Here is a 69,164-nt window from a genome sequence, read left to right on the forward strand (position 1 = left end):
CTCCAAAAAAAGTTTAAAAAACATTTTATTTATTTATTTGAAAAAGAGAGAGAGATGGAAAACAAGCGGGGGAGGGGCAGAGTGAGAGGGAGATGCTGACTCCCTGTCCAGAGGGGGGCCTGATTGCCCTGGGCTAGATCCCAGGACCCCGGGCTCCATCCCAGGACTGTGGTATCATGACCTGAACCAAATCAGGTGCCCAACCCACTGAACTACCCAGGCGCCCCTCATTCTACAAACGTTTGAAGCAGCTAGACTGTACTGTGCTGGGCCCTTAGCCATTAGATTTCTTTTACTGAAGACAAAATAAGAGGGAATAAAAAGTACCCGCTACAGGAGGGGCCGAGGTGAGACACTAGGAATGGTTTCCTGGTTCTAACGGAGTTCCGTACAGAGACGATGCAGTCCTGCCGGCTCTGGCAGATTCTGTCCGGAAAGCTTTAAGCTTAGAAGAAACTCCCACTGGCCAAGGGGATGGATAGAGGCACCAGGAGGGAAGGCCACAGCGCTGGAGACAGATCAGGACCATCAAGTTAAGGGAACTGAGGGGAGGAATGGGGCCCCATGGCAACTCAGAGCAGACCTTGAACTTCTCCCCTCAAAGGCCGGAGCGCAAGGTGGGAGGCTCTGGTCCCGGACCGGGTTCGGAGGGTGGTTGGCTGCCCTCAGCCACAGCACCCAGCTCCCCAGGGCGAAGTGGGGGAACTCATCCCCAAGCCCTCCCTCACGCCAAGGGGCTACAGGCGGCTGGGCGCTCATGGATACACGAAGCCACAAGCACATCCACAGAAACTCAAAGCACAGAGCCGGGAACGCCCCCGGCCGCCCACGCAGAGGGCTGCGGCCGCCGGCTCTGCCTGCACTCTGTCAACACGCACTCGCGGCCCCCGCGCGGGGCACCCGCCGCCGCTCGTCCCGGGCGCCCGGCTGCTTGCGCTCGCCCTCGGCACCGCCGTCTGCGTGTGCCCCCGGCTCCCCGTAGCTCCGCGGGGAGGGGGAGGAGGGGCCGCGAGGAGCGAGAGCCGAGCCGGCAGGCCGAGGAAGGCGGGAGCGCAGGGAGGGGGGCCGGCCGAGGGAGGAGGAGAGAGCAGAGGAGGCGGCCCCGGCAGCGCGCGGCGGCGGCGGCGGCGGCGGCGGCGGCGCGGAGAGCTCGGACTGGGAGCCAGAGCTCGGCTGGACAGCGCGAGAGCAAGAGCCGCAGGAACTGCAGCTCCGCCAGCTTGGGCCGAGCCTAGACACACCGGCCTGGCTGCTCCGCGCCAGCCGCAGGTGGGAAGGGGCTGGGGTGGGCGGGCGAGGGGCTCCTGGCTCCGGGCTGAGGCTGAGCCGCGGGGCCGTCCCCTCCCTTCGTTCCGCAGACAGAGGGTGAGCATGGAGCTGTCCCCCCGCAGCCCTTCCGAGATGCTGGAGTCGGATTGCCCGTCACCCCTGGAGCTGAAGTCTGCCCCCAGCAAGAAGATGTGGATTAAGCTTCGGTCTCTGTGAGTCCCAGGCCGGGAGTGGGGGGAAGGGATCTCAGGGAGCCTGGAAGTGGTGGTGGTGGCGGCGGGGTGGGGGGGAAGTAGCCGGAGCCCGGCCAGTGGATTGTCTCCTGCACACATGTTGGCAGGTGCGAGGAAATAAGCTGCCCTGACACGCAGGGTCAGGCCACATGTGCAAGGCGTGTGCGGAGCAAGCCGGCTGGTTGGAGCGGGTTTACAGGAGTTGCAAAGCTAACGCTGTGCCAGTGCCCGTGGACCCCCCGGGTGACACACGCAGCGCGGACAGGAGGCACATTATGCGCGGTGTGGCAGGGCTGCAGACGGGCAGCATTCAGGAGGTGCCGGGCTGACTCACACGTATCCGTGTGTAGGGGTGTGCAGATGTGAGACACACATGACATGTGTGTGCGCGAGTGTCCGTGGGACACACAGATGTGTGTAGAGTGATCGCACACAGCTGCAGATCTAGTGCGCGGGGATACTTGTGCCAACCTGTGGGTCATATGTATCCCTGTTGGGATTGGTGGTTTCTGCCTCCTGCATCTTTTAGGGGGTGGGGATGGGGGGGCGCTCCATACCTGAGCTGCTCGACCCTGGGGGCCGGGAAACCCCTTGTGCACAGTAATGTTGGGGGCTGTAGCTGGGATCTGGGAGAGTTGGGGTGGAGCCCCTACCTGGGAGCTGGGGTGGTGGTGAAGAAAGATTGATTGACAAGGGCAAGGCAACTGTCAAATCTTTTTGTTGCTGTAGCGTCTCCCAAGGATCTCCAAGCACATTTAGGCATCTTTTCTTGTTGTGGCAGGAGGAGGGCATGGGGGTGGGGGCTGGATAAATAGGAAAACCAGGGACTTGGGTGTCCCTACTCCAGTCCCAGGAGAGAGAAACAACTTTTCTTTCTGTTCTTCAGAGATGGAAAGGAGTGGGTCAAAGACAAACCAGGCAGCACCTTTATCTCCCAGTCAGCCGTCATCGGGTAACCTCCGCAGTCTGTTGATTCTTGATCAGAGAATGAGGGAAGGTTCCCCTGTCCAGGATATGACTCCCAGTGGTCCCAGGAAAGACACTGTAGATGTTCAATGATGCAATGCAGGAACCATAGTCCTGAAACCCAGTTCCTTCCCATTATCCTCAATAGTGAGCCCTGAAGCTTTCCATTTCTGGGGTCCAGTGGAGGGAGAGATGGTGGTAGGAGATGGATAGATGCTAGTGATTGTTTTGTTTTTTAAAATACTTCACCTGTGGTAATAAGATGACACCTTGATATTGGGTGGGTGGGTCTGATTTATACTTTAGCTGCTTAGCGAGGCCTTAGGGAGAACTGAGGCCCAATGGGCAACAAGGCTTGGCATCCAAATGTGCTTCTCAGTTCCTGTCCTTTGCTGCCTTTAGCCAATGCAATTTGCTGGGCTCTGTGAAGCGCAGCCTTGGAATGAGTTCTGGGATGAAGAAATGGAAAACCGGATTGAATTGATTTTTGTTGGGAGGAGCACCGAGTGATTCTTGATAGAAAATGATGCTCTGTTACTGGTAACTAAGCTGGGGTGGTGGTGGTGGTGGTGGTGGTAGGTAAGGAAGTGGTGGAAAGGCAAAGAAGGGGGCTCAGGGTTTATAAATGAGAGAATTCAAGGTGTCCCAGGACAGCTTCCCCCCATCATATATTTTCCTTGCCTCCATTCCCGGTAATGAGTGGGCCATGCAAGAGGGCAGGTTTTCCCTGTTTCAATGTCTCCCATACCTTTCTAACCAAAAGTCTTCCTTGGAAGCAAATCACTATTTCTTCCTTCAGTATGAGAAGTGCTCAATGGTGAGAGAAGAGGATCCCCAGAGGAGGCATTGAAACCCAGGGAAAGAAGGGAGTAGAGGCAGCTGCCCCTACACAGTGCATTAGCTGAGATGTCCTTAAGGAGATCATGGTGGACAAGGAGCACTAATCTTATTGATTAAATTATTCCGGTCTTCACTTACTTCAGCAGTCTGGTCCTTAAGAGTGTTAGCTGCATGTAATAACTTAACCAGAAAAGGCCCATTTCCATATTGTTAATCACCAGGAATAGATTCTCACTTTCTTAAAGCAGAGAAAGATTTTGATATCAAGGTAGATCCCCACTTGATGGCTTACTGGATTTGGCCCTGTTTGAATATTGGTGAGGCTCTAATGAGAATAGGGGGATAGACACGATTATCTCATGGCTGTGTACTGAATAGAAATGAAGATATATAAGGCCTCCACACAACACGTCCTAACCCCCCACCACCACTCCCCCAACTACCCTTTTAATTTCTAATCTAGGACATCTAGATTGTCTTCAGGGAGGCCGGGTTTGGTGTTTTTGCCTCCAGTTAAAAAGCTCATACTAATATAATTTTGCAGGGCAATTTCTTCTTGGGAAGGGCATCCAGGAATTCTGTTTCCCACAGCAGGTCTCTGCCAAAGATTAATTCAGAATCTGGAGCATCTGAGCTGAAGAGTCTCCAGCTATGGGATTTCACCTCTACCTAGCATGAAAATTTTCCTAACTAAGCAGACTCAGAAGTGAAGGCATTCGAGTGGCTGGAATAGGTAGTCTGGAGATGATGAGCTGACTGGGGTGAGCATTTCTGGCCCTAAGATGAAGGATTTGACTGGACTGCTTGCCTTTCTCTGAGACCAGAGGACCTTGAGAAGCCTAGAGGAGGCTCAGGAGCAAAGGGTTTCCTGTGTCTTTTGTGAGTCAAGAAAATCTGTGAAGGGAGATTGGTTTGGCATCCTTAGCTCATTCATTCATTCATTCAGCAACTATTAATTGAGTGCCTCCTGAGGGTCAGGTGATGTGCTGGAGACTGGGGTATGGTTATGGGCAAAGTAGACACAGTCCCTGCTCCTATGGAGTTGATAATCTGGTTCACATATCTCAGGGGGAGTTGCGAGTGGGTGAGGCACCCAGTTCCTCATTTTGCTACCCCCATCCAAGTGCTAAGACTTTACCACTTTGGTTTCTGCCTGATCCTTTCCTTTGGACTGGGAGGGTGGGGGGTATGCTCACAAGAAAAGCATAGAAACAAATTCTTTCTCTTTCTCCCAGGATTGTACAAACATCACTTTCTTCTCTCTGCCCCAGTTTCTCCTGGAATTTTACAGATAGAACTTCCCTTTTCCTTTGGGATACTATAAACACAATCCCTTTCTCTTCTCCTTTCTTCACATGGGACTCAGGACTCCCAAGGTCTAGGCTCTATGTTCTAGGCTGTGGTTCAAGGTCATTACAGCTGAGCGGGAACAAGGAGCCAGCTGGGGATTCTTTTTGCTCTTCTTTGTTTCATCTGAGTCTAGTGTGGTACCTGAAACATAATAGGCACTCAAGAAATATTGTTAAATAAAGCAATGGACAAATGAATTAATGAGTATCCGTGTATATGTCATGGAGCCCAGTTCTGTCTGATTCTGTGGTGCGTGTGCTCCTGTGCGTGGGCGGGGGGGGGGGGGATGGGGGAAGGAAAGGAGGTGGTGGTGTTTTGAGAGGGTGATGTTTAAAAGGTACAGGGTTTGAGGACCTCAGGACAGAGCCTGGAACTGAAGGAGTTACAGAGAGGCTATGGAAACGTTATTTGGACGTGTGAATGAGATGTTTCAGGATGAAATCGTGAATGCCTGACGTGTATACATATGTGTCTGGGTGAAGGTTGGCAGGCGGGTGGGGGACAGCTCATGGAGTCAGAGCTCCAAAATGATGTCTCTTTGTTTTCATGTTTATAAATGGCACATGTGATAACGAATAGGTTCCGAAGCTTTGCACTTACTCGAATACCTGAGATTGCCTTATGTATGAATGAGATGATGCATGTGTGTGAGGGAGTGTGTGTGTGTGTAGGTAATGGGATATTATGTACCTGTGATCTTGTGTATGTGTTTGTGACACACCAACATTTTTTTATAATCCTGGGGAGATCAAATGGGCAGGAGGAGGAAGCCGAGGGACTGGACTGGGTGCCTTACCGGTTGATTTAGTCCACCTTTTGTCTTCATTTTCTGTATGCCCCACGGAGTGACCTTCTGTGGTTCTCACTGGTTTTGAAAGCTGTACAGTGGTTCCCCTTTTTCTGCGTGTGGTCATGGAGCTGCTGTGAACATAGCAAGGTAAACTGTGGCCCCCTGGGTCTCTGGAGCAAAAGGAGCACCATTTCTCCCAGGCATTGGCAGGGATGAGTTTTTGTGCCTCCCTCCGTGGAGCAGCCCTTCCTCCTTCATTTCCAGCCATGGCCAAGGGGATCTCTCCTCCCTGGGTTTTAGATCCCCTCTCCCATCAATGCCTTCTGTCTTCACATTTCTTTTATCAGCTGTGTCTTGAATGGGGCATCTCTGGATGGGAGAGGGTAAAAAATGCTTGCGGTAAGGTGAAGGGAGCTGCAGGGAGAGGGGACATCAATTTAGACCAAAGGAAGAATTTCACAAAGCTCTGGTCAGAAGAGGGGATTAGGGGGCACCTGGGTGGCTCAGTGGTTTGGGCTGCTGCCTTCGGCTCGGGTCATGATCTCAGGGTCTTGGGATCGAGCCCCGCATCGGGCTCTCTGCTCCACAGGAAGCCTGCTTCCCTCTTTCTCTCTCTCTCTCTCTGCCTGCCTCTCTGCCTGCTTGTGATCTCTGTCTGTCAAATAAATAAATAAAATCTTTAAAAAAAAAAAAAAGAAGAGGGGATTAGGGTCGCCGGGTGGTGGGAGGGGAAGAACAGAGGGAATGGTGGGAGACTTGAGTTTGAGTTCATGTTCCCATGCTGCAAATTACTAACTGCATGATCTTGAAGTCACATTGTCTCTCTGAATCTCAGTGCCTCGTTTGATATTATGCATATGAAAGTGGTTTTGAAATGATATAGTCTGGAGTTCTTTCAGCATTGGAGAGCTTGCTGTATGAAGAGGCGGGGGAATGGGAATGAATGGGGGACCATTGGCTTGGATGGGGAGAATGATAAAGATTCAAGAGGCAGGAATATGAATTACTTAGTAGGTTTAAGTCCTGGTGTCTGGGGCATGATTCAGAAGAGGCTTGTTGATGAATGGTTGTCTGGAGGGGGCGAGACAGGTGTCTGAGCTGAGAGACTAGAAGCTTGAGTGGGGCAGTCTTACAAAGGATGTGGGCCACTGAAGTCAAAAGAAAAGGGAAGGACTTAACTCCTATCATCTCTTTTCCCAGTGGTTAGAGCAACTGTAGTTCTAAGATGTGGAGGGTGTGGGGAGCTCCAGGACTGCCGTTGGTGAGTTCTGTAGGCGTTGGAGAAACTCTAGCATTTATCCTGCATTTCTAGGCCTTGGGGGTAATATGGTCAGGTATGCCACATCTTATTTTAGGGAATCCCTAAGTCCCTGAGAACCCAAATATCACTTTGTTTGCCCAGAAGCCCCAGGAGGCCAGTGAGAAAGACTGAGAGGAAATTTGACAGTGGAAAGTTGGATTTGTCCCTTTTGCCAGGAGGAGAGTGAGGTAGGCCGGGGATGCTCTGGTTCTGGAAGGCCAGATGAGAGACCCAGGAGGGGAGGGGCCTGGACTTCTCTAGACCCCTTTCCACCTGCCTTCTGTCTAGGGAGCTTCTGAAGGCACTGAAATGAGCGGTTGTTTCCCATCTTCCCCTCTTTTTTTGGCCACTTCCATCTGACTGCGATGGAGGAGCAGGGAACCTTTTTCCTCTCTTTTAAAGGAATCCCCAAGGATTCGTTTCCAACCTCTCTGCTCCCTCTGCTTTCCTCTCTTTGATTCCTCTCGAATCCTGTCTCTCTGTCCCTTTCCTCCTTTGTTCCCATCTCTCTTTGCTGGGCTGCATTTTGCTCTTCTCTCTTGTCCCACTTCCTCTATCCCTATTCCTTTTGACTGGGCTTCTCTGGCCTTCAGTGCCTCTACCCCTTTCTCACCTTGGCTGGGAGCCAGGAAATCCCTGGGGGCTCCCTCCTCCACCCCCAGGTGTTGGGGGTGGTGGCTGTGCAGGGTGAGCCTGCTGTGGGAGGACCCTTTGGGACCACCTTAGGAGTCCAGCCTCAACTGCTGCGTTCTGCAAGGCCTTTCTTTTGCCTTCTCAGTGACCTCATCCTCCCAGCTCCCCTGGGGAGGAAGCCAGTAATTGCCTTCCGCTCTCAGGGGGCTGATTTTCTCAGGTACGGAAGTTGAATAGCTATTTTCCAGCTCTCTTCAGGACAGCAGCAAAGAGGGACAAAACCAGGGCAGCAGGTGGGGTGCAGGTGAGCCCCCCCCCCCCCCCCCCCCGTCTGGAAATTGTTAGATAATGAGATTGTGCCCTAAGGGAGGAAGACTTAATGGTCCTCCAGAATTGGTAGAGCATCCTGGGGCTTTGGAGTGGGGTAAAGACGGGAACTGAGGGGGAAGGAGAGCTTCTGAGAAGGGAAAAGGAGGAAAACAAGTTGTTGTCCATTCAGTGCTGGGAAGTCCTTAATGCCAGTGCTCTCGCCTCTCTGTCTTGAATATCCTGCCCCCCTCCACCCCACCACCTTCCTGCAGCTGCTTCTCTCTCCTCAGCTCCGGCTGCATCCATGTGGATCAGGGAAGGAAACATCAGGTTAGGATTCTACTTCAGCATCCCAGACCTGGCAGGAGTCCACTGAGTGATCTGGGATGGGGTTGTGGTGGAGAAGCAGGCTTGGTGGGGAAAGGACAGGGGAGATCCTGGTATAGGCCCAGGGGCATGGGGTTGGGAGAAGAGCTAGAAAGAAGGTGCTCCAGGGGGTGCTGTTGGATACAGCCAGGTTCCTGGGTCAGTGGGTTCCACAGCTGCAAAGAGAAGTCAGATTTGCAAATAATTATTGTGGCTGCAGTAGTATGATTTGGCTGCCAGCTGGTGTTGGCACCATTTAGTTTTGGGAAGGGAGCTTGGCTTCCAGGGGGCTTTGTGGTTCTTTGGCAGGCAAGACCTGGGGGCTGGAGAAGCTTCTCTCCTTGCTATTCCTTGGCTTCCCTCCTCTCCTGTTTGTCTGCTCTTGCAGATCTAATGTGGCAACATCTCCCTGGCTCTTGATGCCCACCATGTTTGGGAACTTTCTGGGGCCTGGGCTAAGGGAGCACACATGCCAGCAGTGTTGCCAACCGTATCTTTTCTAAGCAGTAGCTTTAGAAATTCCAGACTTAAAGAAATACTATAAATCAGATTGCACCAGCTTCACCCAAAAGACTTTTTTGTCCTGCTTCTCCTCCTCCTATTTGTTCTTTTTTGGAATGCCAAGAAAATTTGCTGTTGTTTTGATTGCAAGATGGAATAAGCAAGATGGAATAAAGATAGATATGCGGGAGAACTTCCTGGAAACTTCATGGAGGTTAGAATGTGACCTTCCTGTAATAAAGAAGAAAGCCCTCCTCCTCCTTTTAGCATCAGGTTAGGGATGTGTTGGGGAAACAGTGAGTGAGTCAGAAAGGATGAACTTGAATCAGGGTATTGAGACCCAGGCATCCTATTTCCCTAGTGCCTCCAAGCCCAGCACTGAATCTGAGAACCATAAAATGGAACAGAGGAGGAAAGTGTTGCCTAGAGGTGGTTGGTAAGGTTTGGGGACAAGGGTTGGGACCAGACCCCAGTCGCACTGGTCCACACTCTTGTGCTGCTGCCATCATCCTGCAGTCAGTCCCTTGCCAAGCCTCCAACTCTGTTTGCCATCCCAGGCTGCCTTCCACATCTGCTAGGCCCCCTGGACACAGGGCATCTGCTGGAACATCTGCTGGGATGTGATTTGGAGGGCTGGTGGGGTGGTCCATGTGGAGGTGGTTAATGAGCAGAATTAAACAGTGCTGGGGGGTTAGGGGAGAAGAGGGTTGTACAAGAGAACCAGAGAGAGAGAGTGTTCTTCTGGCCTGGGTCCTGGGAGCCTCCTCTCTCCTTAGCCTTCCTTGGATTTTCTTGCCCCCTGCCCCCACTCTGCCCCCAAGTTCCTCCTTCTCCTCAGGGCTGAAGTCTGAGAGTGAGGTGACACTGGTGCATGCTGGCCTAGGAGCTGGGATATCTGGGTTCTTTTTAGTCTGGGCTAAGGCTCAAGCTGTTGAGAGTACCCTCTTCCTCATCTGATCTGAGCTGTGCTGGGCTGTTGCTAGGAACACCTGTTAGAAACAGCTTCTGGTCAGGAGGCAGAGGGGGAGTTGTTTTCAGACACAGCATGGGTGGGAGCCAATCCCCTGTTCTAACAGTTTCCCTCCCCGTCCAACACCCCCCCATTCCCTACCTGTCCCACCCCCCGCCCCGCCACCGCCTCTGCTGCTGTGCTTCCCAGACCCTCTTCAGCATCTTTCAAATCTCTCTTCTTTTCCTCCCTACCCGCTTCATACCTCCTGCCCCCTCCTCTCCCTCCACTCTCTTGGTTTCTGTTCTTCCCACACTACCCACCCACCCCCCATCCTCCGCTACCCTCCCTCTGCCCAGCTCCTCAGTCCAGTGCCTAGAGATCTCTTAGGACCGCTGCTGTGTCCACCCAGGGCCTGCCGCCTCCCGGAATGGCACCCCAGCTCTGCCACCAAGGGGGCTATTTTTATCTCCAGAGCCACCCCCGCCACCGTGCCCAGCCAGCTGCCAGAACCCAGGCTGCTCTATAGCAATGGGAAGCCAGAGGAGTGAGGGGAGTGCAGGGCTAGGGTAAGGTGGGGAGCCGGTTGTTCTTGGTTTCTGGAGCTCTATGCTGTGCACATTCCCCTTTCTCCTTCCACTGCCTCATGGCCCCTGTGGAATAAGGAGCCAGGGAGAAGCCCTGGACATCTGGAATGGTGGCGGCAGGGTGACTAGGGCTTTTCTGCACCAGAGGGCCTGGATACAAGGGTGGGCATAGGAGACTTTTTTCATGGAGGATTCTTTTTTTTTTTTTTTTTAATATTTTATTTATTTATTTGACACAGAGAGAGAGATCGCAAGCAGGCAGAGAGGTAGGCAGAGAGAGGAGAGCCCAATGTGGGGTTTGATCCCAGGACCCTGGGATCATGACCCGAGCTGAAGGCAGAGGCTTTAACCCACTGAGCCACCCAGGCTCCCCTCATGGAGGATTCTTAATGAACATTTGTGGAACAAACTAAATGAAAGGTTGGGAGAAGGACTATTCTGTTGCATTCATGCATCACTTTATGGTCCCTAAGGTGCTCCCATGTGATCTCATTTGATCCTTGTGTGAATTCTGTGAAGCACATACTACTTACCCATTTTATAGACAAGGAAATGACCTCAGGGTGTCCTGCCCAAGGTCATGCCTAGTGATAAATTCTAGGCAAAAGTCTCCTGATTTCTTTTTAGTTAAAGATTTTATTTATTTGACAGAGAGAGACTTAGGAAGAAGAGGGAACACAAGGAGGGGGAGTGGGGGAAGGAGAGGGAGGCTTCCTACCAAGCGGGGAGCTGGATGTGGGGCTTGATCCCAGGACCCTGGGCTCATGACCTGAGGCCAAAGGAAGACACTTAACGACTGAGCCACCCAGGCAACCTTAGAAAGTCTCTCGATTTTAATTCATATCCTCTTTCCACTGGATTTAGGTGATTTCTTTGGTTTTTTCAATTTCTGAGATTTTGGAGCCTTGAGATCAGCTGGTTAATCCCTTCCCTAACACCCCCTACCTCCACCCCCACTCCTACCTACCCCCCCATCCCCACGCCCTCTCTGCTCCAACCAGAGTCAGGGTTTCTTATCCTTCGTTCACCCCCTATCCCAACTCCTATTCTTCAGGAAGGTGGGGAATACTGGGAATCAACTTGGGAGGGAGGCGTTATGGTTGTGCTCCTTGCTATTTTTAAACTAAATGAAAAGACTAGAGGATGATCCATGATGGACTCTGCTAGGGCCATCATCTGTCTGCCCTGTCCCCCATTCAGGGAAGTCTCCCCAGCTCAGATAGGGGTGTGGTGTGTGTGTATATGCATGGGTGAGTGGATATGTGTGAGATCCCCAGGAAGGGCTGGTGGCTGGCCAATATCCTTTCCTGTTAGGAACAGTTAATCAAAATACTAGACTGGGATGAGCAGGTGTGGGCTGCATGCTGGGACCGTGCAGCAGGTATGGGTGTGTGGGGAGGTGGTGAGCAGTCATTCGTCCAACCAGCTTTTGGTTGGGCAAGAGAGCAGAGGGACGGACAAGATATCCTCCGCAATGCTTTCCTAGACTAAGAAATCTCCGCCTTGAGGTGGGTTGAGGTGAGTGCCAGCTTGAGGTGGCAGGGCCTAGAGTGAGGACCTGGAGTCAGGTGAGGGGCGGGAGCTGCCCTGGCTTGGTGTTTGTTGGGGTTTCAGGCTGTATGCAGCCAGCGTTCCTCCACTTCTGTCCTACCCTGGTCCATCCAAGCAGGCATGGCCACGGAACCGGGGAATCTTGTCCTTCATCCCCTGGGTGTCAGTTCTGGGTTTCTGATTCAGACTCTAGTTCTTTTCTTCCAAAAAACACGAACCCTTGTGTGTGTGTGTGTGTGTGTGTGTGCGCGCGCGCGCGTGTGCTGGGAGCGCAGAGAGAATGAGATGGACCCAGAGAGGGAGGGTTTCCTTTCTTCCAAAATCTGCAGCAGCCCTGCTTCATGGCTACCACGAGTTCACTGGAAAACAACTTGTAGATATTTAACTTCATCCCTCTGGTTGCTGTTGAAGCCCACTTCCACTTGTCCCAGCACTCACTGAAGCTGAGAAACAGCAGGTTCCCAAACTTCATTTGTTTATAATCATTCAAGGCTTTGGCACAGTGACAAGCTTTTTAAATTTCTCTCTGCTTTTGTAGGATAGAGGCGGGGAGGAAGGCTTCCCGTCATAAAATTCTGGTGCTTGGTCTGTTTCTTCTCTTTTACCTTTCTCCTGTCATATACTCATCCCCACGGGTCCACTTTCCTCATTTCCACATCATCCCCAGCCCTAGACTCTAGATGAAGGAGAAGGCGGTGGCGCTGAACTCTCCACTGGATGCGTTGTTCTTCACCCCGGGCTCTCCTCCTTAGCCCCGCCCAGCCTCTCAGCTGACCAATCGTGGCCCCGATGCGCTTGTATTGGTGACGTCATATCACAGCCAATCCGGAGGCGGGCAGGGGCTGTATGCGCACGTCCACTTAGCGCTGCAGAGGCTGGCTTCTGTCCCCCAACCTGAGCGAGGGCAAAGCCTGGAGGCGGAAGAGGGGGGTTCCTGGTCCCCAGGCCCGCCCTAGGCTGTCCCATCAATGAGAATTGGCCTGGGCTGGGTTGGCCTCTTCCCAGTTAATGCCCAGTATCCCCCAGTGCTCGTTTTCCAGATGAAAAAAAAGGCGGCTGGGAGTGGGAAAGTAACTTGCCCAACGTCTTGGTTTGTTCAACCGAGCCATCCCGACTTTCATTCACTGCTTGGGCGGGGCCTTCCCTCCCCGTGAGCTGGTGTCTGGGTGAGGAGCCCCGGAACCCCAGCTTCAGTGAGCCCCTCCCACGTGGTTTCTGGTTCTTTTCCCCTCTTGGCTTAGGCCCTTTCAGGTGGGCTAAAGCTCCTTTTGAAAAATGGCTCCTGAAGAAGACTGTGGGAGGGAGCTGAATCTGCTTTAGTCCGTCCAGGGGGCTCTTGCGGGCCCCTTCCCCTTCAAGGGTGGACCGTCCGCCCACAGAAGATTCAGGGTGGTTTCCTGTCCCTGCACCCGTAAGCCTTCTGCTAACCCCATCTCCCCTAAGAGGAGCCCCACCTACTCAGAGCAAGGGGCTGGACTGTGCTATTTCTGTCCTTTCTGGGATTCTTCTGAGAACAGATTCTTGTTTTCCGTCTGATTCAGATGTGAAACTTTTCCCGTGGCCTCTCACCCAGTTGCTGTGGGCTGCCTCTCTGTCTCATCACTCCCTTCTTCCTCCAGCCAGGCCCCTCCTGCTCCCCTCCCCAAAGCTCTTCTCTCTGGTCAGTAGCTCAGTTCTTCAGAGACCTGGAGGAGGAAGTTGGGCCCAAGAGGGAGTCATTCCCCTCGGGGGCCCTGGGGGGCCTGGGCGCGGCATTTCAATACTCTGAAGTAGGACACTGTGATTCCCATGGCAAAGCCTGTTCCTGTGCAGAGAAGTCACCTGCAGGGCCCCATCCTCAGGTAGGCACCAGGGGGAGGCACGGAGAGGGGAGGAGGAGGACAAGTTGCTGTGGGTCCACCACTAGTAGTTTGGTGGAGGGGAGGGATCAAGGCTTGACAGTCCCCGTATGTTATGTGTGCATGTGTGTCCACTTCTCCACCTTTTCCCTTGCCTATCTTGCCCTTTCTCTTATTCTCCTCCCGTTCCCATCTCCCTTTCCTTTGTAGTGCTTCCTCTTGCCTGTGGCAGGTGACTTAGCTGTGATTCCCCTCCTTTCTCTCCTTCCTCACACCAGCATCCTCAGGACTTCATATCCCTTGAAATCTCCCCATCTGATCTTAAGAACCCGAAAGGGAAATCCCATCCTTCTCCCAACTCCTAGCCCTTTGGCTTTTGGCTGCCCTGCACTAAGCCCCCTACTTAACAGTGATCTCTTAGGGTGCTGGAAGTAGGACAGGGGCTTTGGAAATTGCCAGATCATCAGCCATGATGGCCCAAAGAAACCAACTGGTGGGGAAGTTGAGCTCTTCTGGGCTGTTGGGATTATTACTACCCTGAGCCTTCTCGTTCAGTGGGCTGCCTAGAGCTGGGAGAGGTGCTTTCCAGGGGTCAGGGTCTGAGGCTTTTCCTGGGGTGCAGGGGCCAAAGGTAGAGGAGAAAGCAGTGGGTGTGGTGAAACAGGACTGGGGGGGAAGTGGAAGGATTGTTGTAGAAGATTCCAGTTTTCCTTAGGCCTGGATGGGGACCTGTCAGTGGGTGGGAAGTAGGACTTCCTGCAGGAGAATGCTGAGGGGAGGGCTGTGGGTGGGCCAGGGCAGGGGAGGGGGAGAGGATGGGGGATCCTAACTCCTATCCCAAGGCTCCAGCCACAGATTCTAAAGTCCTTATGACTTTAGAATCCGAGAGGCCAGTGCTGGGTCAGAGCGGCTGTGGGGGAGTTAGAGGAGGGTGACGTTCATTCAGCACTTGGATCCTTCTGGCTGCCGGAGTCCAGGTTCCCTTCTTAGACTCCCCATTTATCAAATTCATTCTTTAATCTTTCTTCCCCTTGATCCCCACTTCTGGTGTCTGGATCATGTCCACGTCAGATTTCAATAGGAACTCTGAAAGAGCAGGGTCTAGAGGTGGAGTCAGGAGGAACTTGGAGGAAAGGTTGTGTGGAGGGCCAGCTACAGCCGCCTCCTCCGCAGGCTCTCCATTAGAGTTTCTGAAACCTTGCCTCAGAGATCTCCATTGTGAGCTTTGGCAGATAGCCCCCCACCTGATTAGTCTGCCCCCTCTCCCTTTTATTTGTTTATTTATTTATTTACTTATTTTTAAAGATTTTATTTATTGAGAGAGTGAGAGCATGTGAGAGAGAAAGAGAGAGGAAGCGAGATAGTGTGAGCAGGGGGAGGGAGGAGGGGGAGTGAGAAGCAGACTTCCCACTGAACAGGGAGCCTGATGTGGGGCTTGATCCCAGGGCACCAAGACTTGAGCAGAAGGCAGACGCTTAACAGACTGAGCCATCCAGGCGCCCCCTCCCTTTTATTTAAGGAACATTCTCTGAGCACATACTGAGTGCTCCGAGTACAGCAGCAGGATAAACAAGTCACTGTCAGTCCCATCAAGACGCTCACAGTCTGCTATGAGCTGCCAGACACCAGAACTTTAGACCACAGATTGAGGAGCTGTGATGGAACAGGCCCCAGCCTCCCTCCAAGTGAATTACACGATCGAGCCCCTTCTGCCCAACACCTTTGGTGTACAGGGCACAGTTAGGCCCCAGCAGTGTGAGTCATAGGCTTGCGGGCCTGTCTGAGATGGACAAGTTGTGTGACCTTGGGCCAGTTGCTTAACCTCCCTCCTCAGGTGGTTATGTGGCCCAAATGAGGTTTGTCATTATGAAGGAGAGATCGTGGCTACTTTTTCTCTGTTAGGGGGCTTCCCAGTCATCAATCTCCATGCAAGCTAGACTAACTCTTCTCCACCTGGACTTGGGAGGGAGAAGTCAGGCACTTGTTGGTCTGGAGGCGGCGAGGTGTGAGCTGGGTGGGGCTTGGGTGTTGTTGGTCAGTTCACTTGAATTCCTATCACATTTATATAGTCCCACTCTGTGTATCAGCCGTGTTGCATACATTATTTCATTTATTAAATAAATTATAAAATAAATAATAATTCTTATTAACAGGCCCTTCACAGGTGGTTTGTCATCATCTTCGCTGTTTTACAGAGGAAGGAACAGAGGCTCTAAAAGAAAGGTCCTGAAAGCTTCATGTGCAGGAGAATCATCCTGGGTATTTGTTACACGTTTGCAGATCCTTGAATCCTACCCTCAGAAATTTTGTTTTAGTAGTAGGTGTGCCACGAGGCCTAGAATCTCAAATCTCGGTTTTTCGCAAGCATCCCAGGTAATTCAGATGCCAGTGGTCTACAGGCCACCTTTTGAGAGGTTCTGATTGAGAATTAGTGACTTGCCCAAGGGCTCAGGGCCAGGAAGTGATACTTTTGAACCAGGATCCCTGCCTCCCAGAACTGTGGCCCGAGCCTTGGTTTCTGCACTGAAAATAGGGGTGGCAGTTTCTTCCCAACTCCCTCCCTCTAGGCCCATTGTGAGGATAATCTGAGATAACGTAGGAGAAATCCCTTTTTAAAATGCAGAGCTGGCAGCATTGTTAACGATTATGCGAATACATGCAAATGAACACCCGTGGGTTTGGCTGTTCACTTTGGGAGCCCGCGCTGGGATGTGTGTTTCAAGATGTGGGTCGAGAGAGAATGTGGAAGAACTTTGGTGAGTTTAGGTTTGGGTTTTATAAAGGGCTGACCGACGTGGAAGATGAGGGCCAGGGTAGGAATCTGGGAGACAGATGGGACCAGAGGCTTTTCTTTATTTTTGGATTGTGTGTTCCCTATATCCAAGGGTCTCTGGCCACAGGGACTGACCAGGAGAGAGAAGCCCTGGTTTGCACCTGGGCCCCAAAGGTGGAACTAACCTCTTTGTTCTGTGACCTCTAGGTCAGCACCCTGGGAGATGCTGGCTCAGTCCCCCTTCCCAGCTCATTGGCTGGGAAGCCTTTTATGTTGTCTGGCCTCTGTTCCACCTCCCTAATGAAGCCCTTGCTAGGCAGAGATTTACTGAAGTCGGCTTCTTTCTTGATGAACAACTGCTGTTTGCACTTGCTGCCGGTGCAGCAGGAAGGCCAGAAGTGGGGTTTGAAGATCACCCACTGAGGATGCTGCAGGGTCCCCCTCAGCTCCTTTCCTCCCATTTTCCCCTTTGCCCTTCTGCCCCGTTTGCATTCAGACCGTTCTGGGCGGGACTGCTGGCCCTGAGGTGAGAGCTGGCCTGCAACGCTTCCTGAGGCTGGCTGTTTCCGGCACCCCCACTCCAAAGCTGCTGAGACCCCGGGACTCTGGAGCTGCTTCTGTTCAGGAGTGCCATTGTTCTCCCTCCCTAGCATCCCTGGGAATTGATGCTAATTTCAGCCTCTGGTCCCTGACTCATTCTTTTTTCCTCCCTGACTCATAGGGTGACCTTGGATTTCTGAAGCCCCTCTCAGTGGGGAATTGTCCTGGCCGCCACTTCACCCCTACCCGGGTGTTAGGTGGGGCAGGGCAGGGCTGGGGGAAAGAGGGAGCAGGGAATGTTTAATTGCTTTCTTTAAAATCACCATCTAAAGTCAAGAGAGTTTTGTTTGCTTAGTGGCTGCCTGGGCCAGACTTCAGACTTCTAAGAAGTCTCTGGCTTCATCCCTGACCCCCAGCATTCCTGAGTGCAAAAGATGAGGGACTGTCCCCTCAGGCAGAACGTCCTGGAAGTGAGACCCCCTGGCCTCACCCCACCACTTGGGCTCTGGGGGAAGCTGCTGAGGGGCGGAGATAAGGGATGGGTACAGACACACATTGCCAGAGGTTCTCTTGGGCACCACATCAGGGAGGCAGGGGTTAATCCTGCTTTGTCCTGGTTGATGGATTCTGGAATCATAATCCATTAGCTTTGCCTGAATGGAGTGAGGCCAGGCGAAGAGCATTCAGTCAGATTGGTCTTTGTTCTGTATCTTCAACATCCCTGCCAGGGACAGAGAAGCTGTGGACATGTACCTCCCCCCCACCCTGCCCCCTTCCCGGCAATGACCAATGGATATAATGGAAGCATCTTGGGTGCTTTTTTGATTGCTGTTGACCCCACAGCTCACTCTGCTGGGGGAAATTGGCAGTCTCAGCTCTTGGTTATTCAGGCTATGAAACAGATCATCCCCAGAAAACCAACCCAGGGGCTGGTACCTGCCTCAGTCTGCTGGGCCCCGGGCAGTGTAAACAGGTTTTCTGGGAACTGGCCCAGGGGAGGTGTGGGGAGGTCAGAGGTAGGTCTCGATGGTGGTGTCAGAAAAAGGCCTGGGGTTAAACTTTGGGGGTATGTAAATTTAATACAGGCAGTGGCAAGAGCCTGGATGAAACACCCTAGCTGTGGTCCCACCCCTGTTGGAGAGAGTACCTATCTCTGGAAGACTGAGGCACCTTATCCGAGGGTGTTCTGCTCTTGTGACCAGGGGTAGGGATGCCTAAGTAGACCGTCTGTGCCCACTCCCACAGGTTGCGCTACATGGTGAAGCAGCTGGAGAATGGGGAGGTAAACATTGAAGAGCTGAAGAAAAACTTGGAGTACACAGCTTCTCTGCTGGAGGCCGTCTACATAGATGAGACACGGTGAGAGACCTGCTCCTGCAGTAAGACACCCGGCAGACATAGTGATGGGGGTGGGTGGGAATAAGACAGAAGGCTGGAGATAGAGACCCGCGACAGGACCAGAGCAGGGAGGAAGAGCTGTAGATGGAAATACCACAGAGATAAAGGGGCAGAGGAACAGATAGGGGGTTGCAGAGACAGAGACAAACACAGGTGTCAAGGAGAGAAGACCGTTTCAGAGCTGGAAGGGACCAGAAGGCTCAGGTAGTCCTAACCCTCTGGCCAGTGGGGAATCCCTCGAGACCTCTATGGCCCAGCATGGGAGCCACTGGTCTCATGTGGCTGCTGAACCCAAGGATGAACCGAGACGTGGATTTGTGGGTGACACGCACGCTGGATTTCAAAACCGAGAGAAAGGAATGTAAAATCTCTTTCTATATTTTGTATTGACTTCACATTGAAATTATACTATTTTGGGTGTATTTGGTTAAAGAAAACTTATCATTAAAATGAATTTCACCCATCTGTTTTTACTTTTTTAATGTGGCTCCTAACCAATTTAGAATTACTTCTACTTGGCTTGCATTTTATTTCTGTGGGACAGTGCTGCTCGTCTCAGCCTCCCTGACAGGTGGCATCTCTTCCGTTTGCTGCCTGAGCGCTTCTAGAGTTGTTGGGTCACTCAATACCTCACATAGTGGCCTGTTTCATTATGGGAGGCATCAGAGAGACAGAAATTAAAAATAACAACAACACCAACATGTAGTGAGAGAAAGGAAGGGGAAGGTCAGAGAAGGGAGAGACCTGGCCTGAGTGTTCCTGAGCTGTGGGGTGTGGCTGGGCCCAGCGTCCCTAGGTTGTGGAAGCACCTGCTGTCTTTCTTCTGTGACTCCCCTTCTGGGACCTCAGGCAAATCTTGGACACGGAGGATGAGCTGCAGGAGCTGCGGTCAGATGCCGTGCCTTCGGAGGTGCGGGACTGGCTGGCCTCGACCTTCACCCAGCAGGCCCGGGCCAAAGGCCGCCGCGCCGAGGAGAAGCCCAAGTTCCGGAGCATCGTGCACGCGGTGCAGGCTGGGATCTTCGTGGAACGGTGAGGCTTGCCCTTGCTCAGCTTCCATCTGCCTCTAGTTGCATTCCCCCTTTCCCAGACACTCGGGGCTTCTGGGATCCCACCAGAGCCCCAGTGGTGTTCCCCCCACCCCCGTCCCCCAGAGCTCATCCCCATAGCTCCACCTGATCAGACCCCACTTCCCAGACCTTCACTGTGGGCTGCTTCTCGTTGTTTGCCCTTAGGATGTTCCGGAGAACATATACCTCTGTGAGCCCCACCTATTCCACTGTGGTTCTCAACTGTCTCAAGGTGAGTGCTGGGTGTTCGGGAAAGAGGAGAAGGTTGGGGGAAGCAATGGTCACTGGGACTTTCAGATTCTTTGTGGGGTGGTTTTTGCCTTCCCTTTTAACTGTCATCCCCCTATTCCTCAAAACAACATTTTGCCCCCTCCAGAGGCAAACTCCGGTCTTTTTGTCTCCCCTGCACTGGGACGAAAAAGGCCCACGCCAGCATTTCTTTGTTTTCCTTTTTCCCAGGTCTCTGTAAACACTGGGAAGTCCCCCTTGAAGTCTAACTGTAACCCTTGCTGCTGCTGGGAAGCTCCCCTTGGGAGTCTCCCTACCTAGTCTGTTGTTTCTCCACAGAACCTGGACCTCTGGTGCTTTGATGTTTTTTCCTTGAACCGGGCAGCAGATGACCACGCCCTGAGGACCATTGTTTTTGAGTTACTGACTCGGCATAACCTCATCAGCCGCTTTAAGGTTGGACAGCATCCTACCCCTGTTCCTGGGCAGGGTTCTCCACTCCCATCACTCCTGTTCTACAAGATTGCCAGCAAGCAGGTTCCACAAGCTCCCTCACTCAGTCTCACTGTCAGGGAAGTTTCCCTGTGCCCATCTGCCTAGTGTTTCTGTCACTTGTGCACCCCCAGCTTCTGACTTCATTTATTGCTTTCCAGAAGATTCTAGGTCTGTAATCCCCCAGCCTAGGATTCTGCTCTGTCCTGCTTTGCTTCTTCCCCATAACTTGTCCTCTTCAGGCTGGCTCGAAGTTCGCCTTCTGATTTCAGCTGTCCTGCCTCCCGCCTGTGGACACCCGAGGCCTAGAGTTCACATGCTGTCAGCCTGTGCCGTTGGGACTAGAATCTCTCCACTTGTTCTGTGGGATGGGGGAGTGGGAGCGGGGAGGAAGGGATAAAACTGGTCACTCTTCCCCTTCCCCTCCCTAGTGTCTGTCTGAGGAGTTTTATGGAGAGGATGGGCTCTTGGCAAGGCTGGATAGGACCGTATGAGGGGAGGCGAACTCCATTTGCTCTTCAGCTTGGCTGGCCATGAATATGGGATTAAAGTCCTCTCCAGATTCTATGCCAGGAGGGAGTGTCTTTTGGGAATAGGGACTGGAAAAAACCACTTCCATGTGGAAAAACCACACTTAGAAGTGGAGGGTGAAGGGGTTGAAGAGTCTCAGTGGGAATATTTGGTCAGCACTTAGATGGGGGGTGGACATAGATATTAGAGGAAAACATGTCTGTTCTGAGGGGGCTGTGGGGGAAGTCAAGGGAGTCCAGTTGGAGGACCCTTTCTCAGAGGGCTTTGGAAGATCATGAAGCCATTCTCAGCCTCTACTTTATCATAATAGACTGTTGGTGCCTGTGAACTTTTCCTTAACCTTTGACTCCTCGTTTTACACCAACTCCCAAGAAGGTTTCCAGAACTTTCCCGAGATGCTCAGTTGTGATTTTTCCCTCAGTGCCTTCCTGAGGCCTCTCCTTCTGCACTTCATTATCATCTTTCCAGTCCTGCCCTTTCCAGGACAGAGAACAGCAGCGTCCTCCTTTTCCTAAGACTTTTCCAGCTCATATTTCTCAGACATTCTCCAGACACCAGCTTCTCTTAAACTCTGCTTCCTTACCTGGAAGGACTGGTTTTGGAGGACCCTGAGAGTGAAAGCGTCAGGTTGGGTTTGGCCCAACCCCAGTTCGCCCTGCTCTGAGGCAATTAGAGTGGGGGGGCACTTCTTGCTTAGGTGTTTACTCATGGCAGGGATTCCTGTTGGAGCCACCCTTCTCAAGCTCCACATTCCCGTCTTGGGCACACAGCCCCTCCCCTGTGTCCCTTCCCTTCCCTTCCCTCCGAGGACACCATGGCAACGCCAAAGCAAGGGCAGTTGTCATGGAAACAGTCCTTTAAAATTCCCTGAATTTGGGGCACAGCCCTTCGAGGTGGGGGTGGGAGATGTTAGGGTCTGACTGATCAGTGGTGTATCTTCTGTGTCTCATCACTACTGCTCATCTCTACAGAAGCTTCCCCAAGTCTTGCATGTTGCTCTCCTCACAGCCTCAGGAGATCCAGGGACTGGTGCAGGCACCAGCCCTGCCCTCTGGGAGCCTGAGCCTTTGAAAGAGGCAGGCAGACTGCAAGGGGGTAGACAGAGACAACTGATAGGAGCTGGACAGAGCTCTGGCTCTTGGTGTCCCTCCGTGTGGTCTCTGTGTGTGTGTTGGTGTAGGCAGAGGGAAAGCCTTCTTAGAGGAGGGGATGACCCATGTCTGCCTGGAAGGATCCTAAGTCATCTTGCTCTTTCCCCTGCTTCTGAACCCCTTTTTACGGTACTGGATTGGGGATGGGATGGGGTGGTTGGAAGAAAGGAGGGAAGTTTGCTTTTCTTAAAAAGCTCCAGGGAAATAATTATAGCTACTCTTTAGAGAGCACTTACTAAGTGCCTTGTACTTACCTCATTAAATTCAAGGAGGTGGTGTTATCTTCATCCTGAGATTAAGTATCAGAGGCATAAGATTTAACCCAAGGTCACACAGCCAGCAGGTGGTGGAGCCAGGATGTGAGCCCAGGTCCACCTGACTGCAGCTGGTGCTTTCTACCCGCGTCATTCTACCTTCTAAAGAAAGGTGGCATCGCTGATATCAGTCCTCGGCTGCCTGCCTTTCCTGCACATACCCCGTGTATCTCGATTTTCTCCCTCCCACTTCAGATTCCCACTGTGTTTTTGATGAGTTTCCTGGAGGCCCTGGAGACAGGCTATGGGAAGTATAAGAACCCTTACCACAACCAGATCCACGCAGCTGATGTGACCCAGACAGTCCATTGCTTCTTGCTCCGCACTGGGATGGTGGTAGGTGCCCAGAGATCATTCTGTGATTTAGGGTCTTCTGGCTGCAGGTCTGGGAATTCTAGACTCTCCTCCCATTTCCCTTTGTCTCTCTTTGGTTCCTCTCCTTTGGTATTCCAGAGTCTTTACAGAGCCAAATTTTACTTACTCCAGAGAATTCCTGGGTGGACCATAATGTCATGGGCAGTGCTGGGGGCGTGTTCTGGGATATAGTGGGAATGTGTCAGGTTGGGGTAAAGGGGCGTATTTCACCATTCTGGGAGCTGAAAAACCTGGCCATCTTAGCCCAAGAGCTGGCCTTGAAGAGCAGAAGGGATGGGCTGAGTCCTATAGCCTGGGGTGGACGTCTTTGGGCAGTGAGAAGGGCAGGGTGAAGCCCTTCTCTTCCCCCCCCCTCTCTCTGCCAGCATTGCCTATCGGAGATCGAGGTCTTAGCCATCATCTTTGCTGCAGCCATCCATGACTACGAGCACACAGGCACTACCAACAGCTTCCACATCCAGACCAAGTGAGGGGTGCCAGTGTGGCAGGGGCAGGAGGGGTTCTGCGGGGGTGGGGAGGCTGCCAGAGGCCCCACTTGCAGGGGGCTGGATGCGATGACCCTTGGCTCTGCAGGTCAGAGTGTGCCATCCTGTACAATGACCGCTCAGTGCTGGAGAATCACCACATCAGCTCTGTCTTCCGAATGATGCAGGATGACGAGATGAACATCTTCATCAATCTCACCAAGGATGAGTTTGTGTGAGCTGAAGGCGGGAGTGGGCCTCCCGAAGAGACCTCCCTCCACTCCCCCCGACCCTCTCTTCTCATGCGCTGGACCTCCGGCCCATCAGCGCTGTGGTGGGGGCTGATTGCTGTCTGGTTCTGTCCATCCAGAGAGCTCCGGGCCCTGGTCATCGAGATGGTGTTGGCCACCGACATGTCCTGCCATTTCCAGCAAGTGAAGTGCATGAAGACAGCCTTGCAGCAGCTGGAGAGGTGGCATCTGGGGGGATGTGGCTGGGTCATGGCCAGAGTGGGGGCTGTGAGAATCGGGCGCACGTACGCGGGTAGCTGGTATGCCAGGCCTTTACCTGGGTGGAGAAACTCTCCTGGTTCCAGGTGCCAGAGCCCATCTCCACAATGTGTGTGTGCGCGCGGGAGACGTGTGGGCACACGGGCCCAGATTTGCATCTGGGGCACTGTGGGAGGGCACATGGGGCCAGGGGTCTGAAATGCGCGGTTTCACTACGGGACAGCCTGACCCTGCAATGTTGGGAAAACCTTGCAACGTTTTTGGATTCGGTTCCTTATTGTGCCATGTGAGAATGAGAGGCCTCCCCACCACAGCTCGAAGCCACTTCCAACACCAGTAGGGCTAGCCTGAGAGTCATGTGAGGTTAGAGGAAAAAAGCACAGAGCAAATGCCTCGATGACATTGAATGTGGCTTAGAAATAGGTGGGAGAATATAACTGTGTGTAAGAGAGAGGAGACTATGTGTGGGGGGGGTCCCCAGGGTGTGTGTTCATGTCCAGTGTCTCTGGGGGACAGTATGCAGTGTGGCACCGTTGGGGAATAATGACAATACTTATGATGATGATGAGGATGATGGAGATTATAGATAACATCTACTGTCAGCACTGTGGGCCAGACACTCTACTAAATACTTCTGCGTTGCGTGTCATTGAATTTTCAGAACAACCCTACGTGGCAGGTTCTGTTCCTATTTCCTGTTAGGATTGAGGAAAGTTCAATATGAACATTTTAAATAACTTGCTCTGTGTCACACAGCTAGTGTGTGATACGTACAGTGGGGATTTGAACCTGTGCCCCCTGATTCTCAGCGCTTGGCCTGGTTCCACCTATATAGGTGTGTGTGTGTGTGTTTGCACGTGTGTGCGTGCATGTTGCCCCAGAGGGTGGCTGAAATTCCCTGCAAGGATCCCAGGGCTTGTGATGGGAAGTTAGGAATGGTCCAGTTTTTCTTCTCCTAAAAAGATGAGTCTCCCTTCCCTTGCTGCCTGCTCTGACCAGGATTGACAAGTCCAAGGCCCTGTCCCTGCTGCTCCATGCTGCCGACATCAGCCACCCAACCAAGCAGTGGTCGGTCCACAGCCGCTGGACCAAGGCCCTCATGGAGGAGTTCTTCCGTCAGGTAGCAGGGCATCTTCACCCATGCCTGCCCCCCTTCCCCTTGTTCTCTGGGCTCCCACTCTACTTCCAGATCTTCATTCAGCTCCCTGTAGCTTCTGACCGGATCCCGAAGCCCTGGGAACAGAGGTCATTTTCCTAAAAGCTTAACTGTGGTAGCATTGCATTTGCGTATCGTCCATTTCCAGGTCAAAGGCACCGAGATGCCTCTTCTCCCACAACAACCCCTGACCTCCCCCAGCTGCACCCCAGAGTGGGGGTGGTCTGAGGCAAGCCTCAGAGGAAAGCCTCCAGCTTTCCCACCTTGTCTTCTCCCCAGGGTGACAAAGAGGCAGAGCTGGGGCTGCCCTTTTCTCCGCTGTGTGATCGCACTTCCACTCTGGTGGCACAGTCGCAGATTGGTGAGTGGCCTCTCCTGTGGGGAGGAGAGTCCTGGCAAGGGGACAGGATGCTTTCTGGGCTGAGGCCAGGCCTCTCCGAGTTGCCATCCCTTAAAACCAGTCTTCCTGTGGAGTAAGCTTGTGCTGGGGCCTGGGGTCCTGGGTAGAAGGCCTGGGGGTGCAAAAGTGGGGTCACAAAGACATCGTTGCAAAGGCTTCCCCCTCTGGGAATTTCTCAGCCTGGGTCACCCTGTCTTACCCGCAGCCAGGCGTTCCAGCCACACAGGCGCCTCTGCCCAGCCCTCTGTGTGTGTGTGTGGGAACTCTCCATTGTGTTCTCGCTTTACTGCAGGTTTCATCGACTTCATCGTGGAGCCAACCTTCTCTGTGTTGACTGATGTGGCCGAGAAGAGCGTCCAGCCCCTGGCGGATGAGGACTCCAAGTCTAAGAGCCAGCCCAGGTGAGGGTGGCTGGGGCAGCTGTCTCTCCTGGTTCGGGGGGAGGGAAGAGGGACTCTCAGAGAGCACTGATCGCAGGGAGGAGGTACAGCCATGGCAGGCGAGTGGAGAAACTTGGCTACCCAAAACTTGAGACTCTCTGCTGCCTGTCACACAAAGGGGTGAGGGGGTGGGGCCGGAAGGCTGTGACCTGCACCTGTGGTCCCCTCCAGCCATTTTTGTTTGCTCTGTCTTTATTGCCCTTTTGCTAATGTTGTTTTTATTTTCCTTCTAGTAGTAGGGAAGGTGTGGAGAGGAAGGGGTGAAACTATAGGAAAAGGGGCAGGGAATTGGGGGTACCCAGCAGTGGGAAAGGGGGAGAATAAGTCTCCCTAAGCTTCCTCCTGGTCTTCCATCCCTGCCGCTGAGGGATGGAAGGCAGTTCTGGAGTGGGCTGGTCTCACCTCTGGAGTCGGGGTGGGGGGCTGCTTTAGTTTCCAGTGGCGCCAACCCTCTCTGGATGTGGAAGTAGGAGACCCCAACCCTGATGTGGTCAGCTTCCGCTCTACCTGGACCAAATACATTCAGGAGAACAAGCAGAAATGGAAGGAACGGGCAGCAAGTGGTGGGTGCTGTTGGACCCAGGGGTTGGGCTGGGGTGAGGGTGAGGCCTTGTGGGGAGGGTGGCTGATGGAGCCAGAGCAGGTCTACTTTCTTTAAACCCCTGGAGCAACCCTTTGTTTGACTTCCAGAGTTGAGAATGGAGCTGATCAGACTAAAGTAAGATGATAGAAAAGAGTGTCAAGCTGATTGGCCTGGACTAGGGACAGGGACAGGAGACGGGGGACAGGAGAGAAGATAGGAACAGCCATAGAACAGGGACAGGAGAGATAAGAACAGCCATATTCCACAGCCCAAAGGACCCCATGCATGTTGTGTCTGTAAATCGTGGTCTGTGGTCTGTGGTCTGTAAAGTCACCCCGTAGATCTGGGTGACTTGGTGGCCTTGGCTGGGAAATCTCTTTTCTTTAGGTGTGAGTTGACGGTTATGAATTTTAGCAAGGCTGGGAAAGAATGATAGGGAGGCTCTCCCTAAGTTGTCATGTGTTGAATGCAGCTCACTTGAAGGCAGGAGGATGCATGAGAATCCTTTACTTTTCTCCACATGCTCCTGGCATTTTGGGGAAAAATGTTTCTTGTCTGGGTCCCAACTTCCTAAATGCCCCCCTGCAGGTGTCACCAACCAGATGTCCATTGATGAACTGTCCCCCTGTGAGGAAGAGGCCCTGCCCTCCCCCGCTGAGGATGAACACAACCAGAATGGGAATCTGGACTAGCCTGGGGCTGGCCCACGTGAGCCTGTGTGCTGGAGGGGGGAGGGTCTGGAGAGTCTGTAGGGAGTAGAGAGCGCTGGGTGTCCAACATGGAGTCTCTGAAGGGTCATGTCTGGGGTTCTGTGGATGCGAGGTTCTTCCTAGCTCTTCTGAGGGAGGAAAATGGAAGTGAACACATACTTGAGCCAGGGCCTGAGTGGGAAGCAGGGAAATCTTTCCACCCCTTCTATCCAGTCCCTGCAGGAAGGAGGTAGTTCCTCAGAACAGGGAGGGCCTGAGCAAGGCTACAGCACCTTTGTGAGGGTTCGGGAACAGGGCCCAGCCAGGGCGCAGGACTCTGAGAGGTCGGTTGGGTGTGGCTTTGAGAGCAGCCCCCTGCTCAAATGCTTGGTTGAGCACCCTGTGCAGGCATTGTTGGCACAACTGTGTGTGGGACTGGGGTGGGGGGTGGGTCTGGCGGGCCTTGGAGAAGGTAAATCAGGCTGGAGATAAGGCAAAGATAGGAGCACTGAGGCCTCTCCCTCTTTCCCAGGTCCTCAATGCGTCCAAAGTGTTCGATGTCATCAGCACCATTCATCGGGACCGGCTCCCCCATCTGCTCCAAGGGAGCATGGAGGTTGAGGAACAGACAACCCACCCAAAGGCCGAATGCCAGAGATTGTGGGGTTGGGGGAAGGGCCCCTCCCCACCTGACACCCATTGGGGCGCACTTTAATTTCCCAGCAGCAAGTCTGGGAAACTTCAGGCTCCCAATGGTCACTGTGCCCATTCCCCTGCCTCTGGACTCCCCCCCCACCCACTCTTATAGCCAGTTGGCTGGCTGGGAGAGGGGAGCTTCTTGGAGGCCTCCCAGGGCCCAGGGGGGAGGGTCAGAGATGCCAGCCCCTGGGCCCTCCCCCATCCTTTTTTGCCTCCAAGTTTCTAAGCAATACATTTTAGGGGGTTCCCTCAGCCCCCCCAGATCTTAGCTGGCAGGTCTGGGTCCCCCTTTTCCTCCCCTGGGAGGAGCTGGAATAGGATAGAAAGCTGGGGGTTTTCAGAGCCCTGTGTGTGGAGAGGGGAGTGGGCTCCTTCAGGGCATGGGATCTTTCTAGGGCCTGGGAATGCAGGGGGTGTTCTCTTTACCCCAGACCTACACTGCTTCAGCACCATCCCCAGACCCTCTCCGCATCCCAATCTTCCTTCCCTCCCATTCTGAAATGTGGACTGGGGGAAGAGAGGAGGCCTTCCTGGGGTCCACAAGAACTTGGGATTGGTCTGGGCCTCTGGGGCCTGTCACCTACCCTGGCTGTCCTGAGCCCTTTGCCTCCTTCCTCTCCCCTCGGGCTGGGAGGCTCCCATCCGACCAATGTCTGTAAAGTGCTCTGAGGTCTCCCCAGCAAAGCACCTTCAGGATGCATTTTATGAGCAAAGGCAGGAGAGACCAGCTGGGTTGGGGCTAAGGGTGCACGGGGAGGGTGAGATGTAATCCAGGAAGCCTGTAGTGTTCTCAGAGGGTCACTCCCTGCCCTCCCCCTTCCAGCACCTGCCCAGCCACTGCTGATGGCACCAAAAGGCCCCTCCCCTGGGACAAGTTCGGAGTGGTGGGTAGAAGGCAGATGGAAGGGACTCGCGGCTGCTGCTGTTGTGCTTCCTGAAGAGAGCCTGCCAGGCCCTGTGTCCCTTCTCAGACTCTCTGAGCAGCCTTGTCCCAGGAAAGGCCTAAGTCCCGGTGACTGCCCTCCTCTTATCTTGTAAATACCAACCATGCATTTGTACAGTGGGCCCTGTTCCTGTGAAGTCCATATCCATGGTCTCTTAGACCTACCACCTTGACACTTGTCCCTCCTCCCCCACCCCAAGTGGGGCAGAGACGCATGTGACTCACCCCTGCCCTTGGTCTCCCAGAACCCTGCTATAGCCAGAGATCAATAAAGAAGGGAGACCAGGCCTGGTTGTGTTTCGTGTTCACTGGATGGAAGCATCTTCATGTATACTGTCTCTGTGAAGCTCGAAAAAATCCTGGTGTGGTGTTCTTCCTATTGTGTATGTGGGTGGGGATGCTGGGCCCCCCGGAGAGGTGAGGTCTTTCCTGAGGGCACATAGTAGGGACCCCTGAGACTCTCGCTGCCAAAGTGCTTCTTCTGTAAGGAAGGGCGATTCTTGCCTTTCCTTCTCCCCTCCCCACTCCACCACCTGGAAAAATCAAAAGCAGTGGGCAGGAGAGGCCTGGCTGTCCAGGGAAGTTTCTTTCCCTGTTCTGGGTTTTTGTCTTTTGCCCTGGCCCCTCCGTGTCTTAGACCAGGGAGAGAGAGGCTCCCAGCCAGGGCCTCGTCATTAATAGCCACTGTGTTCTCAACCCAGCTTTGCTATCAGGTTGGAATAGGGGTGGTGGTCTCCTCATCTCTGGAGGAGGGACCACATCCTGAAGCCGGGAATCACTGAGGCTTGGAGAGCGAGCAGTCAAGGAGGCATCCACACAACACAACAACCCCTTTCCCTTGGGCCAAGGGCCAGGATACAGTTCCCCCTTTTGCCCAGCAGACGGCGGCCACAGCACAGGCACAGCTGGATGGGCTGTAGAATCAAGTCTCAGCTTTGGGACAATCCTGCAGGGGGCTGGTATCTTTTCCTCAATTAAGAGAAGAGAACCCAGAACCCAGAACCCAGGCCTTTCCTTCCTTCTTGGTGCCCTGGAAGTTAGTCCTTACACCTGTCTGACTGCCCCCCCGCCCATCTCTCTTGCCACAGCAAGTAGGGGCAGGGCTGAGGGGAGAATTCTCTCCCCTCCCCCAAGGCTCCCGTCCAGCTTCTCGATTTCCTCTTTTCCAGAGGAGCTGGGCAGGAGAGGGGGCTGCAGAGAGGGCAGGACAAGAAGGGAGGGAAAGAGGATTCTCCATGCCGGGAAAGAAGGAAAATGCCAAGGACCTAACACCAAATTTATCACTTTTTAAAAACAAGAGATTTTTCCCAAAAGTGAAGAGTAAGAAACTGATCCAGTGTCCATGCATTCCCAACCGCAGTCTCCATTGCAGGATACCTCCTCCACTCTCAGACCTGTTGTGGGGGAGGGGCAGAAAGAGAGGGCGAGTGAGAGACCAGAGGGCCTACTGTCCCCACCCTTGCTGCTCTGCCCATTGTCAAGCATCTAACCTCCAATGTCTGACACCAGTCCCCCCAACTTGTCCAGCTTCACGCAGGGGAGGGAGGAACTGGAAAAATCAAAGCCCACAAGGCTCTCTCATCAATGCCTCCACTCCAGGCAGGACTACTGCTCACACAGCCTGGACATGAGGTTCTTCCTCTGGGTTCCAAATACTTTTTCTCAGAAAGCTGATGGCAGACTTCCATCACCCATTCTAGGAGCCAAACACACTAGTACTGAGCCTAACCTCACTCCTTTGTCCTGTAGCTTAATCCCATTTCTCTTTGTCCATGGATACATAATACCCCCAAATCTTCTTGCCTGAGACAAGAGCTTTTCAGTGACTGAAGCTGGTCCTTTATTCCCCCTTTTCCTGATTCCAGATCTTCATCCTTGCCGTTATCTACGCAGCCTGCTTTCCTGCAGACGGGGGCGCCCAATCCTGGGCTCTTACCGAGTTGGCTCCCTGGGAATCCAATGGTGGTATATGGGTTGTGGGTTCCTCTTTGCTGGGTTTCTCACTGCCCCTCTCCTGAGCTTTAGGGATGGGTTCTGCAGGCTCTAAGGAGGGAAAATGGGCGGTGGGAGGGAAAGGCAGTATTCATGAATTTTGGTAGAGGTTGCTGCTCCTCTTATCCCATCTGATACTCCAGTGACCCTTGAGAGGGGGGCAATCAGATAAGACCCATGGTGTGTTCTCTGATCACAGCTATGACTATAGGACCATTTTTCTTTTTTTTATTTGCCATCAGAAATTAAAAAAATAAAACAAAACAAAGGAAAGTTAAAACAAGTTTGGGTACAATTTGGCTAAACCTGACTTTGTATGGGACTACTGATGGTCTTCATTGATGTCATTTAGTGAGACCATTCAGTTCACTGCAGAACTATTACCGTGTTTGATTACAGGGTGCTCTTCTGGGTAGTATGTAATACACAGTACATGTATGATGTCACCTTCGTGTAACTGGAAGAACTCTGGATTCTGGAATCCACTAAGGGACTGCGGACACGTGTTAACAGCACTTCCATTTACTGCAAGCTTTGTATGTGTCAGCTCCTGGGCTAAGAACCGGTCTCATCCCATTTCCACAAACAACCCAAGGCCAGAGGCGTTGTCATTATCATTTTACAGACCGAGGGCAGTGAAAAACAAACAAACAAAACAAAACTGCTGGTGGAATGACAGAGACCAGGTTCCAGCCTGTGAGTGTGGGTCCCTTGTTGGTGGGCTCGCACCACCCAGCAGGGAGCACCACCCCCCAACTCCATCCAAGCAGGGAGGGGCTGGGATCATTCAGTGAGGCAACGTGAACAGAGGCAAACACGTGTGGTCCATAGAAATGGATCCATATTCTCAGGGCAGTTTCTGGCTATGATGAGACCCCTCCCCATGATGGGTAAGGTCTGCCTCCTCCTGGGCCAGTCCCTCCCCAGCCTGAACGTACTTTGTGCTCTCCCAGACGAGCCCAGCCTTAACTCCGCTTCTGTGTCTTTCATCCCAGGCGGGCAGGACTCCTGGGCCCCTGTGCTCTCAGCTGCTCCCTCGGGTTCCTCTCCCTGCTGCTGTTGCCCCAGGTGATGTTCAACCATCATCTGGAGCTCTGGGGGCACAGAGAAAGGGAGGGATGTGATAGCTCAGAGTCTCCTCTGTGGACTGTCCTATTCCACAGCCCCATGGAAGGGCCAGTGGATCCTGTGTGACTTTTCCACCCTCTGAGACCTGAATGGGGTGGGGGTAGGGGATATTTGCTGAGCACCAGGGAGGGCCTAAAGGTATACAATAAAACATATTTCCTTCGAAAGTAAGGGAGGGGAGGGGCAGGGCCTTCAGGAACCATAGATCTTCCTAACTCTCTGAGATACTTGATCTCCCGTGGGGGGAAAGAGTAAAGACTCCATTTAGATTCAAGAAATACTTGAGAACCTTCCGTGTGGTGAGCACTCATTGTCTCTTTAGCTGCCATAGTGAGGTGGTGCTCAGGGCTCAGTGGGTGAAGCAGGTTCTCCCAGGCCTCCCAGCTAGTCGGAGGCAGAGCTGGAACCCAGCCCAGACTGTCTAGCAGCAATTCGATTATAATAAAGGCGGGTTTAAGGACTTCCCAAGGATTCCCTCCAAAAAGGGGTCATTAAGTCTACTGCTCAGTCTTAGGCACAGAGGGGAAGAAAGGGATGGGAAGGTGGGGGGGGTCTTCCTAACCTTTCATTGTGGGTGTGGTCCTTGTCACCTTCTTCCGTTGTCGTGGAGACATGGCCAACGTGGACTGTGAAGGACACAGAGCATAGGTGGGGGGGCCAGCCCTTCTCCCCTGCCTTCTGTGCCTTGCCATGCTTTTGGATTGGAGATTGGGGGTCAGCTATGGTCTTCAGAAAGTGAGGGGAGAAATATCCTGCTTCCCAGGGTGCTCCCCTCCCCCACACAGTGGTGAGCAAGGAGACTGGGTATGGGGGATATGGTGTGTGTATGTGTATGTGTGTGTCCGCTCATATTCACTTGGAGGCAGAGGAGAGGGAGTCAAAAGGCCTTACAGATTGGGGAGGGGGTGGTCTTAGGAATAATCCTCTGAAGAAACTCTGGGTTCTCTGGGCTGGGCTGAGCGAGAGGGACCGGCTCACCTTGAGAAGCGGGTTGGGGATCCGGTCTTCATCTATCTCTGAGGGGAACAGGGAAAGGATAATGTGAAGAGGACTGAAAACCGAGGGGTCCCTATGGAGCTGACTTCCCAAGGGGAGAAGCCTCAGCAGTCACCAGCTTTCCGATCTGTCCCTCACATCTGCCCTAGGAAGCTGGCCCTGATGGCTGCCCCAGGCCCGCTCCCTTTGGCTCCCTCCTGCCCTGCTTTCTTCCCTGCGCGGAGTCCTGTTCTTGACTCTGGGGTCAGTCTGTGTCTACATCCTTGCCTTGGACCTGGAGGTTCCTGAAGTAGAATCCATGGTCCTTTGGCTCTTTCCCTCCATCTCCTCCCAACCATTGTCCCCCTACCCTGCGCGGCATTCAGGAACTGAATCCTGCGCGGGAGGGAAGACGGGATGAAGGAGAGCAAGTTTCCCTGGGCAGGGAGGTACAACAACCCTTTTTGGTAGTTGGGTGCAGGCTGGAGATTCCAGCCTTTTGAACTCCAGGCTCACTTATGAGCACGACCGCCTTTCTGCCACTGTCCTGGCAAGCTCCCCTGATATTCTCAAACACCTGGTTCTCTCTCCAGACCTTGCTGGGCACATGGGTGACCGGAATGCCAGCTGCTCCCTGAGCTGTGTCTAACCTTCCCCTTCCCCTCTGGGGGCTGGGAAGATGGCTGATGGAGGCGGTCCCTCCCCCTCACAGCTGTCACTGCCTCTGGGGGTGGGGGGCCTGCAGCATCTCCGTTGCTGGAGAAATCTGGAAAGCTGTTGCCGCAGCAACCAGCACTCAGTTGACCACCCCAATTCCTGGGGGGCTTAGGAGCCAGGTGCTTTCCCTCCCCTTCCCCAGAACTGCTCCATCTTGCCAAAGCAAAGGAAATGCTCCTGCTAATACAGCCACCACTTTCCCCGACTCTGATCCCCGGGGGGCTGCGGAGCTAGCTCTCTGAATCCTTGGATCTGCACTTGTTCTCGCTAGTGCCCGCCTGCTCTCACTGGACCTGGCTGTCCGCAGCAGCACCCATGCCCTTCAACGACCCATCCCTGGGGTTACCTGGGGAGGACTGGTCACTGGTCAGCACGAGGGTGGCAGGGGTGGGGCGGCGCCTCCGAATCTGAGGGAAGAGGTCAAGTGCACGTGGAAGCATCGAAGCCCCACCCAATACCACTCAGCAACATAATCCAGGCTCCTGGCTTAATACATCTCAAAAAATGCCACATTACACTGAACCTACCATCCCAAGATGGACATTCTCGGGCCCACCCCTCTCCCTTGGGGACCCAAAAGACCCCCAACCCCTTTCTGTTTTTGCATCTCCCTCGTAATCCATCTTAGCAGCTTTATCTGCTCTCATGCATTGATCTCTGGCTGGCTGTCCTTCCGTTCATCCTGATCAATGGTCAGAAATAACCCTGGAGGTCCAAGGCTCTTCCCTCAGTGTTCCAGCCCACAGCCCCAGACAGACATTAACCTTTAGTGCGCTGGCATCAATGGAGAGCACCCTGTGGTCCCCGCCCAGGCTGGGGGAATGGCACAGGGAAGGTAGGGCTGAAGGTGCCTTCTCCCGGCCAACGCCCATGCCTTGGCTCATTCTCCAAAGTCCTCCCTATCCTTGGGCACACTGCCTTTCTAATTTGTCAGGAAATGCGGTCTGGGGAAATCCTGGTCATGGTAAATAAAATACTAGCAGGAGCCATAGGCAGGAGTCTAATCAGGGCCTAAAGTTACCTGAAAAATCTTATCCTGGGCTCCAGGGTCCCGTTCTAAGAAATTAACATATAAAAGCAGACTGTGGGCAGGGTGGCTGCTGTTCCTTTGCCATGCTGCCAATAAAGTTGATTGTTGTTGAAGTCAGTCCAAGGACTCCTGGGACGTGTGGGTTTTTCCCTTTCTCTGGAGGGTTTAGAGGCTTAGAAGCGAGGGGTCTCGTGGGGCTGGAGTCCCCGTAGCTCCCTCCAGGGCAGGAGAGAGGAGGGAAGTCTAAAGGGGTTGGGAAAGGGGCTAAAATTATCCAGAGCTGAGGGCAGTAGGGTGAGGATACTGAAGGATCAACTTCCTATCTTCTGTGTCCATTATGTAGCTTCACTACCATTGGGGGTGGGGTAAGACGCCTGCCCTTCTCTATGCCCAGAAATGGATTTCAGCCCTCACAAGAGGTTAGTCTGAGAGGGGGACTCTCCCCAAAGAAATGGGATGCATCCAATGGGGGCATTGTGGGCGTAGGTCACTGTTTCTCTGGAGATTCCAGCGACATCTGTTTGGGGTGACATTTCAAGGTCCCTGGCAGTACCAGTCCTCTGTGTGTGTGTGTGTGCGTGCGTGCGCACGTGTGTGTGCACACACACGCGCGCATGCACATGCACATGCATATACACATAGGCACTACACAAACATCAGCTGTGAGTCTGACTGGCCGTTCCTGAGGCAGAGGGGCTGGGCGCCAGCAGGCCGGCATGTGGGCTTCACATCTGTGGGGTGAGGGGAATCCCTTCCCCGGGGAGGACTCCTCTTTATGTCTTTCTTGCTGTGGGTGGAGGGGGGATGCTGGCTGTGGAGGAGTCAGAGACACAGGGAGAGGATGGGGATGTTAGTGGAAGGTGGGAGGCTGAGAAGGGACCACAAGGAGGACAGAAAGGGCCTTTGAGAGGGCAGCAGGGCTCTGAGATGTTGGACAGGCTCCTTCCTTAGCCCATTTCCTTGCCTTGGATAAGATTTCTAGGGACTCAAGAGTCTTTGAGAATTTCGATATCACATAGTTGAAGGGAGTCAAATCAGCCTTCCCAAAGCACCTTCCAGGCACCTGAACTACTAGGTAACAAATAGATGGTCTCTCTTCTTTCTCTTGCACCTATCTTCAATCCCAGTGTTCAAGGACACCTGGTGCCTTTGCCTCTGATTTGCTGCCAAACCAGTCATGCCAAAGACCTGGTAGCTGTGGGCACCCCTCCACCCGCTGCCATTCTGTGCTCCATAACTCACAGCTTCTAACCTCTTTTGCTATCCCATGCCAGTCTGGATTAGGAGCTCCTGCCACGCCTGGAGCTTCTGGATTGGGTAACACACTTGGGTGACCCAGCTAGAGGGGCCGAGTTAGACTGCAGGTAGAATTTCAGGTCTAGTGGACACCAATTTCAGAATATTAGAGAAAAGCAGGTGGAAGTCCCAGTTCTTTTTTCCCTCTGGCGCCTTACCACTGTCTTCTCCTCCTCTGTTTCCCGACCCCTGAACAAGCTGGCCTACCCCCTCCTTCTCCCAACACACACTGACACCTGCCTTCTCCAACACCAAACAGATGCAGGTGTCAGGCTGTGAGACCTGTCTATGCTGGTGGAAGGCAGTCCTTGGCACCTCACCCTTAACCCCACCAGCCCACAGTCATGGGCCCTTTTTTGAGTCTGAGGTTATCTTAGCCAGCCCCCTGCCTCCAGGTGTAACAGCCTTGCCCTTGACTCTGGGGAAACACTCCCCACCCTCCTCATCCTCACCAGGCCTGAGGTCTCCCCACAGTCCCTCCTACTGTCACCCCTTCCAGGTCTGGAGAAGCGGCTTACCCCAGGCCAGGGCGAGGGGGCAGGTGCAGGTTCTCACCCCTACCCACACTTTGGGAAGCTGAAGTCACAGGGAGAGTGTGTGTCCCGACCCTTCCCTTCACACCTTGACCTTATTCCACCAGACAGCTGGAGCAAGCCAGAGGACACTCTCTCCATCCCATCCCAAGAGGCTACAGAGTTTTTTCAGGTGGGGAGGCCCAGCCAGAGTCCTGGGAGCCATTTGGGGGAAATGGAGAACTGACCTTGTGGCCAATGGATATTCCTTAGGAACGGGGATGTCCAGGGAAATGGACAGAGAACACAAAAAAAGATGGAGCAATGAGCAAATGAACAAATATTTCGTAAACGGGCGGTAGTAGTGATCATGGGGGGTCACCGTCTCCACACAAATGCTCACTCTCCCTGAGACACACACTTGCTCACACACTCTCATCCACTGCCGCCTCTGCCAGGCGGCTCTGAGCTAAAAATAGACCAGGCCCTGGGCTGGGCCAGGGCCTTGGACTCCCACCCCTTGAGCCAAGGCCAGCACAGGACTGCTCCCCTGCCCATGGGGTTCCTTGCACCCAGCCCCCAGAAAGCCCCTGCCTCTGGCTTCCCTGGGCCCATCTCTCCATGCCATCCCCACTCCCTGTGCTCCAAAGGGCAGGAGTTGGGAATAGGGACCCACGTGTTCAGACTTACAGAAGAGGGGACCCTTAGCCTGTGGACCCGACCACCCTTTCCCCAAAGCCCCAGCCCTTTCAGTTTTCCTGAGCTCCTTCTTGTTCTCACTCTCTGGAGTCAGGCAAGGTAGCCTTTGGTTAGGGGAGGACCCGGAGGGCTATTTCTCTTCTTTCAACTCCTTTGACAGCACCAGGCTCCCCTCCATTACCTACCTTTTCCCCGAACCCCTCCCGCAAGGCTGCCGGTACCCTTCGGCGCCCCCACCGAGCTCAGAAACTCTGGCGGGGGCTGACTGGGTGGGGGATGCAAGACTGGCGAAGGGGGGGAGGGGTCGTGTCCTCATGCAGGCCCCCTCCCCCAGGGCTGGGGAGGCAGAGAGCGACCCTCTGCAGGGACAGGCTTCGAGGGGAGGCGCTCGCCCTAGCATAGACAGGGAGATGTGGCTCCAGCGGTGGGGGAGGGGAGAGAAGCCCCCCAAACTGAGCGCGGTCGCCCTCACAGGGGCGCATTGCCAAGGGCAGACGAAGAAGGTTTCTCAGCCCAGGGGTCCCTCGTCCTTTGCTGGGCGAGTCCCCGGCCACCCCACCCTGCTCCGCACCTGCTCCGCCGCCTCGGGGTCAAGGTGCGGCTCCAGCAGCGGGACGGTGAACTGGATCTTCCGCGGGCTGTTGTCTTGCTCCATGGCTGGGGCGGCGGCCGCTAAGCCCGCGATGCGGCGGGAGGGCAAGCGGCGGGACTCGGGGCTGGGGCGGGCGCGCTCCCTCTCTGCTCCGCTCCGCTCGGGCCCCGGCCCCAGCCCGGCGCGCTTAGCTCCCGGCTCCCGGCACAGCGCTCCCGGCTATCGGCCCCGGGGACTCTGCGGCCGCCGATTGGCTCCGCACCCGCCCCTCCCGGCCCCCTCCCCCTCCCCCAGCCCGGAACCTTAACCCCGTCGTGGCTGCTCCGCCGGCTGCGGGGGTCCCCACCCCGCGGGCGGGCGAGCCGGGTGTGGCCGGGTCCGGGTCGTGGTCGGCGGCCGCTGCCGGCATCCAGGTGTCCTCAGAGATCCGGGCAGGGAGTGGGGGTGGGGAGCGGGACGGAGAACTTCTTCAGGCTGGGACAGGTTTTATGAGTGGGAAGGTAGAGAGGGGCGCTGCCAAGAGGAGGCGGCAAACGCGAGAGGAAGATTTCATTTATGATCTTAAAACGGGTTGTCTCATGGAGCGAGAAAGGAAAGGGGATTTAGGCATGCAGCAGGAGGGATGAAGACTAGATACGGAGAGGGACTTTCCTTCGAGAGGAAAACACTAGGACGAAGGTGAAAACTTGGAGGGGAGGGGTGCGGTCCGGGCGCTGGCAGTTCCCTCGGCCGACCGGGAGGGAGAACTGAAGACCTTAAAGGGTCTCCAGAGGCCAGAGCCTCCCTCTCTTGAAGTGCCGATGGGAGTGGGTGGAGGGCTCGCGGAGAAAGGACCATCTGGGAATCAGCAGACGGAGCGTTGGGGGTGGGGAGCCGATAATGCTTGTGAAATAGATTTCTCTTTCCGCTTGCTAAACTGTGGGGCTGGGAAAGCAGGTGAAAGGCCTGCAAGGGGAGAAGGCTGGGGGATGGAGGGGAGAGCTCCTGGTGGGGTGGCTTGTTTACAGCTGGGGTTGGTTTCTGATTCCGCTACTGGCAGGGTGATGAAAATGATCTGCTGTAACTGAAGGGATGGAGGTTAGACTCCCTGAAGAACTTACTACGTTGGTATATGATCAGAAGTCAGTCAATACCTGTGAGTGAGGCAGATAGGTTATTCCTAGGATCTGGTGGGTACCATGCCAGGGTCTGGGGGCAATTGGATAGAGGGAGGAGAGGTGCTGTGGCCCTGAGGGGGGTGCAGGGCTGGGTGCATCACTGGGGGAGGAGAAGGACTGGAGGTAGGGAGAAGGGACAGGGAGTTCTGGGGGAGGGGCTGGGCCAGGGCCAGGGCCAGAGATCTGTTTCTTTAGCCTTCAGACCAGCAACTGGCAAGCTCCACACAGATTAATGCTTGGTTCTCTGGGGTCCCTATGATCACCCTCTCCTCTGAGGGCTCAGCCTTACTTCCTAGTTGCCTCCTCCCTTGAGCAGCCCTTCCCTGACCTGGATATCAAGGCCCCTTCCCCTTTTACCTCCCAAAATAGCCTCCCCTGTCCTCCCCCCTAGCCATATCTCTTTACACACATCAGGCCCAGCTCAGTTTTCTCAGGGCAGGCCTGGGGTTATAGGGACTCAGTGGGCCAGCCAGACCTCCATTTGCTTGTTAACCGACCCCATTTTGCTGGGTGTCAGTCACCTGACTCTAGGTCAGTCACCTGGACTCTAGAAATGACCCCCTACACTCAGTCTGCACTTGTAGGGTCCCTCTGATTTTTTAAAAAACTTTTCCTCTCCGGTTTTATTGAAAAACAAGCAACATACATCACTGTATAAATTGAAGCCACACAACACCAGTTTGACTGACATATATTGTGACATGAAGACCACAGTAAGTTCAGCAACACTCATCTTCTCAAGATACAGTAACAAAGAAAAAGAAAGAAAGAAGAGAAAAAAAGGGGGAAAAATTCTTTGGGATGAGAACTCAGGAGTTAGCTCTGTAGCAACTTTCCTGTGTAACACACATTGGTGTTAGTTTCTGTCATCATGCTGTACAGTACACCCCAGCACCCATTCATCTTAGATCTGGAGTTTGTACCCTTTGACTACCTTCCTTCATTTTTCCCTCCACCTCCCCTCTGCCTCTGATAACTGCAAATCTGATCTTTTCTAGCAGTTTGACTTTTGCTTTAGATTCCACATACAAGTGAGATCATACAGGATTTGTCTTTATCTGGTTTATTTTGCTTAGCATAATCCTTTCAAGGTCCATCCACATTGTAGGATTTCCTCATTTTTTAAGGCCAAATAATATTCCATTGTATATACACATACATCTCTATAGCTATATCTTTATCTGTGTCTATCACAACTGTCTCCATTCATCTGTTCATCCCTCAGCGGACACTTAGGTTGTTTCCACGCCTTGGCTATTGTCAAGAGTGCTGCCAGGAGCACGGGGGTGCAGATAGATATCTTTTTTTTTTTTTTTTTTTAAAGATTTTGTTTATTTATTTGACAGAGAGAAATCACAAGTAGATGGAGAGGCAGGCAGAGAGAGAGAGAGGGAAGCAGGCTCTCTGCTAGAGCCCGATGCGGGCCTCGATCCCAAGGACCCTGAGATCATGACCTGAGCCGAAGGCAGCGGCTTAACCCACTGAGCCACCCAGGAGCCCGATAGATATCTTTTTGCCTTTACTCTTTCTTTGATGTAGCAAGGCCAGGCAGGAAAACAACTAGTTGTATTTCCCAGCCCCTCCCCTGAAGCTGCTCCCCAGCACTGCCCCCCCAACCAGAAGTGACCGAGGAGGGAGGGGGTATGAAGACACTGAAGCCAAGGGGAGGCAGATGGGGAGGGGAACGCAGGGTCCATTAGCATGCAGGCGCTTGCTCTGGCTCTGCCCCACTTGCCTACCTCCTAACCACACATACACAGAACAGGGTCCCAAATATCTTCCAAATAGGTGACTTGTCCATCCCTTACCCCATTCCACCAGGACCCTGGAGCTTAAAGTCACGATGCTCACACCCTGCATCTCTGGGGCCTCAGAATTCCCTCACTGAGCCTCATTTGTAAAATGGGAGAAGAGACCCTGCCTGATAGGGTTGAGTCTCATATAAGTTAAGGTACCTGGCACATAGAAGACCCTTGATCAATCCGTGCCTGCTATTGTTACTGTCTTGTCATCTCCCAGCAGGGCAGCCGTGAGGGGAGTCGTCTCTCTAGACTCTCATCAGGAGAACCTTCACGGACCCCCATAAAGCCAGTTTGCCTGGGCCTCTTTCATATTCCTTTTTTCCCCCTCAGACTGTGGTCTGGCCATGGAGATGCCTCTCAAAGTCCTACACCCACCCTTCATGTTGCTTCCTTAAGCTCCAGGTTCTCCAAACCCCTTTCCCCAAAAGCTACAGGAAAGGAGAGGGGCCCAGGTTGCTCAGGCTTTGGAGAGATGGCTGATGAGGGCTGTGTGGGGAGAAGGGTCCCAGGAGCAGCCGGTGCTGGGGCGGAGGCAGAGGAGGAGAGAGCAGGGAGAGGGAGGAGACAGCTCTGGGTATGGGCTTGGCTTCAAGAGATGGAGGCTGGGTGCAGGTGGGCGAAGCGTTTGTGGGTAGCGGGGGGGGGGGGGGTGGAGTGTGGCTGGCTCTCGCCTCTGGGGCTAGGGTCTCTGCATGGGCTAGAATGGGGCTGTCTGGGTATCCTGTTTTGACCTTCATTCATGCCCAGAGCTGGGCGGTGGCTGTGAGTGTATGTTGAGCTTGTGGGTGGAAGAAGGCATGGGTTGCTCACACACAGGGCTGGGGAGGCGTGGAGGGCCCACTACTTGCTCTTGGAGCCCCCTGGTTGGAGGTGGAGCCTGCCTTGCCCGAATCCCTTCCCCGGCTTGCAGGTGCCTGCTGGGAGGTGGGCACGCAGGTGCAAATGTTGCCATTGCTGCTGCAGTCACAGCCCTGGCTGGAGGAGAAGCAGCTGTTTCGCGCAGGGCACTTCTGGTTCCATGAAATATTTAAGGCCACGGGGATGTGACTTGGTGACGCAGTCACTTCATCTCTGCTCTCCCCCTCCCCCCCAGCCCTGTCTTAGAGCTGGACTCTGGGTTGATGGGTCTGTTCTTTTCGTTCTCAGGACGTCCTGCTTTTATTTAGCTGTCCTCCTTACCTCCACAAATCTTCTCATGCATTAAGTCACTAAACCTCACAACCGACCTGGAGGGAGGCTTGTGTTAGATCTTGATTTTACTTCTTATGGGTGAGGTCACGGAACGAGCTGATGCTGGAATGGGTCGCTAGGTTAGAAGGTTAGAGGGTCAATTCCTGCCTCTGCTACCAACTCTCTGGGCCACAGTGGTGGGGCAGTCACCTCCTCCCTACACCGAATGCACCCTGGTCTCTGTTTAATCATCTGTAAAATGAGGGCGACTAGGCGGTGGCGTGGGTTTCTTCCCATTCTAAAATGTTGTCATCCTGAGTTAGGGGTGCTCCAACCACATCCTGGGAAGTCTCAGACCCAGGCTTGGAATCAGAGGCAGGGATCATATGTCTGTCTTTGCATTTCTCCCCACCTGGCTGTTGTGGTGGGGGTGAACTTCTGCTTGTTGGATACATGACGCACTCATACTTTTTCACACACTTGGCTCTGACGAGGTGAGGCTTGAGACTGATTTACACACCCAAAGGAGCAACGACCCCATCCAAGCGGTCCCCCCAGGAAACCATATGTTCACACCAATTTGCTGTAGTTTCTCAAACATTTCTGGAAACTCTTTTGGAAGCATCTCAGAGCCTGTGGCATATGCTCTGAAAATCCTCACTGTGGAGTGACTCTTTGTCCTTTGGAGTGGCTTTACTCTGGTGGAAACGACTGGGGGGTCATGCCTTGTGATGAAGGAGGGAAGCCAGCTGGGGAACAGAACTTGACCAGGAATTGAGGTGTGGGTACCCTGTAGTGAGGCCTGTGTCCCTTGCAGCTCCGACACCCATCTAGAAGACCTCTCCGCAAGAGAAGTTTCCAGAGCTTCTTGTGGGCATGAGCAGCACCACTGGAGTAGATGTTGGCCTCTCAGGGGATGACTTGAAAGCCTCCGCCACCCTTCACTGTGTATGTCCTGGTTTGCCTGTGAAAAAGCCCATCGTTGCCACTCTGCCAGGCATAGGACACACCCCCCCTGCAGCTGGCACTCTCGGGAACGGGGCCAACACTGGTGATTCAAACACAGGGGCTGCTCATTTCCAAAGTGCTTTGTGTCTTCTGAAACCACACACTGGCAGGGGTGGAAGAAACTTGAAGATCAATCCATCCCCCTTGAACTAGAGAGGAGAAACTGAGGCCCAGAGAGAGGAAGCAGCTCTTCTCAGGACTAGAACCCATGCCAGCACTTTTCCCGAGAATCCAGATTTGGTGGTTTTGGCAGGGCGATGGCTGAGCCTGAAATAGGAGTGTGGACCAGATGACCTCTTGAGATGTATTTTAACCCTATGATCATCATCGGTCCAGAAGAGCCAACCCTTAGCTAGCCTCTTCTACTACAACTCTAACAGTTGGGTTGGATTCATTCTTCCAATCAGTATCTATTGGGGGCCAAACATTATGCTAAGTGCTGGGGATATAGCAGAGAACAAAACAGGTAGTCTCTGTCCATGGGCATAGCAGGGGTCAGGGTGGTGGTGGGCTGACCTAGGAATCACAAACGATAACTATTACAAAGGGGGAAATACAGGAACGAGGTGCATCAAGAAAGGAAGAAGGTCAACATAATCTCTGACTGCTGAGAGCCCCCACCCCCACATATGAGCTCCTTCCAGCATGGTGGTTAAACACCCAGTTCCTGCAGCAATCCGCCTGGTTTCAAGTTCTGCCACCTGATAGCTCTGTGACCTTGGGCAAGCTGTATGACCTCTCTGAGGCTCAGTTTTCCCACCTGTAAATCACAGCGATCCCTATTGTTATAGAGAGGGCTTTATTGTTATAAAGAGCCTAGCTCGGTGCCTGGCACCCGTCAGGCATTTGAGAAATGGACAAGAGTAGGTAGGAGTTCATCTCAGCAAATGTTTTCTCTGTTGGCTCTGGAAAAACAGGGAAGAAAAATGGGGATTTCAAAGCTTTCAGAATTAGGGGTTGGGTATCTGCGGGCTATCCCTTGCCCCTTTTCAGCCAGATCCTACTCCTCCCTACCTTGTCTGATCAGATGTCCTCCTGTGTCCTCATCCGCATGGGTGATTACCCTGTCCTGCTAATTAACACCAGCCCTGTTAATGATTAAATCTAATGACTTTGACTTGGGGATGTGATGGAAAATTCCCCAGCCATAGGACAGGATGAAGGTAGGTTACCAAGAGTAGGAGTTAAGGGCCCCCCTGAGATCTGGACATGTTGTTGAGGGTTGGTGGCTGGGGATGGGTGTGGCTGGGGAACAGATGCCTGGGTTTTTTCTCGGGGCTGCTCAGCAGGGGAGTGTGGAGGGAGGGGGTCATTTGAAAGTTATAGTCAGCCCTCCTCCCCCATTCCTCTTCCCAGCCTTGGCAGAGCACTCTGGGCCCCAGCCCAAGCCTTGGCATTCCTCTTGCTAGGGGTTGGTTGATTGCAGCTAGAGCAAGGACAGGCAGGAGATGGTGTATCAGTGTCCCAGGACTGCCAGAACAAAGGGCCACTAAGTGGCAGGAACTTACTTTGTCCCAGTTCTGGAGGCTAGGAGGGTGAGATCAAGGTGTCAGCAGGGCCAGGCTCCCTCTGAGGGCTCTAGGGAAGAATCCCTTCTTGCCTCTCTCAGCTTCTGATGGCCCCCAGTATCCTTTGGCTTGTGGCAGTGTCACCTCGATGTCTGTGGCTGTCTTCACGTGGCCACCTTCCCGCGGCACCTATCTGTGTGGTGTCTTCTTCTTACAAAGACTTCAGTCCTTGGATTGGGGCTCCACCCTATATCCAGGATAATTTCATCACAAGCTCCTTAATGAATTACATCTGCAAAGACGCTGTTTCCAAATAAGGTCACATCTGAGGTTCCGCAGGGACGTGAGGTTTTTGGAGACGTTCTTGGCCCCATGGCAGATAGTGAGAGTGCCTGGTAGGCAGGGAGCCTGTGCTTACCGCCCCCACCCCCCAACTACCCTGTGCTGGGGCCCCCGCCTACCTCTCCCTCTCCCCAAATAGAGCGAATGCTCAGGAACTCTGGGAGGCCTAGAAAGGGGGGATATTAGTGGAAAGAGGTGAAGGGATGGGAGCAGGGGTGTTCTAGATTGGAGAAAAGAAGACTGCAGGGACTTTGAAGGGAAAATCCTGGGTTCCTAGAATTTAGTACTATTGGAGGGGAGAGTGTAACCCACATTATATTGTGTATCGCACAAATTATGTGCTATTATACATATTATATAGTATATTATATTCTATGGTATTTGACAACCACAACATGTCATGTGATTAAAAAAATAAAGTTGCAGTTTGATTTCCTGGTGAGTTTGATTCATGACACAATCCTTTATATTTTATTGGGCTGCTGAGCAGGGGTAATTTTTTCCCTTGCTCTTGAGTAAAAACCCAGGAATGGCTCTTAACTTTTTTGGTTGTGCTCAAATAAGAGAAAGGCATTGAGCATTGATCAGAAACTAGAACAACCAGGCCGGTGCAAGATTCAAGACTCACAACTATTTACTGTCACTCCTGGACAGCCTGTTGGGCCCTGCTTTAGTTGTACCCTGGGAAAAGGGCGAGTGTCTAGCTTTTGCCTGTCTCTCTGTCATGTTTTCTCTTGCCCCTTCCAGGCCAGACCCCCCACCACCTCTCACCCCCCCACACCCCACTCTCATTGTATGCCATTTCTCAGTAGGGTGAGGTGTGCTGGGGAGGATTTGGAGGTGGTGTGGGGCAGACCTGAAGGGGTGATTCTCAGCCTCCTCCTCCATCAGCTGGTACTGTCCTGGCGCCTTTCTCTCTGGTCTTCTGCGGTGACTGTTCTCTTGTGGGCCTTTTCCTGGACCCTCAGAGCTTTGCTGTCAGACCCATTCACCTGTGTTCCCTTACTTCAGGAACTTAAGCCTCCTTCCTCAGCTGTTGGCAGCCTTCTGCCCCTTGAGGGGGCACTACTGGACAGCACCCAAAAGGGATGCGTGGGGATATGCTTGCTTCTCTCCCAGGACCCAGAGCCGATCAGTTCTTTGTCAGGCAAATGAACCCAGGGCATCCCAGAGCACCAGCCCTGTTAGCCGCCCACATGGAAGTTCCTTGGTCCCTCACTCTTCTTCTAAACTTCTGGGGGGCACCCAGGCTCCAGGACACTCTGCTCTCAGCTCTAGGGGCCACATAGTCAGCTCTTGGGGTAACCCACTTAGCATCCACTGGGTTTGCTCTAAGGTACGTAGCTCCTTTCCTTTTCCTTGAGAGGGGGGAGAAGGGGTTCATAGTATAGCTTTATCCATACATTCCCTCCCCAAAAGATCCTCCCTTCTCTCTATACTATGATTTCTTTTTTTTTTTTTTTTTAAATCTTTGATCTGGCCGAGGCAGTCAGAAACTAATTCTTAAAGTTTTCCTTTGAAATTTGTCATATGATGATTTGGCCTTCACTTTAAAATGTCATCTATTGGGGAGCGTGGGTGGCTCAGTAGATTAAGCGGCTGCCTTAGCTCAAGTTGTGATCCCAGGGTCCTGGGATTGAGCCCTGTGTCGGGCTCCCTGCTCAGAGGAGAGCCTGCTTCTTCCTCTCTGCTTGCCTTTCTGCCTACTTGTGTTCTCTATCTCTTTGTTAAATAAATGAAAACCTTAAAAAAAAAAAAGATGTCATCTGTTGGGGGTGCCTGGGTGGCTCAGTAGGTTAAGCGTCCAGCTCTTGATTCCAGCTCAGGTCATGATCTCATAGGTGAGGGGCTGGAGATCCCCGCATCCGCCCCAACTCCCAGGTCAGGTCAGGCTCTGTGCTTGAGTCAGCTTGAGGATTCTCTTCCTCTGACACCTCAAACCCCCCCCCCCCCCCCATGCTCGCTCGCTCGCTTGCTCGCTCTTTCTCTCTCTCACTCTCTCAAATAAATAAATATTTCATCTATTGTATCTTGGTGCTTACTTGAAATTCCAATTTTAACATCTTGCTGCAAAAGCACCTGGGACAGTTAAGATTGTCCCAGGAGAGTGGGGCATCAGTTCCTAAATCCACAGGGGCAACTTGTCTATGTCGGGCAAGGGGGGAAGGTGAGGATACCAAACAAATGGCCTGGAGGCCGATTGGCCACCAGAGGGCAGCAGATCCTACTTCAAACTCGGCTTCTTCCTCCTACTGGTCGGAATTACTTTCTCCTTCAGTTCCTGGAGGCCAGGTAGTGCCCAGTGGTCTGCCACGTGGAGGGGCTCAGCTCTCCTGGTATCTCGACTGGTTCCCCAGAGGTGGCCCTGCCTTCTGACTTTCTACCGTCTAACCGCCCCCTGAAGTATCAAAAATGTCAGTCGACACTGAGCAGGAACAGCCATTCATTAAACACCTGCATTGTAATGGGCCTGAAGATTGGGCCATACTCTCTGCCCCAGAGAAGCCCAGCCAGGAAGGGAGAACCCAGAACAGGCACGATGAGCTGCAGAACAGCAAATGTTGTTGGGGAGGCAGAAATGAGGGCTTTGTACTGAACACAGATGTGGGCGTTGCCAGGGAACAGGGCTGGGGGGAAAGGGGACAGGTGGTCAAAGGTACAAGCTTTCCATTATGAAGGATGAGTAAGTTCTGGGGATATTGTATATTTGGAAGTAGCTAAGAGGGTAGTTTTTTTTTTTTTTAAGATTTTATTTATTTGGTGGAGAGAGAGACAGAGAGAGGGAACACAAGCAGGGGGAGTGAAAGAGGGAGAAGAAGGCTTCCTGTGGAGCAGGGAGCCTGATGTGGATACCAGGACCCCGGGATCATGACCCGAGCCAAAGGCAGATGCTTAATGACTGAGCCATCCAGGCACCCCCAAGAGGGTGAATCTTAAAAGTTCTTATCACACACACACACAGGCACACACATACACAGTTGTAACTGTGAGGTAATGGGTGTGCTAACTACATTAACTTTGGAGACTGGTTCCCAGTGCGTGCCTATATCAAATCATCATACTGAACACCTTGAGCATACATAATGCTAAATGTCGATTATATATCAATAAAGCCGGGAGGAAAAGAAATAAGGACTTTGGGAGCACTGAGGAAGGACCAGGAGCTGGAGAAGGCTTCTTGGAGGAGGGGAATTGGGGTTGGGTTGGGTTTTTTTTTTTTTAAAGATTTTATTTATTTAATTGACAGAGAGAGAGATCACAAGTAGGCAGAGAGGCAGGCAGAGAGAGAGGGGGAAGCAGGCTCCCTGATGAGCAGAGAGCCCAATGCAGGGCTCGATCCCAGGACCCTGAGATCATGACCCGAGCTTAAGGCAGAGGCTTAACCCACTGAGCCACCCAGGCACCCCTTGGGTTGGGTTTTTTCCCCCCAAGGATGAATAAGACTTTGGGGAAGAAGAGGTGAGAATAGGGACAGGTAGCTAGACAAATCTTGGGGGACAAGTGAGTTGAGAGGTGACAAGGGAGGTGGAGGATAGCAGAAGGTGGTGGGGCTGTCTGGAGTGTAGGGAGGGACCTTTGGGAAAATTCCATTTCTTTCTTTCTTTTTTTTTTTTTTTTAAAGATTTCATTTATTTGACAGAGAGAGATCACAAATAGGCAGAGAGGCAGGCAGAGAGGCAGGCAGAGAGAGAAAAGGGAGGAAGCAGGCTCCCTGCAGAGCAGAGAGCCCGACTCGGGGCTCGATCCCAGAACCCTGGGATCGTGACCTGAGCAGAAGGCAGAAGTTTTAACCCACTGAGCCATCCAGGCGCCCCATGGGAAAATTCCATTTCTGATACTGGCAGAAGCAGACCTTCCTTTCCCACTCCCCAGTCTCCAGGAAGCTGGCCTGAGGCTGGATAGTGGCAGGATTTTATTGAACATGGAGGATTGGAGAAAAAGGGGAGGATGGGTGTTTTGAGCTTCTCAGAGAAAAAAAAAATGCTTGAAGGAATTCATGTGGTTTAGCTGCGATTAAAGAAGACTCAGGGGTGTGGTGATTTTGGTATAACGGGAGAGGTGAGGGCATGGGCTTGGGAAGGAGTCAGATGGGTGCTGGAACGAATCCTGGTTCTCCCAATACCTGAGTGACCCGGGGCTGATTGCTTTACTTCTCAAGCTTATATCCTAATCTGTGGAATGGGAATAATAACCCCTGCATACTAGGGGTACTGCAAGTATGGATTGAGATAATATACATAAAATGCTTAGCACAGTGCCCGGTAAGCATTGGCTAAATGGTAGCATTTATTACTGGGGTGGTAATTACCTTCAGTTGTCACATGGAAACAAGCAACTTTTGTGCCGTTCCAGCAGGCTGAACTAGCCAAGCAAGCAAAAGGGAGAAAGACTTGGGCTGGCTGGGAGGAAGGGTGTTCTCGGCATCAGAGCCACTCAAGCCTGCAAGGGGCTGTGTGTAAGGAGTTACGCGTGGCTGGAAGTACCCAAGAGACTGTCCGGGGTATCCTCCCTTGGGGGCCAAAGTCTGACATGTATGGGCTCTTTCCAATTCGATTCTTTGGGATTATAGGTTGTTCTGAAACTGTGCATTGGAAGCTATGAATGGAAGATTCTGTGATTCACTCTGAAGGGCCCCAGGGACAGGGGAGATGGAGCTGGCAGTGGAGAGAATCAGTGACTCTCCTGGGCTCGGGCCAGATTACCCAAAGCCTTAGCTATCCTTTCTCCTCAGGTGAGGGGAGGGCATGTGGGAGTCTCTGTGAAGGTTGTCCAGTCCCTCATACTGCCTCCATGTGATAGAACTCCATTTTCTGTATTGGAAGTTTGGGAGTGGGGAGAAATTTTTTTTAAGACCCTTCCCCGACTTCCAGTAAAAAAGTCCCCATTCTGGAGATCCCCTGCCTGGGCATGCATTGAGAAGCCCTTCCTGCGACATAATCTCATGCTTCCTCATGGCAGTGTCTGGACCTCTGATATGTACCATGTTTTCTGTGAAGGTGGTCTTCTCCTTGCCTCTGCATTAATCCCACAGATTCTGGGGAAGGGAGCCCTGGGCCTTTGAGCAAGAGCTGCCCAGGACTTTTTCTTCCCAACCACTCTGAGGGCTGGAGCTCCTTATCTGCCAACACTTCCCCATGCCCCTGTCCGTTGGAGGAGAGGACTTTGTTCCCTTCTTCACAAGGGGGTGAATGTGGCAGTGAATGCTTCAAGACTCTCTGTTCCTAACTTGTTCCTCCTAGGAAAGGAGCAGCTAATTTATTTCCTTCCTTCCTTCCTTCCTTCCATTTATTCACTCATAATTTCAATTCGGATTTATTCACTGAACTCCACTTGCCCAGTAATTGCTGTTCAGGATTCTAGAGAGAAATGATGAATACTAATAATTGACACATTCCCAGGCTTCATAGAGTTTACATTTTTGTGACATAGAAAGTATATAAACAGGTCCACAAATGTGTAAATAAGATGCTTTCAGGATGTGGTAAGTGCAGTGAGGGAATAAACAGGGTGAGGTGGCAGGAGTGACTGATGAGGGTAGGGTGTTGAGTGGGTGGCCAGGGGAATGCTCTCTGAGAAGGTGCCATTTCTGCAGAGTCCTGAAGGATAAAAGGGAGTCACCTAAGTAAAGAGCAAGAGGAGCCAGGTTCTAAGGAGAGGGAACAGCAAGGATTAAAATCCTGAGCTGGGAAATGCTGGTGTGTCCCAGGATCATGGGGGATGCCTGCATGGCCATGAGGTATTGAGCAGGAGAGTGGAATGAGACGAGCTTGGAGGAATAGGTGGGAAGCAGACCAAGCCGGACCTTTAGGCCTTGGTAAAGAGTTAAGATTTTAGGGGTGCCTGGGTGGCTCAGTGGGTTAAAGCCTCTGCCTTTGGCTCAGGTCATGATCCCAGGGTCCTGGGATCAAGCCCCGCATCGAGCCCCACATCGAGGCTGCTTCCCTTCCTCTCTGCCTACCTGTGATCTGTCTGTCAAATAAATAAATAAAATCTTAAAAAAAAAAAGAGTTAAGATTTTATTTAATGTGCAACTGAAAAACAACTAAGACTTTTTCAGCAGCAAACGGACCGATGCAATTTGATATACTTTAAAAGATCACTTGTCTAGGGGCGCCTGGGTGGCTCAGTGGGTTAAGCCGCTGCCTTCGGCTCAGGCCCTGATCTCAGGGTCCTGGGATCGAGTCCCGCATCGGGCTCTCTGCTCAGCGGGGAGCCTGCTTCCCTCTCTGTCTCTCTGCTTGCCTCTCCATCTACTTGTTATTTCTCTCTGTCAAATAAATAAATAAATCTTAAAAAAAAAAAAAAAAAAAGATCACTTGTCTAAATGCTGAATGGAGGATGGGTTGGGAGGCGTGAGGGTGGAGGCAGAGAGGTTAGTCCGGAGCCTATTACAGAGGTCTAAGTGATAGATTGTTCTGGTGAAACTTGGGTGGTGGTATGGAGATGGAGGGAGGGGGATGAAGTCATGGTATATTTTGGAGAGAGAGTCTAAGACTCTGTTGATGTGGGGACTGAGGGAAAGGCAGAAATCAAGATTGGCTTTTAATTGAGTATATGAGGTCATACTTAATGAAATAGGAAGATGAGATGGATGAGTACATTAAGATACTAGTTCAGGTGCCAGTAATAAGGTCTTGATACCATGACTTAAATGGGAATTAAACAGCAGTGTTACGGTGGCTTCACAATATTCGAGACTCAGGTTCTTTCTATCTTGTAACTCTTTCTTTTCAAGATGGGGCTTCCATTTAGTGGCCTATGATGGCTGCTCCAGCTCCCACCTCTTCATCTCATTCTAGTTGGTAGGGAGGAGGGAGAAGAGCAGGGGAGGACATACTCTTTCTGGCAAGGACACCACCCATAACTTGCCCTTATTGTATTGGCTTATATCCTACTGGTCACTACCTAGTCACATGGCTGCATCTAGCTGCAAAGAAACCTGGGAAATGTAGTCATTAACTTCACGGGAAAAAATTCTGGTGTAGATTAGAGGTTTGGGTAAGGTCAAAGCGTTGTTACCACTGGACTTCTAGAGTAAAGGAGATGGGAGGTCAGGAGGTTGTAGACAAGATGGGATTCTTGAATTGGAGATTTTGGCGGTTACTGTGGCAAAGTGTAAGTGGAGGTACAAAGGTCAAGGACTGAGAAGCCAGGGTATTGGAGAGGTCATCTGTGTGGATGTGGAACATCCTCAGGAATGTTGGGGTGGGGGGAAACGGGAGCTGAGGTTACCAGTGAATGGGGCTAAGAGGAGGGGTAGCCTGTGTTCAGAGCTTCCAAGGAGGGGAGGTTTAGAAGTTAAAAGGAGGAGCAGTGGTACAGAAGCAACCTCCCCTTCCCACGTTCTGGCTCTGAGGTAATTGGTGGTAAGAGGAAAAGCAGCTCCCACTTGAGAGCCTTGTAGAGGTTGTGGGATTCTCAGGAACTCTCTAAATTTAAGACTAGCCAATAGAGAGAACACTCAAAACAAGACATTGTCACTACCAAGGAGTTTGCTGATCATATGCCAGGAATTCTAGAAGGCACACTAAAAGGTTCTGGGAGAGAGGCTGAGTAGAGAATTGGTTTGGGTTAGGGAGATGGGAGTCTGGATAACTGGGTCCTGGAGGCTTTGGCTTGGCCTTGGCAATGATTGAGGAAGACAGACCAGCTGTGGCAGGAGGGATTTGGTTGCCCATCTTCTTCTGAGAACAGTGGGGACAGAATATAGACCTTAGTACCTAACTGGATGGTTTGTGGCCTCTGGCAACCGATTCCTGTGATACCAAGGCCTAAGGGGGTATGGGTGGCAGCTGATCCCATGGGAGTAGGGTATGTACATTAGCAAAATAATAGCCCCAAAGATGTCCATGTCCTAGTCCCCAGAACCTGTGAATATGTTGGCTTTCATGGTAAAGGGGAAATAAGGTTTGGGATGGGATTAAGGTTGCTAATCAGCTGGCTTTAGAATAGGGAGCTTATCCTAGATTCTCTGGATGGGTCTAGTGTAATCATAAGGAATCTAAAATATGGAAGAGGGATACAGGAGAGAGTACCAGATGGATGGCAAAGTGAGAAGAGCTTGGCTGGTTGTGGCTGGCTCCGAAAACAGGGGAATGGGACCGAGAGCCGTAGAATGTGGATGGCCTCTAGAAGCTGGAAGGAGCACAGAACTGGTTCTCCCCCGAGCCTCCACAAAAGAATATGGCTCTCTGGACACCTTGATTTTAGCCTCATGAGACTCATCTCGGATTTCTGACCCCTAGAACTATAAGATGATAAATCTGCGTTGTTTTTAGCCAGAAAATTTGAGTAATTTGTATTTAGAAATCATAATCTGGAAACTACTACAAGTTGAGAGGGTCTTCTCTTCCAGGCAGCCGGTCCCTCTTGCATGGTGGGGTGGTATGGCAGCTGGGGAGACAGAACACTTATTGGATGCATTTCGCCAGGGAGTGCTGTTCATGTGTTAACGGGAACGTTCCTGAATAGCACCACTCCAGTCTCTGCCGTCCTCCCATGATGCAAACACACAAATTTGTGCAAGGCTTCCCTGCCCTGTCCTCCCCTGGGGCATGTCTATTCTTTCCCTGTTTAGTGGCTCAGGCAGAGAGGAAGTAGAGGGGCCCCTTTTGGACTTGTGTCTCGATTGCATTCTTTAGTTTGGTTTGCCAGAAAGGTGAGAGTGCTGTGGGTTGTCTGGCCAGTAATAACATTGGTATCTTCTCTCCCTTTTGCTCCTGTTCTTGGGGGCACCTTCTACACTGGCCTAATTCAGAGGGGCAAAGGGTTGACATGCTAGTGGGCCTTGGCACTGAAATCAAGGCCTGGCCTAGGGGCATTCCAGTGCAGTGGATTTTAACAGGCAAAAGGTTTGAAGGTAACTTTGACCTGCAGCTTTATAGGTGCAGCTGAAGTGGGAATGAAATTGCCCCGATTTCATGGGGGCACAGAACACGAGACAGTTAAATTTTGGCTTCAGATTATTTGTGCTAATCTTTGGTGAGCAATGCTCACTTGGCTGTCCCACATCCTGATTGTCTACTTTGTTTTAAACTATGGTTAGGACCATAGAGGGAAGCATGGAGCGATTTTATTTATGGCCTGCCGACAAGATCCTGAAATTATTTCCTACCACACAGTCTCAAGTTGGCTCTGGATTGTACATTTGTTAAGTCGACCCTGACCTCTGACCTCAGGGCCCACTGTGGGATTAACCACATGAATGTGGTGGACTTCATGCAGGTAAAAAGGACCAGAACCCCTTATGTGGAGGAAACACCAATGTGGATGAAAAAAAAAAAAAATCTATGAAATTATTACAAACCGGAAGGATAGGAGAAAAATGAGCAAATCTTGTACCTGGAACACTGTGTCTCTAGACATCAGACTTAGGGAATTAAGGAGACATGGGGTGCATGTGTGATACAAGTTTTAGTTTGAGAGTGAGAAAAATCAGCAAGAAAGGGAAAGAAAAGAGAAGGACGTTCTGCTGACTGAGTTGGAGAAAAAGATAGGATTTTCTTGGAAAAGAGGTTGAATTCGTAGAGGCCATACCTGAGGTATATTAAAATAAAAAGGAAACGTCTCCCCATCTAAGTGCTTTTAAAAACCGAACTAGGACAGAATATTTATTCATTTCTGGATCAGGGAGGATGACTGAGTGTGAGTTGGATTTAATAAGGATGCAAAGCGGAGTGCGGCCGCTAGAGGGCGCGCCGATCTGGAAACTAGAGCGAAGCGCGGCTGGCGCGGGTGGGGGTGTGTGTGTGGGAGGAAGTGTGTGTGTTAGTGTCGAGCCCTGCGACTATTGTTAGTTTAGTTTCAAAGCGGCACAGTTATTCAGGGGTGAGGGCTGGAGGAGGTACTGCCCATGCCCTGAAGGTACATGGCCAGCAATCCGTGATCAGGACCCTCCTCCCCCACACGTAGTTAATGAAAAGATGAAAACACACACTAAGGCGGGTTCATGCAGGAAAGTAATCCATCTCGCTACATCTGAGTCAAATTAGGATGACTGGGAGCACTATTTTAAATTTTTAAATATCACAAGATGACAGAAAGTATTAACCACCCCGCTTTGACAAAAGAAGCAGTAGTCATGCTCCCCACGTCTAGAAAGCAACGTATGAATTAACCTCTCCATGGGATGGGACATGTAGGACGTGGGAGGCTGCTGGGGCTGAGGGCCCCTCTTCCATATTGTCTTCTCTTGAACTTTGAATCCTCATTAAAGGTCCCTCCCCCTCCCCCCAAAAACCCACAGGGTTTTTGTGCACTGGGTTCTGGGCACCTAATTGCCCTTGTAGCCTGACCATATGCTTTTGTTTTAAGTTTTGTTGGTGTGGAGCTGGTGCCATAGTATTAGTCTGTGTCCCCATCACTCTGAGTTTGGAGCTGCTGGAGGAACTGCTTATAGGTCAGGGGAAGCCAGGCCTTGCCCTTGACTCTGGGGAAACACTCACCAAGCTCAGGCTCACCACCTTCCTCATCCTCACCAGGCCTGAGATCTTCCCACAGTCCCTCCTACTGTCCATCCCTTCCAGGTCTGGAGAAAGGCTCCCCCTAAGGCCAGACAGGGGGGGAGGTGCAGGTTCTCACCCCTACCCACACTTTGGGAAGCTGAAATCACAGGGAGAGTGTGTGTACCGACCCTTCCCTTCACACCCTGACCTTATTCCACCAAATAGCTGGCTTCAAGGGACACCCTTTCCATCCCATCCCAAGAGGCCACAGAACTTTTTCAGGTGGGGAGGCCCAGCCAGAGCACAGGAGGCATCTGGGGGAAATGGAGAACTGACCTGGTGGCCAGTGGATAGTCTTTAAGGATGAAGATGGCCAGGCAAATGAACAAAGCTAAGTTCCTTTGGGGTAAGACCTCCTGGCTAAGAATGAGCAGAATAGACATTGGAAAGGGAAAATTTTGGACTTTTCATTTTCTTGCATTTTCATGTAAAAGAAAGTATATTTAAATTTTGCTCTTTGTTACTTTTGATATTAGGATGGGGAGTAGGTTCAAATTTAGTGCAGTTTTTGTCTGCTGGAATTGAATTATTTGATATTTTATGATGCCAGCTCATGTTTGTTTAGTCCCTCTGGAGGAAATGGAGTTTTAGGGCACAGAACGGTCCTGGAGTCCATCTCTGACCTTTCTGGATCCCATTGAGAGGCCTTGGAGGGCAAGAGTATTCTGGTCACCCCACCGATTCCAGGAGGATATACACAGAATAGTGGTGAGAAACTGTTACTTGATTTCTTCATCTGAAAATGTAGATAACATTTTTTCTTTTTGTTTTGTCTTTTGCAAGGATTAAGTGGGTAGGTTTTCGGGAAGCACTTAGAAACTTCTTTCTTCATTTCCTGTTTGGAAATGTATTTCCTGCCACAGTGGGGGCTATAAGAATCAGTGGATCATGTGATGTAGCCACTTTGTAGGTCACAAAGGGCCAAATATCTGTGATTGGGAGACTGCTCTGATGCACAGCTGGTCTGACCCATCCCCCACCCCCTGCCTCCCACGCCTCCAGGCACACCTGTGTTTGGTTGCAGATTGTAGGCCCACCTGTTAAACCTCAAAGGTTGAGAGAAGAGATGGCTACTCCGTGTTGAGGGCTTTCCCTCTTAGATGTCCCCTCCCCACAAGAGGAGCAAGTTGGAGGGAATATTTCACAGCCTATTTTCTCATTTGTTGCTTACTTTCCTTTGGTGATAGAGTAGATGATTTTATGGGTGAGAACCCCAGAATAGCTTCTCCAGCTCTGCCTCTTGTTCGGTCTGTGAATTGGGAGTGGGGTGAGGTGGGATGGGGTGAGAGTGGGAGGTTGGGGTCAGAGTAGAAGGCCCCTTTGGCCTGGGATCTCCTATCCAGTTTTTTTTTTTTTTAAAGGTTATTTATTTGACAGAGAGAGAGAGAGATCACAAGCAGGCAGAGAGGCAGGCAGAGGGAGAGGGGGAAGCAGGCTCCCCGCCAAGCAGAGAGCCCCATGTGGGGCTTGATCCCAGGACCCTGAGACCACGACCCAAGCAGAGGCCCAACCCACTGAGCCACCCAGGTGCCTCTCTCCTATCCAGTTTTAACAGAGAGCCCTGCGTTATGGGTTTATAGAACATTTGTCCAGCCATTAGTAAGGGGGATACTTTCTTTGATCCCCATTACATCATGACCTTCATTTCATTTTTTGTATTGGTCTGAGGCTGGAGGGTCAGAAGGATGAGTCTGGGGCTTTTAATCTCCAATACACTTCCATTTTCCTAATCTAATCTTCTCAGGAAACTTCTCCTCCCAAATCCTTTCTAAACAGCATAATCTCTCATCTCCCTCCTCTGTTATTTTGGCAAGAATTTATGTCTTATCTCAAGCTATAGCTTGTGAGAGACCCATCATAGAACTTTCCATCTAGGTTGGGAGATGTTTTTGGTGGAGCTGTGAATGTGTCTTTGTACTGGAGGGAAGGGTGGGTAAACTAGGGAAAACAGGCAGGTGGAAACTTTCTGTATCAGAAGAAAGCAAAGGAAGGAAGGAGATCATTTTATTTACTCCAGCTCTGAACACACTTCCAGATTCCCCTGGGCTGAGGCAGCCCCAGGCCTGCATTGCAATATATCAGTCACTCTTTGGGTCTTTGGAGTACGTCTTTCTCTATGCTCTGGGGGTAGGACAATAGACCTCAGAGGTGCCTCCAGAACTGGAAAAACTCAGTCATCCACCTGTCTTTCTTTATTCACACTCAGGGTTTTGAAGCTTTGTGCCAAGAAGTGGGGAGCAGAGACCATTATATCTATATTCTGTTATCTCTCAGTTTCCTTTCTGCCACCCTATCTCCTCTTGAATGGGCAGTCTTCCTTCCATTTGCAAGATGGGAAGATATTCTTCTTTTCCCATTCTCTTTTCTCCCCATTGCGTCCTATATGCCTTTACAGTGAACACTGGCCAGGGTTGGGGGGAGTTTGGCACGTATTGGGTAGACGAGGATAGCATGTGGTAGACACTTGGTGGATGTTTGGTGAGTGGGTCAGTGAGTCAGTGGGAGCCACGCACTGACAGATGGGGATGATGGGGATGTAGAGGAAGGACGGCAGAGAGAAGACAAGAGGGCACAGGATAGGAGCATAGAGCACACAGTCAGGAAATGTGCCAGAAAGGAAGGTGAGGGGGCTCAGAGAACCAATCAAGTGCAGCACATTGGAAGTCAGCGAGGAGAAAATTTCTAGAAAGTGTAACTGTGTCCAGTTCTGCAGAGATAGCCAGGAGAGTAGGGACTGGAAGTAGCCACCAGGCTTGTTGCTGTCGGTGATTTGGGGCTGGCAGGTGTGAAAAGGGAGATGGCAGGGGGACAAGGAGGGCAGAAGGGGGAGGGAGCATGGAGGCGGGAGCACGGGGAGGAGGAGGGCAGTTTGAGGCCAGTCAAGACCTCACGGAGGATATTTTGGGATATGAAGACCTGAACGGGTTTGTAAGCTGAGGAGAGGTTTAAAATTAGAGTGACGGGGTAACTCAGGAAGAATCCTAGGAGAGTGCAAGCCTCCAGCCTTGCTTCCTGCCCAACAGAGCCACCACAGAGCCAAGCTTGGGATGCAACGCTTTAATGAGGAGTGTGAGGGGCTGAGAGCTGGCAGTCAGGGTGAGTGGAGTGTGGGTGCTGCAGACACTGGCTTTCGCCCAGCCTGGGATTGGGCCTCCTTATCATTAGGGCCTGTGACTTCATAGGAATGAGGGAGTAGTCTTTTCGGGTAGTTTATGGTCTCTTTCATGGTTTTGTCCAGGTTCTTCCCAATATTATGGCTGAGCTTGGCCAGTTTTCCCTCTGGGGTGGTTGCTGGGAAATATTGGGAAAGAAATGTTGAGTTGAGGCCAGTGACCCTGTGTCTCCTCCATGTACAAGTCACGGCCTTCCACGGTGCCATCATAGGCAGTCAGTGGATCCTTTGAGTCTCATTTACCTTTAATTCTTGTTCCCCTGAAGCTTCCTTATTCTTCCTAACCCCAACTCCCCCGCCCCGCCAAGGCACTGTTGGGCCCCGGCCTTTTCCGGTTAAATGGCCTCCCTCCCAGCTTCTTCCCTCCGCCCTGGCTCCTACCAGCCCTCGGAGTGAATTCCGTAGTTTCTTCTGACTGAGGGGCAGCATTTCTGAAACTGGCCTCCTGGGGGATGGGGTGAAGCAGCTCGAGCTTTTGATTTGTTAGTCTCCTCGTAGATCTGATCACACCTTCCCCTTTGAAACCCAGCTCTTCGCTGGAGATGGGAGTTTCCTTAGAAGGGTTTTCAATGGAGACATGGTCCCTTTTAGGGATCAGCTGGGCAGCGGGGACCGAGGAGATAGAGGGAGTGAGGGGCAGAGAAAGAGCTCATGGTAAGGAACAGCCAGCTGGCACTGTGCCATATCCCTTAACACACAGAGCAGGTCACGGTAGAGCCATTGCCCAGTCAGTATAGACCAGAATTGATGTCCCACGCCTGCATCCAAATCTATGAGCACCTGAAAGGCACATCACTGATTCTGAATGGCATTGAATAGGAATTCCACTTCTAGCAAATTCACCAGCTTCCTCATCTCAGGGTGAGCTGACACTCTCCACCTGCTAACATTTGGGTATGAGTGGTTCCTACACCCATCTTCAATGACTACACAGCATGAATTGCTGTTCAAATTGTTCCTGGCCCCTAGATGCTGGCTAATTAATGCAGTGGAAAGGATTAGGGTCCAACACTAAGAAGGATGGCCTTTGCTCCACTTCTTCCTCATGGGGAGAATTCATTATTTGCTGGGCAGCCTTTTACTACCACAACTTACTGTACAGTTTGCCAACATGAGACTTACAGGCATCCATGGGCTGAGCCTCCAAGTGGATTTCATCTTCTGGCTCTGAAAAAGAGGTTAGTCTCCAGGGGTCTTAAGACATTTAACATGGGAGATGCTTCTATGAACCCCCTCCTACCTCAGCATGTCCACCTTCCTCATCCTGGTCTAGGTCTTAACATTTTCTAACGCACTATGCAATCTAATATGCTAATTATTTGTTTCTTTCTCCTGGGAGAAAATCTCAATGATGACTGAGGTCTTTGAGTTTTGTTTGTGTAGCCCAAGTGCCTAGAGTTGTGTGTCTGGCATGTAGTATGTGTTCAATAAATAGCAGCTAAATGAATGTGTGCATATGTCTTTCCTCATTGTTACAGAGGGAGGCAGGGAGGCCCAAAGAAGAACAGTGGCTCTGCCTGAGGCGTCCAGCATCCTCAGAGGTTGGATCTAATCTGAATCTCTGTTGACACATAGTCCACCTTGATTTGGGTCCAGGTGGTTCCTTGGGCCCCAGCCCCAGGCTTTCTAGTGTACAGGATTTCTGGGGTCATGTGTTCTAGTTCCCTGCCTTCCTATCTCAGTCATCCCAGGTGTAAACTTTTTTTTTTTTTTTTTTAAGATCTTATTTCTTTATTTGAGAGAGAGAGAGAAGAAAGAGAGAATGCAGGAGGGAGAAGCAGACTCTATGCTGAACAGGGAGCCCAAGGCAGGGTTCGATCCCAGGATCCCAAGATCATGACCTGAGCCAAAGGCAGACATCCTACCCACTGGGCCACCAGGAGTGCACTTTTGGTTATGCATCTCCGAACCTCTCCACACAACACGTTACAAGGATTAAGGAGAGCTCGCCCTAGAGCTGAGGGTGCTCCAGCTGACAGCTCGATGACCTCTGAGGGACAAAGAAGAGTGTGACTGGAGCCAGACTCACCATTAAGGATGGCAAGAGAGGTGGGGACTAAGCTGGCCAGCAGCAGGAATGAGAAGCAGTTCATGGTGGAGCAGGGTTTGTCTGCCCTGGGGAGACGTTGTGGAGAGGAGTAGCCTAGTGGTTCTTTATTTATCTTGGGGGTGGGGAGGGGCTTTGGGGAGCCCCGTTCAGGATTGGATCTGGGGGCATTCCAGGTTTCCCCTCCCAAGTTCCCTATTCTGAATACATTTGTTTTTGGGAACTGGGGCTTCTGGGAGACCAGTTAACAGGAAAGTGAGGCCCCTAACCTTCCCCTGGCTTGGGCCACGCCAAAGGTGTGCCAGCCCCAGGCTCCATCTTGGGAAGTCCTTGGAGTAACTAAATGGGTGTGAGTTTCTCTCCTTCATGGTACTCATTATTGGTATAATTTTATTTTTATTTGTGTGATCACTTAATGAACATCTACCTACCCCAGGAGAATGGAACTTCCGTGATGGGATTAGGTTTTTGCTTGCCACTGTTTTCCCAGCACCTAGAAAGGAGCCCGCACATAGTAGGTGCCCAGAATATAGTAGCAGGGTGAATGAACAGAGAAAGGGCTAGCAGTTTCAGGCATGCTGACCACATGCCAGGTGCTGTCCTGAATTTGCTCATGTGAGATATTTTATTTAACTCATCACGGTCATGAGGTATGTGTTATTTACCAAGCCAAGAAAGTGTATTCACAAAGGTGAGGTGACTTGCACAGGATCACATATCTGGGTGGATTTGAACCTAGGTTAGTCTGACTCCAAACTCTACGCCTGGCAGAAGCAGGGTCTGGTGGCTCTGGAAGTGGGGGAGATGGAGCAGCGAGTTGCCCACAGAGGCATGAGGGAGGTGGTGGGGGATGAACCCAGGACTTGGGGCTGGTTCCAGACCTCTGGCTGAAGTAGTGGATCTCCTGTATCCCCATCAGGTTGGAATTTTTTTTTTAGTTTTTCTTTAAGTTCCCGTTAGTTATCTTACTGTGTAATATGTGTTTCAAGTGTACAGTATAGTGATTCAATACTTCCATATGTCTCCTGGTGCTCATCACAAGTGCCCTCCTTAATTCCCATCCCCTATTTCACCCACCCCCCACTCTCCATCACTCTGATAACCCGGCAGTTTGTTCTCTATGGTTCAGAGGTGGTTTCTTGGGGAGCATCCGGGTGGCTTATTTGGGTAAGCACTGGACTCCTGACTGGGCTCAGGTCATGATCTCAGCCCAGCCTCAGGCTCCGTGCTCAGCTGGGGGTCTGCTTTTCTCCTTCTCCCTCTCCCACTACCACTCACCTTGCTTGCACGCAAGCTCTCTCTCTCTCAAATAAATAAATAAATAAATAAATAAAAGACATTAAGGAAAAAAAGTCTTTCTTGGTTTGCCTCTCTCTCTCTTCCCCCTTTGTTTGTTTTGTTTCTTAAATTCCACATAAGAGTAAAATCATATAGTATTTGTCTTTCTCTGACTTATTTCACGTAGCATAATACACTCTAGCTCCATCCATGTTGTTGCAAGCGGCAAGATTTCATTCCTTTCGGTGGCTGGGTAATATTCCATGGTAGATATACACCACATCTTCTTCATCCATTCATCAGCGGGGGGACACTTGAGTTGTTTCCCTAACTGGGGTGTTGTTGATAATGCTGTTGTAAACACCAGGGTGCACGTCTCCCTTTGAATTAGTATTTTTGTGTTCTTTGGGTAAATACTGGGTTGGAATTTTTGATGATCTCCCTGGGACATGCTTTGGGGTCATCTCCAGGAAGGAGGGGGCTGCTGCACCCCGAGACTGAGCCTCCTGTCCTCAGCAGGGAGCGTATCTTGCTGGGCATGGTAGTGGGGTGGGGGTTCCCACTGAAGGTGAGAGCCCACCTGTAGTCCACAGACAGCTCCACACTCTGTCAGCCAAAGGAAGCCTTTTCCCTCGGGCAGCAGCCGGAGGGAAGAGCCTAGAGGCTCCCTTCTCTCTCCTAAGGCAAGCCTGCGAAGGGAAGGAAGTTTGTTTTGGGTTGCCTCCCACCTCCCCTTCCTCTCCAATTCCCCCTCTCAGTGGCAGCCTCCCCTCCCATGGCCCAGGGCACTTAGGAACAGGACAGGGGATAGATGGGGACATTCACAGCGAGTCCCTGAGGATGTATGTGGTCTAGCCCTGCAGGCTTATTTCCCAATACCCCCAATAACCCCCAAGTTCCGGCCTCTGTCCATTTGCATACGAGGCTCCTTCGGTAGTTTCACACTGGACTCAGCCTTCAGTGTGTCTCCACCGCTGTCCACCCTCCATGCTAATGCTGGGGGATCTCCTGACATGCAGGCCACGGCTTTCTTCAAAAAGTCTTTATGGACCGTCCTTTACCCCCAGGATAAATTTCAACCCCCTTGGCCATGTGTTCCAGGCCTTTCACCTTTCCGACCTCATCTCTAGCCCCGTGAGTGACTCCCTGCTCCCCGAAGTATTCTGTGTGTTCATGCTGCTCCTGGCTCAGAAAGGCTCTTCCCTCTCTTCTGTCTTCCTGAAATCTCAAGATCCACATCTGCTCTTACCCCTCCCTGGAGTGAACCCAACCTGCTCACCCTTGGGCCTCCCTCAGTGGCCACCTCTCCTCTGTGGCCCCAGAGTACACTGTTCCCATATCCACCTTTTCATTTTCCCATTCCACTCACATTCGCCTGCCAGGATGCAGGTTTTGAAGATAAAATGGTGAGCCAAGTCACCTGGCACAGGCCTTCCACTGTCATTGTCCAGCATGTATCATACTCTGTGTAATTCTCTGTTCAGGTCTGTTGTTCCTACTGGTTAATTACCATTTTGGGGACAAGACTGATAGGTTATTTATCTCTGTATTCCATTTATTTAGCACAGATCTTAATGCTAGCTAATTGCTCCAGTCTAGTAAATTGAATGAGTCAATTTACGTGTTCAAAGCTGGCCCCTGGGGGATATATTTACCTTGAGTGGGGAGGGAGGGACTGCTGAGAGGCCTTCTTCAGCAATGAAATATTTCAAAAGAATATATTGAATGTCTACCAAATGCCAGGCATGAATTAGGTCCTGGAGCTCAACACTGGGCAAAACAGACATCGTCCCTGCTCTCGCAGGTGGCATTATCAGATAAAAATGTAAGCCACTCAGTTACATGTGATTTTCAGATAAGCAGTCAATATTTTTTTTAGTGTAAGTATGTCTCAAATATCGCATGGTACATACTTATACCAATTGCTTCTTGTTTATCTGAAATTCACATTTATCTGGTGTTCTGTATTTTATTTGCTAGATGAGGCAATCCTACTCCAGGGCTCCAGACCAGCCTCCAACCTCTACCATCTGTCCCTCCAAGAGCCCAGCCTCATCCTCTGTTCTCAGTTAAGAATTCTGGCTTAGGGGAAAGATGGATGACAGAGGTGTGCAAAGGCTATGCGTGTAGCTCCCTTCTGAGAAAGAGAGGTCACAGTGGTTCTCTGCACTCAAGTTCCAGACTTTGGTCAGATTACTCCTGTTACTCTGGCCTCTCCTATTTGGTGAGGAAGTCAAGGGCTTATCTGGAGGTAATTCACCAACAGGCTGGGCATGGGAAGCACAGTGGTTTCTGTGGAGGCCTGGGTGAGAGACCTATTCATTTCCGGTCCTCCCCACTGGATGGTTCCAAACAAGTCGATGAGATCCCTCTCAGTGACTTCTGAATGCGAGACCAAGAGAAGGAAAACTCACCAAGATGTAAAAACAATAGAGGAGGAGAGGAAGACAGAGATTCCAGAGGCAGAGAGATGTCACCGCTCATGCTGGGGGCCTGAAGTTATGGCAAGATGGCTGCTGCTGGAGCAGCTGGAGGGGCTCGCGGCCCATGTTGGCCCCTGCCTAGCACCCCATGAGGCCTGCTGAGATGTTTTCCTGATCTTCGTTTCTCCCCCGTTCCTGTCACTGGATGTAATCTGAATGACTCTTAAAAACCTGAAAAAACCCATTTTATTAAAAAAACCATTATTTTTTAGTGAGAACACCTGCACCTAAGTTCCAATCTGCCATCACCTTACTGTGTGGGCCTTGAGCGCTGCTCCGCTGCTCTCTGGGCCTCATTCTCCTCCTCGACAAAGAGAGGAAATGCCCGCAGGGATGTCTGAGGACTGCTAGGATTCCTGTTAACAGGATCTAACACTCCTCAGGGCAGGTGTAGAAGATCCTATGGAGATTATCATTAAAAGAGGGAGGTCAGCATCAGGGTGGTTAGTCTTGAACCTCAGGGTACCCCAGAAGCTGCTGGGGAAACTTCCTCCCTCTCCACTTAGCAGGTCTGGGATACAGCCGGGAATCCTCCCTTTGGCTAAGAGAATGGCTTCTAGCACCATTTAATAAATGGTGCTGGGAAAACTGGGCAGCTATATGTAGAAGAATGAAACTCGACCATTCTCTTACACCGTACACAAAGATAAACTCAAAATGGATAAAAGACCTCAACGTGAGACAGAAATCCATCAGAATCCTAGAGGAGAACATAGGCAGTAATCTCTTCGATATCAGCCACAGCAACTTCTTTCAAGATATGTCTCCAAAGGCAAAGGAAACAAAAGCGAAAGTAAACTTCTGGGACTTCATCAAAATAAAAAGCTTCTGCACATCAAAGGAAACAGTCAAGAAAACAAAGAGGCAACCCACGGAATGGGAGAAGATATTTGCAAATGACAGTACAGGCAAAAGGTTGATATCCAGGATCTATAAAGAACTCCTCAAACTCAACACACACAAAACAGACAATCATATCAAAAAATGGGCAGAAGATATGAACAGACACTTCTCCAATGAAGACATACAAATGGCTATCAGACACATGAAAACATGTTCATCATCACTAGTCATCAGGGAGATTCAAATTAAAACCCCATTGAGATATCACCTTACACCAGTTAGAATGGTCAAAATGAGCAAGACAGGAAACAACATGTGTTGGAGGGGATGTGGAGAAAGGGGAACCCTCTTCCACTGTTGGTGGGAATGTAAGTTGGTGCAGTCTCTTTGGAGAACAGTGTGGAGATTCCTCAAGAAATTAAAAATAGAACTTGCCTATGACCCTGCCATTGCACTACTGGGTATTTACCCCAAAGATATAGATGTAGTGAAAAGAAGGGCCATCTGTACCCCAATGTTTATAGCGGCAATGGCCACGGTCACCAAACTGTGGAAAGAACCAAGATGCCCTTCAACGGACAAATGGATAAGGAAGATGTGGTCCATATACACTATGGAGTATTATGCCTCCATCAGAAAGGACGAATACCCAACTTTTGTAGCAACATGGACGGGACTGGAAGAGATGATGCTGAGTGAAATAAGTCAAGCAGAGAGAGTCAATTATCATATGGTTTCACTTATTTATGGAGCATAACAAATAGCATGGAGGACATAGGGAGTTAGAGAGGAGAAGGGGATTGGGGTAAATTGGAAGGGGAGGTGAACTATGAGAGACTATGGACTCTGAAAAACAATCTGAGGGTTTTGAAGGGGCGGGGGGTGGGAGGTTGGGGTACCAGGTGGTGGGTATTATAGAGGGCACAGATTGCATGGAACACTGGGTGTGGTGCAAAAATAATGAATACTGTTATCCTGAAAATAAATAAAAAATAAATTAAAAAAAAAGAGAATGGCTTCTAGACAAAGGCACAATTTTTTTTTTTTTTTTTTTCCTGAGAGGGATTGTGGGAGGCAGAGTCTTGTTTTGAGTGTGTGTGCGTGTGTGTGTGTGTGTGTGTGAGATTACTACTGTGGTTGCTGGGTGGAATGTTGTGGGTTGGTGAGAAGGAGGAGGAGACTCACATTTTGTGAGATCTGACCTTGAGCCAGACAGATGATGAATTTAATTCTGTTTGTGCAGGTTTGTATTGATGGCAGACTGGGATCCTGAGGCTCAGAGAGGTTAAGTAGATTAGCAAGGTGATACAGACGGCACGTGGCATGACTGGGATTGGTATCTGGATCCGTCTGGCTCTGATGTCCGTGCTCTTCCCACCATGGCTCACCGCCTCCACAAAGCATCACAGGACAGCAACCACCAACCCTAGCTTTCCCGGTGGGGCTCCATTTTATGTTTTCTGTGCTGTTTCTCACACATCCATGACTATCCTGGAAAATCAATATTTCTTGCCCATAAGCACCTCCCAGGCTGCATCTCATCCCCAGGGCAGCAGGGGTCTGTTACTAGAACAGAGAGGAAAATAAGGCCATTGCCAGGGTTGCTCAGAGGGTAACAGAGCTGGAGGGTGAGGTCTACAATGGAGATGGAGAAGGAGGGGGTTCAGGAGGGAACCAGGGGGTGCCTGGGTGGCTCAGTCATTAAGTGGCTGCCTTCGGCTCTGGTCATGATCCTAGAGTCTTGGGATCGAGCCCTGCCTTGGGCCCCCTGCTCTACAGGGAGCCTGCTTCTCCCTCTCCCACTGCCCCTTGCTTGTGCTCCCTCTCTCGCTGCATCTCTCTCTGTCAAATAAATAAATAAAATCTTACCAAAAAAAGGAGAGAGAGAATCAGCAAGAGATAGCTAAGTGCAGAAAGATCCCACTTCCAGGGGCCCCTGGAGCACATGCGGAGGGAGAGCAGTGTCTGTCTGCTTCTCAGTTAGACTCCAGCTTCCTCCTGAGTGAGTCCATTGTTTCTTTCTTCAGGATCCGGTTTCTCGGCAGGAAGGTCTGAGACTGCCTGGGCAGTCTGTGGAAAACCTCTCCATCTGGGAGATTGGGCCTTGAGAATGTTGCCTCCATGCACAGGCAGCTCAATGCTCCCCCCTCCCCTGAGAAGGCATGGTGTGCTGGGCTGGGGGTCTGGGAGAGCTGGGGGATTGGCTACCCTGAAAGTGGCAGTTACTGGGATGTCTCCTGGGCATCCCCCACCCGTGGGGATCTGGGCATGCTTCCTCTTCCCCTCTTAAGGCCCTAACCCACCTCCCTCCAACTACCCACACAATATCCACTATACTCTTGATGCCTTATTGCCGTCTGATTCACAGGCCCCCTTTCAATGTTGCCAGTTGTCCCAGTAATGTCCCAGTAATGACCCCAGGATCCAATCCAAGATTATGTATAGAATGTCATTGTCACAGTTCTTTAGGCTTTCCTTGACTTTCATGGCTTTTCCACTTCTCCACGTTAGAGGCCACTTGTGTAGAATGTCCCCTACTTTGGGTTCATTTGCTCTTTCTTCACTATTAGATTGAGCTTCTGCATTTTAAGCAAGAATATCGGGAATCCATACCATATTTTTCATATTATATGCTATCAGGTGGTTCATAATTTTGATTCGTCCCATTTTTGTGATATTAACTTTGCTTGATCATCACTGATTAATGGGATGTCTGATAGTTTTCTTCACTGTGAATTACTCTTTTCCCTCTTTTTTTTTAAACGATTTCATTTATTTATTTGAGAGAGAGAGAGAGAGAGAGAGCACGAGCAGTGGGGAGAGGCAGAGGGAGAGGGAGAAGCAGATGCCCCCCAAGCTGGGTGCCTGACACAGGGCTCGTTCCCGGGACCCCGGGATCATGACCTGAGCAGAAGGCAGATGCCTAGCCAAAGAACCACCCACCCTTTCCCCTCTTTATAATTAATATATATTTTGTTGGAAGGTACTTTGAGGTTATGTAAATATCCTGCTCTTCATCAAACTTTTACCAATGAGTTTTAGCCCTCATTCAAGCTTCCTGGCTGAATTATTGATTGATTCCTATCATGGCTGCCTAATAGTTATTTTCTAGTTCAGTCATTCCCCTATCTTTGACATTCTGCTGTTAGGAAAATCTTTCTTACTTCCCCATTTCTTCATTCATTTATTTCTATCAATATGGACTCATGGCTTCCTCTTTATTTTTTTATTTTTAAATTTTTTTTATAAACATAAACATATAATGTATTATTAGCCCCAGGGGTACAGGTCCATGGCTTCCTCTTTAGTTATTGCATTGTAATTTTGTTATTATCATTGCCATTATTATTATAATCATTTATAATTTTTTTTTTTTGTCTCCACGGAATGTGGTTAGTCTGAGATAAGCTGGCAGTAGTGGGAGTAAGCTAGGCTTCTGGTTAGCCCCTGTAGTCTTTCGTCGTGTGTCCATCATTCTTGGAGTGTTTTTCCCCTTTCTGGCACAACAAGGCATTCCAGACTCATCATGTACTTTGCTCTGGCCCTGCCTGGTATCAGCCATTTCTCCAACGACCTCTGCTCTCTTAACTGGTATTTAGAAATAAAGATATGTGCTCATTGTTCTTGAGATGCCACTGTTTCCAGACCCTTCCATGGTCACAGCTGGCAGTGTACGTATGTATATATGTACACATGTATGTGCATTTGTACAAATAAAAACACATGCGCATTTACATCTAGATGTAGTTCTACATCTATTTATATATACTGAAAACTGAGAGTTATTTATTTTTATTTATTTATTTTTTAAAAGATTTTATTTATTTGACAGAGAGGGATACAGTGAGAGATGGAACACAAGCAGGGGGAGTGGGAGAGGGAAAAGCAGGCTCCCTGCAGAGCAGAGAGCCTGATGCGGGGCTCAATCCCAGCATCCTGGGATCACGACCCGAGTCGAAGGCAGATGCTTAATGACTGAGCCACCCTGGTGCCCCCTGAGAGTTCTTTAAAAAAAAAAAAAGATTTTATTTATTTATTTGTCAGAGAGAAAGAGAGAGCACAAGCAGGCAGAACGGCAGGCAGAGTCAGAAAAGAGAAGCAGGCTCCACCCTGAGCAAGGAGTCTGATGATGTGGGACTCAATCCCAGGACCCTAGGATCATGACCTGAGCCAAAGGCAGCAGCTTAACTGAGCCACCAAGGCATCCCTCGAGAGTTCTTTTTTATTAAAAAATTTATTTGAGAAAGAGAGAGAGAGAGAGCATGCACATGAGTGGGAGGAGGGGCAGAAGGAAGGAATCCCAAGCAGACTTGCCACTGAGCTTGGCGCCTGCTGCGGGGCTCCATCTCATGACCCAATAGATTGTGACCTGTGCCAAAACTGAGTCCGAGGTTCAGCCAACTGAGCCACCCAGGTGTCCCTGAAAAACAGGAGTTACATCCCATTTCAAGGTCTGGCACCACAGAGTTCAGGCCCACTCACCCTGCAATGTGTAGATCCCCTCCCTACCCTGCTTGGGCTCCGGTACCCCATGCCAGGTGCTACATTCCCTCTTGCCCCACTTCCCCTGGGTAGTCACCCTCCTCATCTCTTTACACTTCCAATACTCAGCTCCAGCTTTCCATCAATCCCCCATCCCATGCCCTGCCCCTGCAAACACCTGCCCTGCTG

At 51.4% G+C, this 69,164-nt stretch overlaps 2 protein-coding genes across 5 annotated transcripts; one reads left to right on the top strand and one right to left on the bottom strand.

Moving 5' to 3' along the window:
- Positions 1–1,084: 1,084 nt before the first annotated feature.
- Positions 1,085–28,524, top strand: PDE1B (phosphodiesterase 1B). Of its 3 annotated transcripts, XM_032348485.1 has the most exons (16): positions 1,085–1,269; positions 1,359–1,481; positions 18,041–18,154; positions 19,043–19,225; positions 19,429–19,495; positions 19,831–19,947; positions 22,175–22,315; positions 22,720–22,820; positions 22,928–23,053; positions 23,189–23,290; positions 24,327–24,447; positions 24,763–24,844; positions 25,176–25,284; positions 25,756–25,886; positions 26,495–26,614; positions 27,128–28,524. In XM_032348485.1, exons 2-15 carry the CDS (start codon positions 1,372–1,374, stop codon positions 26,596–26,598), a joined length of 1,608 nt encoding a protein of 535 aa, XP_032204376.1. In that variant the 5' UTR covers positions 1,085–1,269; positions 1,359–1,371; the 3' UTR covers positions 26,599–26,614; positions 27,128–28,524. The 3 variants fall into 3 exon arrangements, with proteins under 3 accessions (XP_032204376.1, XP_032204380.1, XP_032204377.1); XM_032348489.1 differs by lacking the exons at positions 1,085–1,269; positions 1,359–1,481 and adding an exon at positions 13,174–13,485; XM_032348486.1 differs by lacking the exons at positions 1,085–1,269; positions 1,359–1,481 and adding an exon at positions 16,217–16,238.
- Positions 28,525–29,192: 668 nt separating this feature from the next.
- On the bottom strand, positions 29,193–37,777 carry PPP1R1A (protein phosphatase 1 regulatory inhibitor subunit 1A). 2 transcript variants are annotated; one of them, XM_032348492.1, is made up of 7 exons: positions 37,158–37,432; positions 33,396–33,456; positions 32,336–32,373; positions 31,920–31,983; positions 31,168–31,323; positions 30,174–30,280; positions 29,521–29,631 (listed from the first exon to the last, which is right to left on the bottom strand). In XM_032348492.1, exons 1-7 carry the CDS (start codon positions 37,239–37,241, stop codon positions 29,626–29,628), a joined length of 516 nt encoding a protein of 171 aa, XP_032204383.1. In that variant the 5' UTR covers positions 37,242–37,432; the 3' UTR covers positions 29,521–29,625. The 2 variants fall into 2 exon arrangements, with proteins under 2 accessions (XP_032204382.1, XP_032204383.1); XM_032348491.1 differs by lacking the exons at positions 31,168–31,323; positions 31,920–31,983; positions 32,336–32,373; positions 33,396–33,456 and having other exon boundaries at positions 29,193–29,631; positions 37,158–37,777.
- Between the last annotated feature and the right edge of the window lie 31,387 nt (positions 37,778–69,164).

The sequence above is a fragment of the Mustela erminea genome, chromosome 6 (assembly GCF_009829155.1).
Source record: "Mustela erminea isolate mMusErm1 chromosome 6, mMusErm1.Pri, whole genome shotgun sequence".
Taxonomy (NCBI): Eukaryota; Metazoa; Chordata; class Mammalia; order Carnivora; family Mustelidae; genus Mustela; species Mustela erminea.

Excerpts from the sequence above, each read along its gene's own strand:
- PPP1R1A (XM_032348491.1), bottom strand. The coding sequence starts at position 37,241 with ATGGAGCAAGACAACAGCCCGCGGAAGATCCAGTTCACCGTCCCGCTG. Across the intron at positions 30,281-37,157 it reads ACCCCGAGGCGGCGGAGCAG|AGCCTGCAGAACCCATCCCT; the intron begins GTGCGGAGCAGG and ends TTCCCTCCTTAG. Across the intron at positions 29,632-30,173 it reads ATTCCCAGGGAGCCAACTCG|GTCTGAGAGTGGAGGAGGTA; the intron begins GTAAGAGCCCAG and ends CCCCCACAACAG.
- PDE1B (XM_032348485.1), top strand. The coding sequence starts at position 1,372 with ATGGAGCTGTCCCCCCGCAGCCCTTCCGAGATGCTGGAGTCGGATTGC. Across the intron at positions 18,155-19,042 it reads GTCTACATAGATGAGACACG|GCAAATCTTGGACACGGAGG; the intron begins GTGAGAGACCTG and ends CTGGGACCTCAG. Across the intron at positions 23,054-23,188 it reads CTCACCAAGGATGAGTTTGT|AGAGCTCCGGGCCCTGGTCA; the intron begins GTGAGCTGAAGG and ends CTGTCCATCCAG.